Below are 72089 nucleotides of genomic sequence, written 5' to 3' on the forward strand. Positions count from 1 at the left end.
AGTTCGCACACCAATTGTCCATAACTCTTTCAACTTTTCAATCGACGGCTGAAATAACCATCAATTTCCTTTCTAGGATATTTTAGACCAGGTATGAGCAAAGACATGAAGAAGTATGTTTCCTTCATGCATTTCCAAGGAGGAAAATTATATGGAATTATCACCACAGGCCACATACTATAAGAAGTGCTCATATTTCCAAATGAATTGAACTCATTTGAAGCTAATCCCAAACAAACATTTCGGAGATCTAAAGTGAAATGAGGAAATTCACAATCAAAATGTTTCCACCCCTCTGCATCAACTGGATGTCGCAATATATCCTTCGTTTCAACTCGCTTATCTTTATGCCATCTCATATCAGAAGCGCCTTCTTTTGATGCAAACAATCGTTTTAATCTCGGTATCAATGAAAAATGACGCAATACCTTATGTGATATTTTTTTACCCTTGCCATCATTAACTTTGTACCGAGATTCACCACAAATGGGGCATCGCTGCAAATTTGCAAACTATTTCCAATATAATACACAATCATATTTGCAAGCATGAATAGATTCATAACCTAGGCCTAAATCACGCAATTTTTACTTGTCTTCATAAAAGGAAGTAGGTATAGCGGTGCCAGCTGGAAATGCTGCTTTTAACAATTCCAGCAACATGTCAAACGATTTGTTACTCTAGCCGTTGAGAACTTTGATATGCATCAACTTCACTAAAAAGTTCAAGGATGAAAATTGCGAACAACTAGGGTATAATTCATTACGTTCTTCGATCATTTAATCCTCAAATAAGTTCGTGGTATCTCTTTCTTGATCATTAGGGGACATTTCATTCTCAACCCTTTCTTCATTTGCATCTTCGTTTTCAATTGGAATTTGTAAATCATTTATAAGATTCAACATCTCATTTTCTTCAACAACATTACCCTCTATACTATCTACTTCAACATTCTGTATTGAATGAGTTGTATGACTTTCAAAACTTCTAGATAAGTTTACTGGCTCTCCATGATATACCCATTCACAGTATGAGGGAGATATTCCATACGTTAATAGATGTCGTTCCACGATATCTATTTTTTCCCAAATTGAATTCATATAATTCTTGCATAGACATCTTATTCGTCCGTAATCATTAACATGAAACTTCGCCATATCTAAAAATTGGGATTCTCTATACTCCACTGATAACTTATTCCTTAGTTTAATCTATTCTTTATTCATTCTTAAAAATAAATCTTTTCTGGCCAACTTGTAATTCAAAACAATAATCTGGATTAGAGGACAAAGTACAAAGTCTTTATTAAGCATGAATTTTGATTAATTTAATAAATAATTCCAAGTTTGTTTGGAGAATTTAAAATTTTAAATAATTTATAATAGGTGGTTTGATTTTTTTTTTGCCCCTAATGTTATTAATTTTTTTGCACCTAATGTTATTGATTTTTTTGCCCCTAAACTAAATCCAAAATTAAATAAATTGTAACATCCACAATCCACAAAATTGCATAAATTGTAACATCCATAATCCACAATTACCAATAATCCACCAAATTGCATAAATTGTCACATCTATTAATGTAAATTAAGTAATCCATAACCTTAAGAATTAAAAGGAAAAAAAAAAACTCAATCCACAACAACATCCACAATCTATAATTCATAATTCACATTAGATTACCAACATGCTAGAAATTAAATCAGCAACATTAATTACCAACATTACCAACATGCTAGAAATTAAAATCAATGGCTTAAATTAATATCCAAAATAAGAAAAAATAAATGAAATGGATGTGCATGAACCTTGTTGAAAGCTTGAAAATAAACAACAAAATTGCAAGCAATGAAGGGGGAAGGCGAAAGATTACCGGCGGGCGACAAGCTGAAGAGGGTGGCGGGTTGAAGGTAGGCGTGGGTTGAAGGAGGCAGCGGGCTAAAGGGGGGTGGCGGGTATGAGCGAAACGGCAGCGGGGGAGAGGGAGCAGTGGGGAAGAGGGAAAAAATGGAGGGGGTGGTAGGGTTAGGGTTTTAATTTAGAGAAGAAGGGGAAAAATGAAGAAGAAAGGATTTAGTTTTTTACCAGATCCCATCTCCTGACGCCGCCCGACGGACGTCGGGAGTTCCTGAGGAACTTCCGACAGTTAGGGTAAGGCGTCGAAAGTTCCTTGGGAACTCCCGACGGACGTCGGGTAATGTTTTACTTGTCTCCCAACGACCGAGCTCCCGACGACCGATTTAGACGTAGGGGGAGCTCATTTTTTTTTATAGTGCTAGGGCTTTTAATTCAATTTAGTTTGGGTTTTATTCTAGTTTACCTACTTTCATTTAGTTTAATTTGATTTTAATACTTTTAATAAATCTTAAAAATAGCTCAAAGTATGCAGTTAGTTATCATTGATATTTGTCTAAAAACCCTTCATCCAATCATTATGAGTTGACCTAATGATCATAAAGTGTCATGAGTATAATAAAGGACTTAAAAAGAATAGTTCAATCCATGAGTAGCTATCTACTTAAAAATTTAGGCTAAATTATATAAAATACCTCTAAATTTTGTACTTTGAATCAAAAATACCTTTAAACTTTCAAAGAAACTTCCAAATCGAGTTCAAAAATATCCTTACCATTAATCTGGATGGAAACGGTTAATGTTTTGTGTAAAAAAAAATACCCTTAAACTTTCAAAAGTTTCAAAAATACCCTTACTGTTATATGAAAAGAAACTGTTATTACCGTCTTACTTATCTATTTTTCATATTTTTTCTCCCATCCCTTCTTCAATACCCTCTTATTCCCATTTTTGTTAACATTTATTTATAACAAATAAGTAAATAAATAAAATTACACACTTCAATTTAGGTACATGAACTATAACGAGAAGAAAGATAATAAAGGAAGCATCTAAGGGATTTAGGACTTAAATGTTTTAACAAAGATGTACATTGTTTGTTAGCCAAATATTTTTTTTGTTTGACTATTTATCGATTTGTTAAAAGGGGAGATTTTGACTTTGGAATTTTGTGTAATTTTATGATTTAAATTAAAATTTTGGTAGTTGAAAAAATTGGGTAAACTAAGAATTGAAAAATTAAGAGGAAAATAAAAGTATCTATATGAAAAAAAATGAGGATATTTGTATGATTTGTTTTAAAATTGAATTTTTTGAACTTAAAAAAACTTCAAACAAATTGATCACGATATTAACTATATGGACATTTTAATTTTTCTAAATTTTAAAATTATTTTTTAAAACGAGGCATTAATGATTTTTGTTCATATATTAACGGTGAAGGTATTTTTTAACTTTTTTTTTAAGTTAAAGATATTTTTAAAATTTTTGAAAATTTAGGGGTATTTTTTAAACAAAGCTTTAACGTTTTTCATCCAAAACTAATGACAATGATATTTTTTTAATTTTTTTTTTAAATTTAAGGATATTTTTAAACTTTTAAAAGTTTAAGGGTATTTTTGATACAAAGTACAAAGTTCAATGACGTTTTTTATAATTTATGTCTTTCCTCTGCATCAAAGTATTGTAGGATTTAGGGGTTGTCTTGTAAGACTAGTTGATATGCATACAAGTTTGCCGGAGATTTAATGAAAAAAAAAAACACATTGTCTTATACAAATTTTGAAAACATATTTACATATATTATTTTTTACTCAATCAATTAGGATAAAAATTAAGAAAGACTTAATTAAGTTTTTTAATAAAAAATACTGAGACTAAATTTGGTACATTATGAAATTCAAAATAAATTATTAAAGAACAAAGAAAATGGTGTTTTTAACCTTGAATTTAGTTTCGCTGATTTTAATAAACTTTCTATTTTTGTTTTTTCTATTTGCAAGAATCATATTTTTTGGGTGTTATTTATAAAATTTCTAATTATTGCCTTATTTTTCTAAAATTTAAACTCAAATTTAATTACTAGAACTACAAAAGTGTTTAGTTAAAAATTTTATAAAAGAAAAACTAAATAAACAAAAGTTGAATATATGTATTTAAAAATTAAAATTCTTGTATGCATGAAGGAAGCCTTATATATATATATATATATACACACGCACACAAAAAAAATAACAAAATGTTACTATGAGTGATTGAAGTAAAGTAATAGACATTGATTGACATCTATATTTGAAAATATTTTCAGGAACTTTCATAACATTTTTACAGTTATAGATGTCTATCAATATCTATCCGTCTCTATCATTAATAGACAGTAACATTTTGTTATATTTAAATATATTTCTAATAATTTTATCATTCCTCCGTATAAGAATAGATTTCATTGTGTTTCTTTGTGCAGCTTTTCTTCCTTGCTTCAATGACCATGACAGTGTTTGTAAGAACTCAAATGAAAATAGATCTTCAACTGATTAATATCGCCAATTTGTGAATGAAGTCCTGGAGACCATTGTTACTTGATAGCATAAAGGATTCCTTAGTTGGCATACCTGGCGTTAGTGGTCTATCAACTGAGCAACATAAACGACTAACCATAGCTGTGGAGCTTGTTTCCAACCCCTCTTATCATTTTCATGGATTAGCCTACCACTGGTTTAGATGCAAGAGCAGCTGCAATTGTCATTCGAGCAGTAAAATATGTGGCTGGTACTGGAAGAACGATAGTTTGTACCATCCATCAGCCAAGTATTGACATCTTTGAATCATTTGATGAGGTCAAAATCTTCAGCTGCACAAGCTAAACATGGCATAGATTTTGCTCATGTGTATAAGAACTCTGCTCAGAGTTGAGCTCTATATTTTTTTTTTATTTCATCGATTGATTTTGTTTTTCTAATCTTCTTTAGACAAGCAAATCAGAAGCTAATAAAAATATCTATGAAGCATAGACACAGATATGGTTACATGATACGGATACGATCGAATACAGCGTTTCGTTAATTTCTAAAAAACTAAGATACGGATACGTCTAATGATACGTCATTTTTTATATTTTTTTTAATATATATATTTTTAGAAAAACGAGGATACTGATACATTGAAGATACAATTTATTTTTCTTAAAAAAATCTAGGATATAAATAAATTCAGCATACAAGTTAATAACAATAGCACAAGATAGAATACAAACACTGAAATACAATACAAGAAAAGCAACATCTAATATGTTGAAGTACAATAATTAATAAAATGCAATAGAAAAGTGACTCATATTACAAAGAAGAAGAAGTATGAAGATAAGCAAAGAACTTCTTCATTAATTGTTGAAGATATCCAAATGGTTTATATTTCGATAACAAAGAAGTGAGATTTAGAATGCATGTGATTGAGAATTTGAGAATAAATCGAATACTAACTTTTTTTTTTTTGAAAGATATTGTAATTAAAGTGTGAGGTGGGGGAATCGAACCTCAAACCACGAGATTGATAGTATGAACCGTATGTCAGTTGAACTATACTCTTGTTGGCAATCGAATAACTTTAAACTGAAGGGGACTAAAGCTCTAATTTCTTTGAAGTATGGAAACTAAAATTTAACTTTTAAAGTACAAAGAATTTGTTTAATCATATTTTTATTTCTAAATTTTTACATTTATCCTACTTTAGTACTTATTTTTACTAGTGTTTTAGATCTTAGTCCATGGGCTTTCATTCAAAATTTATCCATTTTAGCTCTTATTGTTAAATTTAAATCTTTGTTTCTTATTATAGAATTGTGATATTAGATCTGAATCATCTGATAAATATGGCTGACAGCAGAAGTCCAGGCAGTGACATGTAAATGTTTGACAAAAATTTAATGATAATTGACTAAAAAGATGTTTATAGATATCCTTAGATGAACACTAGCACTTGGTTTGAATAGAATATAAATCTAAGAGAGAAGTACAGAGGCTAAAGATATATAAAGTTTAGCCTATTAGTATTAACCATATAACAAAAGAGCATAAAAGCTTATATCCAATAGGAAATAGATGTGTTACCATAAGATTTAACCCTTGGATCAAAATTTCTCCTTTATGCAGAGAATTCCAAGGTGGTGGATATGGTTTTATTCTATGATCCCAACATCATGGACTTTGAATTGCTTGCTAACTTCACAATATGGAGATATAGACAAGACAAAGGTGGTGTTTGGAGAAAGGACAACAGTATCAACTTCCTCTTGTGAGGTTCATTCTCATCCTCTTTCCTGTTGTATTTGCTTGTCTTTTTGGATTTTGTATAGGAAGATTAAACTTCCAGAAAAGATGAACAAACCAATCTTCTAACACTCTTGGGTAGGAAATGAAAGGCAAGTTGGATAATTTTTGTCAACCTCAACATAGTTCGATTAGACATTTGAATTTTCTCACTCCATATGTTGAACTGAAAAGAAATGGTTGGATTTCAATTTCTTCCATTATCTTTTACGAGTTTAAAATTGATCCTAATTCGTCCATGAATAATCTTGAAAGTTTATAGAGAAACACTCTTACTGTCACACCCCGTTCCAGATTTCTCTTCTAACCTAGAACGAAGCGTGAAGACGTTAAACATCACTTCTTTCTATGACATCTAACGTCCTAATTCTTAACATATCCTGTATTCAAGATCAAACCTAGACTTCCAAACCCATTTCCAAAAATAATCTATGTTCATTGACAGAGTTTGGGAATTTGATTCAGTTCAAATCACAATATTGTTTAAAGAGATTTCAGACCAACAGTAAGGATTATTTTGTACAAAACCTCCCATGACATGTAACTCACAAGTTCTAGCTATTCTAGAATACTCTCAAATACATGCACAAACAATACAACAGATGTTTAATAATACTAGTGGCGTTTGACGGCTCAGCAGGCACCAGGAATTTGTCGCTACCTGGGGGTGGGGAAAAACATAAAACATTGAAAGCGTGAGCTAAAGCCCAGTGAGTGGTAGTTAATATAAACATAAGCTATCGCTTTCTAAATCATCAATAAAATTTATCAAATCATTCAGTAAACCATTGAACAAAGTATAAAAGATTCAACAGCATCTCAAACTCGTGCTAGTAAAAAAAGTGGCATGATCAACTCTCATAAGTACATTATAAAGTATTTAGTCGTTATCAGAAAACCACACCAACTCTATACCCAAATACTCGTTTACAACGGCGGGTTACTCTGGACAAAGAATGCCCCCCCGCAGTGTAAGTCAAATCACAAGGTCATACATGCACGCAAAGCTGCCTCAAGGCTAAGCATAAATACACACCACAGGTCAAAGTTACTCTAGACTCCCTGGTATACTCTGGCCACATCTGACCCCGATGGTAGCCCCATGATAACCTCGGTGGCACTACAAGAGCAGGTGCCTCTGGACTTCCCGATATACTCTAGCCACATCTGACCCCGGTAGCCCCCTGATCGCCTGAGCGATGCTACTGAAACACATTCAATTAGCACGAAAAAATAACCATCTCTCGAGTACAAGAATTAGTAGTTTGAAACAACTTTCACAAACATTCAGCATTGTTAAATTCAACATCAAGAGGTTTTCAAATAAAACCATACAAGTCAAAATAGTGTAAACTCTAGTTCCAAACTACATTGTCATAAATCAGGCTCATATAAACCAATGAGAGTTCAGAAATCCTTATTTAAACATTTTTGAAATATTAGTCAAGTAAAAAAGATCATGCCATCACATTTCATAAATCATAGCATACTATCATATATAATTACTTTCTAAATCAAAACATTAAAAAATAAACCACTCACTGTTAATCGGCTCCTCCTCATAATTTCGGTTTCTCCATCTCCCGTTTATCCTGAAATTATATTAATAATCCTCTAGTTATCCTCCACATGACCATAATCCAATTATTTGAAAATTAATCTTCAAATATGGAATTTCACTTAAACTTTTGTCAAATCCTTAATTTGATCCAAGGTAGAGTTTGCTTTTTAATTTTGTCCTTCAATTGCTCTAAAATTAACTCAAGACCTTAAAATTAATCTTCAATAAGAACCAATTCTATTCCCATTTTTCTTAAATTTTCTCATTAATCCTAATTAAGGTTTACTTCAAATTAACCCCTTAATCAACTTCATAGTTGACTTAGGATCCCAATTTCTTCTAATTTCAGGTTTAAAGTATCATAACAATACCAATTGGATCCCTAATTATGCTTGAAAACAAATTTACTAACCTAAAATTGATTTTCCAACTTTTTAATGCGGACAATAGATGATAGACAGAAGTTAAACAGGAACGTCAACTCTTTCTTCAATCTCCAGCCCAGAAATTTCCAGATTTGGCCTCTGTTTTTCCGGTCAGCGTTTCAGGCTTAAATTCATCATTTTTTGGCCATTTAAAGTTTAATTAGCCTATAAAAACCTTTTACCCATTCTCTTAATTAACTTACCTCAAAGTTTGGACGTCCGAATTGCCCTTAAACTCCCGAAATCGACCAAACTCTCCACGGTGCCCCTGTTTTTTCGGCGAGAAGTTACAGAACTTCTAGAGCTTAAAATCAGAAATTCAAGCCAATAACAATCAAATAAAAGACCATATACCTATAGAAGAACCTCATAAGTAACTTACCTTTAAAGTTAGAGCTTGGAATTAGCCTCTAACTCCACGAATTTGCTAAAAGCCCAAGCATCTTCTATTTTCGCGATAACTCTAGTGTCACTGTTTTTCTTCGTTTTCCTTACTTCTTCAGCCAAATTTCTTTAAAACCGGGCCTCCCAAGAGCTTCTTCTTTACTTCCTCTTTAAGTTCTTTGATTTTGCCCAATTTTCCTTCACAAGAACGGCACTAATTTGAAAACAACTTTTTCCTCTTCTTCAGTCGGCCAAATTAAAAAAAATTCGAAATTCCCTTTTTCTCTTTGTTTTCCAGCTTCAATTTTCGATTTAATACGTGCCCAGATGATTAATCCTTAACCTCCAAGGCATCTGATGAGAAATTTCAATAGAAAACACCTCAATTTTTCCAAAATCTCTCAAATTCTTTTTTTTCCTCTTCCTCTCGATTTTCCTATTAATTCACCAATTCCAGTCAAAATTAGCTGTAATTTCCTTAAAGAAAAATGTTAATAACCTCTTAACTTACTAACCTCAAAATTTCAGCTTTTCCCTTAAATTTCATTTGATTTTCAGCTAGCTTTTCCCAATAAGTCTTAAACAAGCCAAATTTACTTTTAAAACTCATAAATTACCAAAATTTCACCACATTTCAAGATGTTGACTTTTTTTACTTTGACTTTTACCATTTGGCCGTTGACTTTTACACTTGACTTTGACCAGTCCCAAGCAAGAGCATGCCAAATTCATCATCGAATTTACTTTACATGCTTAACTAGGTTTGTTACCCTCAAATTATTCCTCGAATCCTTATTTCCTCTTCCTAAGCGAAACAAACGTCAATCCAAATATTTTTATTTTTAAATATAAATCTTAACAAGAGATTCACATCAAACTTTATCTCAAGTCCCCAAGTTTAATCTCAATTATGCGCTTCCTAATATTCCAAGAAAGAGTAGAAGAAAATAGGGCTTACACTTACTTCACAAAAGTCCTAACAGTAATCAAACACTTTCTTTTATGAAAATGAACGGAAAATTTTACAAAATGACCTAAAAACCAAATCAATGACCTCTTCCTAAAAACTTTTCTACCACTGACCTTTGTCCATGCGAAATTCCAAAATTACCCCCAATTTTAAAAAGCCTTCAGACTGTTTGTGTGCCTCTACGAATACTTTACAATGGTAGGTCCCTTCATTTCCTTCATTTTCTTCTCAAAGCATTTCTCTTCGAAAAATTTTCTCTCAAATTTTCGCCCAAACTAAATAAAAGATCATTTAAGAATATATACAAGATCGTTTAAGTATATGTATAGAAAATGTACAAGATTGTATATAAAATGTAAACGATCGTTTAGTAAGAATCTAAACCATTGTTTAATATTGTCTAAACGAAATAATGATCGTTTAACTAAGTGATCGTGCATACTTAAGTGATCATTTAGAAAATGTAAATGATTGTTTAATAAAAATGTAAACGATCGTTTAATACAAATGTAAACGATCATTTAATACTAACTAAATGATGGTGCATAATTACATGTCATTAAGTCTAGATAGGCCAGTGTCAAGTGTTATCAATGTTTGTCTGCACATTTTCTTGTTATGTCCTCTCTAACCACATTGTGTACACCTATAAATTTGTCGTGGCTTCTTTCCACTAGAAGGTATCCTAACGATTTAACGTTGACCTACACTTGCTATCTTTCGTGGTGGTAGAATTTCAAAATCTTCAAAATCTGTTCTTCGACTCCATTCTTGTCTATGTCTAAATAGGAAGATTGATTCAGCAAAAGTAGCAAGCACACACTCAATGGAAAACCATTTTGCACATAATGTTTGAACATTAATGTTTCTAAGGGTTGCTGCTGATATTGCATGGGAGCACGGGATCTCGATGCAATTAAACTCCATACAAGTATATGTCTATGAATGAAGATCAATCTACCCCCCAAATATCCATCGTCCACATTAATTATATGCATATCCATCGGGGAAACACGATATGTTCTAGACATCAATTTCGATTCCTTAAGAATACTCGTTACGTAATCAATTATAATGTTTGTGCATGCCATTGCATGTATACGTCAGATATAGAACCAACCTTGTAGCTACTCTCAAATATGTTCTAATAGCTTCGAGATTGGTAGTTCTCGTGCTTTTTTCAACACTTCATTAAGGCATTCTACTATATTTGTCGTCATTTTATCATACCTACAATAGACTTGATAAACCCTTGCCCACCGTTGTAATCCAACCACCTCAAGATAGGTCGTCACGATACTGATGGAGCTAGGGTTGATAGAAATCCCCACAGGGTCAGGGCAGGGAATCCTCGTTTTGACCCCATCCTTGGTCTTCGATCGAGGACGGGACGGTATCCTCGTCCCATCTCTGACCCCGACCCTGCCCTAAATATTTCTTTTAATAATTTTTAATAATAATAACAATAATATATATATATATAATAGTAGCTTAGCTACTGTTTTATTTTTTTAACTTTTTTTTAAAAAAAATTATTTCATAATATAATTATCTTAAACTTTTTATTAAATCTAAAATGTTTTTAATTATTAATTTAAATAAATAAAATAATAACAATACTACTTTGTTATAATAAATATTTATAATTTGAATATAAATACCAAAATTTGATTGATTTTAAATAAATAAATAATATAAAATATAAACGGGCAATTTTTTCTCGCAAGGACCCGATCCTGGAACGAGGATTCCTCGACCCTGACCTCGACCCGACTCCCCACAACGGGGAATAGGGTGGGGATGAGGATTATAAATCCCCACAGGGACGAGTATAGGGAATGCATCCCCGGCCCCGCTCTGCTTCGTTGCCAACCTTAGATGAAGCTTAACCCAATACATCTGAAACTCAGACATTCTATAAGCTTTCGTCGCTAGGTAGAAGTGTGGGATTATGTCCTTATTCTTGATTTTAGCATCCAAATTGTTCCGAATATGGTATATACATAGAGCATGAAATGCATCAGGGAATATACTTACAACAAACTTTGCAATTGAGATGTGATGATCTAATATAATCACTAAATTTGGAAAGTTTCCTATCAAAGCCATCAAATGAGTCATGAACCATGTCCATGATGCATCGTTCACACTGTCTACAATACTGAAGGCGATAGGATATATGTTATTATTGTTGTCAATACACATTGCTATTAACAACACACCTTTGTATTTCTCGTGCAAATGGGTCTCATCAATAACAATTACTGGGTGGATGCAGTTCAAAAAACCTCTGATACATGAACCAAGTGCCATGAAGACGTACTTAAAGTATAATTGTCCGTCCTCCACTTTAACCTCAAATATCGTACATGGATTTGCAAGCTTAAGTGCCTCGTCATATGCCTTAACAATAACATATGATCCTTTCGGCGACCTTCATACAAACACCAATCCATATTCTCTAGCACGATAAGTCTGCCTATAACTTATGTTCACTCCATATTCTTGTCGACGTCCTTAATTATATTCTTCGGGTGGTACGTTCGACCAACTTGTTCGTATTTTGACTTGATTAAGTATCCAATAACCTAACTTTTTGCTTGTCGATGATTACCCATTCTCATTTCAAGAGAACATGTATGTTCGCTTGGATATTTCATCACTTTGAAGGAATCACTTTCTTTATTTTTTTTTATTTTTTTTTGCACGAAACCTCCACTTGCATTCCTCCACCGAACAGCGGATACTTAGCAATCTCTTTGTTGACTTTTTACACGGTCGTCAAAATTCTTTCTTATTGCAAGCATTGATAATTTAACTGACAAATCATATTTCAAAAAGAAAATTTGATTGACCTTTATATCCTCGTCATTCAGACAGTCATGAGGTATTGTGATGAGGTCGTCATATGATGGGCCCTCGGATGGTCTGGGTATATCTACAAATGATTGAGTTGGAATGGTGGAATGCATTTGTACCGAGGACATCACAACTGGTGGGATAGGAGCATGTGGGATTGGAACATGGATGTAAGGTGTTAAAGAAGTTTGTGGTCTTGAAGATTGTCCATATCCATGTTTAGTATCGAATTGTGAAGTACATCTGGGTTCATTGTTGTGACCAAACCAAGCTTCACTTCATTCATCCTTCAAGTTACATGGTTCAATATGATCATCCAATGAAGACATGGTGTGAATATTATATGTTGGAATGGTTGCAAACCCACAATTTTGACTAGTTGAAATGGATTGATCGGTTGGATTGCAATGCTAGTACATATTATCTATGTGTACTCCATGACTTTCGCAAGGTGTAGCTGATACAAATAACAACATCTGGGATGCATCATTTCCTTCTAAAAAAAAGCTAAGGTCTTCATCATCGATTATGTCGATTAGGGGAATGGAACCAATAAATTATAACATTTGATGTGTATATTAAACATAGTAGGATCGATATTCAGTCATTGGTGCATCATTCTCATTAATTCACTGATTGTTATATCATTTCTGACTTTCAGACCTTTCATATGACCTCCAACATAATTCCTTAAGAAGACTCATCCCAATCTCCACCAAATCGAACAAAGATGCGAAGTAACATCATTGATCTACAATGGGATAAGAAAATCTTAAGCAAATATTGTAATTTATGACCGACCGTTTATAGATATATACACAATCATTTATAAATTACTAAACGATCGTAAAGTAGTCTTAAGCAAATATAGTAATATATACACAATCGTTCATTACAATATATACGGTCGGTCATAAATTACTAGACGATCGTATACTAAGTTATAAACGATCATATACTAAGTTATAAATGATCGTGTAGTAATATATAAACGATCGTGTAGTAAGTATAAGTGATCGTTCAGAAATTTATATACGATTGCATATACAATACTAAGTATACGATCATTTATAAATTACTACACGATCGTTTATAACTTAGTATATGATCGTCTAGTAATTTATGATCGACCGTTTATATTGTAATGAAATATTGTGTATATATTACTATATGATCGTTCATTTAATGCTAAACGACACTTATTATGAAAGCGGTTTGGGACAAGAAATATTGTAAAATATCATTTACATTATCTCCATTTCTGAATCTAACGATGAAAGTGATCAACAAAGATGTTAGATTGAAACTCTGAAAGAACACTCCGAAAGAACAATAAGAGAATTTTGTGGGGAATTCAACAGAAAGTGAATACTGAGAGTGACCTTCCATTCTGTTCATACCAATGTTATTCAATGATATTTGTAGAATATTAATTAGGAATAAATGCTTTGGTGAAATGTTGATGTTGTATTGAATACACATTGAATTATTGAAGGAAGAAGATGGAAGACTTTGGTTTGAAGGCTTTTTAAAACTGGGGGTAATTTTGGAATTTTGCATAGGCAAAAGGTCGGAAAATTCACGAATGACCCAAAGACCAAGAACTTTTCTACCAATGGCCTCTTTCTAAAAAATTTTCTACCACTGACCTTTTGCCTATGCGAAATTCCAAAACTACCCCTAGTTTTAAAAATCCTTCAGACCAAAGCCTTCCATCTTCTTCCTTTAACCATTCAATGTGTATTCAATATAACACCACATTCCACCAAAGCATTTATTCCCAATTAATATTCTACCAATAACATTCAATAACATTGGTATTAATAGAATGGAAGGTCATTCTCAATATTTACTTTCTGTTGAACTCCCCATGAAATTCTCACATTGTTCTCGCGTAGTGATCTTTCAGAGTTTCAGTCCAAAATATTCGTTGATCGCTTTCATCATCAGATTCAGAAATGGAGACAATGTAGGTGATATTCTACAATATTTTTTTGCCTAGATCGTTTTCATAATAAGTGTCGTTGAGCATTAAATGAACGATTGTATAGTAATATATACACGATCATTCATTACAATATAAGTGTCATTTAGCATTACAAGACGATCATATACTAAATTATAAACGTTCGTGTAGTAATTTATAAACGATTGTATACTTAGTATTTGTATATGCGATTGTATATAAATTTCTGAACGGTCATTTATACAATACTACACGATCGTTTATAAATACTACACGTTCGTTTATAACTTAGTATATGATCGTTTATAACTTGGTATATGATTGTGTGTATATATATAAACGATCGATCATAAATTACAATATTTGCTTGATATTTGCTTATCGCATTATAGATCAATGGCACTATTTCGCATCTTTGTAAGATTTGGTAGGGATTGGGATGAGTCTAGAAGGAATTATATTGGAGGTCATATGAAAGGTCTGAAAGTCAGAAATGATATAATAGTCAGTGAATGAGTATGATGCACCAACGATTGAATATCAATCTAGATATGTTTGATATACACATCAAATGTTGTTACAATTTATTGATCCTAGCTCCCCTGATCGACATAATCGACAATGAAGACCTTAGCTTTTTTAGAAGGCAGTGATGCATCCCGGATGTTGTTATTTGTATCAGCTACACCTTGCAAAATTCATGGAGTACATATAGACAATATGTACCAGCATTGCAATCCAACCGATCAACCAATCAACACTTGGGGAATGACTAAAGTAAAGCTTGGTTTGGTCACAACAATGATTCTAGATTGTAGATATATCCAGACCATCAGAGGGTTCATCGTATGACGACCTCATACAATATTTCATGACTATTTGAATGATGAGGATATAAAGGTCAGTCAAATTTTCTTTTTGAAATATGATTTGTCAGTTAAATTATCGATGCTTGCAATAAGAATGAACTTTGACTACCGTGTAAAAAGGTTAACAAAGAGCTTGTTAACTGTCTGGTGTTCGGGGGAGGAATGCAAGTGGAGGATCCGTGCAAAAAAAATGAAAGAAAGTGATTATTTTAAAGTGACGAAATATCCAAGCGAACATACATCTTCTATTGAAATGAGAATGGGTAATCATCGACAAGTAAAAAGTTGGGTTATTGGACACTTAATCAAGTTCAAATATGAACAAGTTGGTCGAACATTCCACCCAAGGGATATAATTGAGGATGTCCGACGAGATTATGGAGTGAACATAAGTTACGGACATGCTTATCTGCTAGAGAGTACGGATTGGTGTTCGCATGAGGGTCATCAGAAGGATCATATGTTATTGTTAGGGTATATGGTGAGGCATTTAAGCTTAGAAATCCAGGTACGATATTTGAGGTTGAAGTGGAGGACGAACAATAATATTTAAGTATGTCTTCATGGCACTTGGTCTGTATATCAAAGGTTTTTTGAACTATATCCGCTCAGTAATCGTTTTTTATGGGACCCATTTGCACGAGAAATACAAAGGTGTATTGTTAATAGCAACGTGTATTGGTGACAACAGCAACATATATCCTATCGCCTTTAGTATTGTAGATGGTGAGAACGATGCATCATGGACTTGGTTCATGACTCATTTGAAGGCTTCGATAGGAGACGTTCTGAATTTAGGGATTATATCAAATCGTCACATCTCAATTGCAAAGACTGTTGCAACTATAAATTTTTTGGGTTGCTAACTCAATGGTAGAGTACTCGGCTAAAAGGAAAGATCCGTCAGGTTCAGGATGCCACGATGTCCTTAAAGCTTATATGCGATGGGTAGATCAGTTCCAATAAAATGCAACGAGATCTAGTATGAAAGAATCGGTTACATTTTTCATATGATCTCCTTTTATAGAATCAAGGTTCCATTCCTTTCCTTATGAACTGCCCCGTGGTTTGCTTCGGAACAAAACAAGGATCGTCCAGTTGTTTTTTTTTCAAGCATGGAAACTTCAGGACCAGAATTCTTAATTGGCTAGTTGTAAATAGACCCAATGCCATTTTGGAGTTTTATCAACAATTTTCTTGGGAAGTTATCGACACCTTTCCTTACTTTGTGTCTAGGCGGCAAAGTTGTTTTGTTACCTATTCCGTTAGGAACCGCAATCCCTGATGCATTTTATGCTCTATGTATATACCATATTCAGAATAATTTGGTTGACAAATTCAAGAATGAGGACATAATCCCACACTTCTACCTAGCGGCAAAAGCTTATAGAATGTTTGAGTTTCAGATGTATTGGGCTAAGCTCCATCAATATCCTGGTGTGACAGCCTATCGTGAGGAGGTTGGATTATAACGGTGGGTAAAGGTTTATCAAGTCCATTGTAGGTATGGCAAGATGACGACAAATATAGTAGAATGCCTCAATGGAGTATTGAAAGATGCACGAGAACTACCAATCACGAAACTATTAGAGCATATCCGCGAGTGACTACAAGGTTAGTTATATATCCGACGTACACATGCAATGGCATGCACAAACATTGTAACTGATTACGCAATGAGTATTCTTAAGGAATCGGAATTGATATCTAGAATATATCATGTTTCCCCGGTGGATATGCATATAGTTAATGTGGATGATGGATATTTTGGGGGGTTGGTTGATCTTCGTTCATGGACATATACTTGTATGGAGTTTAATTGCATTGAGATCCCGTGTTCCTATGCAATATCTACAACGACTCTGAGAAACATTAATGTTCAAACATTATGTGCAAAATGGTTTACAGTTGAGTGTGTGCTTGCTGCTTACGCCGAACCAATCTTCCCAGTTGGACATAGACAAGAATGGAGTCGAAGATTAGATTTTGAAGATTTTGAACCAATTCTACCATCGTGAAAGGTAGCAAGTGCAGATCAACGTCAAACTGTCAAGATACCTTCTATTGGAGAGGAGCCACGACAAATACATAGGTATACACGATGTGATCAGAGAGAACATAACAAGAAAACGTACAGACAAACATTGATAACACCTGACATTAGCTCATCTAGATTGAATGATATGTAATTATGCATCATCGTTTAGATAGTATTAAACGATCATTTAGATTTTTATTAAACGATCGTTTATATTTTCTATACGATTGTTTAGACTTTCTAAACGATCACCTAGTTAAACGATCATTATTTCATTTTAGATAGTATTAAACGATCGTTTACATTTTTTATATGATATTGTACATTTTCTATATATATTCTTAAATGATCTTGTACATATTCTTAAATGATATTATAGTCAAACATCAGTTCTATTACCATAAAAATTTATTTGCCCACAATTCGGCAACATACTGTTTCCTATACAATTCCATATTAGCTTGTGTTAAGTCAATCTTATTAGCATCAGTTACACATTATTCTACAAATTTAGCACAAAAAATTGATGGCTAGTATAAGCCAGTGTTGTTTGATATAGATTGGTCCAAATACGAAGTCAACATCCATTCACATTGGCTTGTATTCTTCATACGTCCAAGCACGTAGTCAAAGAAGTGAGAGTTCGCCCAAAACCTCATGTGTGCTTCATGATCCAACCAACCTGCCATTTTGCCACCCTCCATTTCAATACCTCCTGACTGGATCTTAGAAGCAATACCCTCTGACTCCATCAAAGTATCCTAGGATAGGCAAGATGTAAATACATGGTGGAGCAAAGAGTAGTTTCAACAAACATGTGAAATTTCCATGCCGTAAAGCTCGAGTCAATCACCATGAATCAACACGTGCACAGGTCAGGTTTCGAGTGCAACTTCTGATGCACGTGCATCAAAAAGAGATCCATAGTCTGGTACTACAAAGAAAAATATAAGTTGTCTGTGTGATAGCTTAAGAAACTTCTAAACGATCGATCTTGGTTAATGAATAAACAGAAATACTCACGTCTCCAGCCACCCATGTGTTCTGCTCAAACGTTTTGAAGAAATCCTTGGTCCTGAAGGTATATACGACTGTCCGCTCCTCGTTTTTGGTTTTAAGATGACTTTTCCATCTTTTGTATTCATTCCACAAAACACTTGGGACTGGGAAGCATGGGTCATAGGAACTAACGGTCTTTATGGGAAAGTCAGGTACAGGGACCAAAGGGTTGGGATTGACTGTAGCCGATTGGGGTTGAGAAGATTGAGGCTGAGAATCTCCCTTCTTCCCCCTTTTCACCAACTTGGGTGCGAACTTGGCTGGGTTTTTTTTTTTTTTTTTTTTTATCGGCACTCTCGTTCATTTTTTTTTCCTATATTTAAATTATAAATTAGTGACGGTACTATTAAAAAGACTAATTCATGCAATAGTCGTACCTCGACTTCAGTAGCATCCTTGAGTTGACGTCCTTACAACCTTGGTTAAATCCGTAATGAAATGGCCCCTAAGACTAAACGCTTGAGTAGAGACTTCACTAATCGTCCCAACTGGTTGTTCATTGACATGTTCTTCCGCATTGGTCTGAGGGGAACCATCTACATTGTGGGTTTCTTGGTGGGTACAAGGGGGATCTTCTACATCAATCTGAGGGGGATTATCATTATTACAAGGTCCCTTATTAGTGTCACCATCACCATTATTATCATCATGATGTCCTTCAAAACGGGAGCAAATTTGAGAGAAAATTCTTTGAAGATAAATACTTTGAGAAGGAAAAGAAAGAAATGAAGTGAAGGGATCTATCGTTGTAAAGTATTTGTAGAGGCGTGCAAATGGTTTGAAGGATTTTTATAATTGGGGGTCATTTTAGAATTTCGCATGAGCAAAAGGTCGGTGGTAGAAAAACTTTTAAGAAGAGATCATTGGTAGAAAAATTTTTGGTCTTTGGATCATTTTGTGAAATTTTCCAAAATGAACATTCACAGCCATATGAGAATTGTTTTGTTCATATATATGAAGCTTTGTTGAATGATGGTTGCATCTTTTGTCATCATTCTACTTGAACATGCTAATATTTGGTAGGACATTTCTAATCACCATTATGAAATCTAATACAAGTAAAGTTTCATTTACTGTTCTGAAAGTTAGGTAATATATTTCTTAAGTTAATTCACAAATTGATTTTTTTAATTATTTTAAATCACAAAATTATTGAAAATATTTTCAAATATAACAAAATGTCATTATCCATCTGTGATGGTTAATGATAGATAATGACATTTTGTTATATTTGTAAATAAGTTGATTCATTTTCCTATTTGAAATAATTTAAATTCTTTTTTTTTTCATTCATTTCATAAACTAGGCTAAGGTTATCAATGCACTCATTGTCAGGCGCAAGCGTAAAAGTTGAAACATTTTTTAAAAAATGTTAATTACGTTATTTGACTTTGCATTTTTATTTCAATATAATAATAATAATAATAATAATTCTTTAGAAATAAGTAAGGTGAAAGAAATAAATTTTTGATCTCAAGATTGGTAGTACATGCTTTGTGTTAGTTGAATCAGACTTATTTTGACATAAAATTATATGGTTTAAAAATGACTATTATTTTTATGTTAATACAATACACTAATTAAAATAACAAGTCATGATTCGATACGTTATCAATATCTAAAGTTAAGCATGCAATGGTTAGAAATGTGTATATCATGCTTCATGATGTAGCCATAAATTTTCAAAGCCTTTTCAAATCTAGTGTTATCTCATGCTCTTTTTGTTTACTAATCCTCAATTATTATACTTGTCTTTATTGCTCTTTTTTTTTTTTTTTCCTTTTGAAAATTTTAAAATTTAAAAAGTGAATTACTTATTAGTAAGTATTTTTGAGAAAAGTTAGAAGCTACTTACATGCTCCTTTTAAAAATACTTTAGTACTTTTGGTTTATCTTTAAAAAATGTTTATTTTTTTAAAATAAAAAAACACTTTTAATTGAAATCTAATATTTTAAAAATAATTCCGAATTTAGGGAAAAAAAATATTTTTTATCCATGATTAATCACTTTACAAGACACGTCCAACACATTCTTATAACTTTTCTTTTAAAAAAATATGCTTTTAGATGGAAAAATGTTTTAAATACTACACTGCTGAAAATATTTTCAAATATAATAAAATGTTACAGTCTATTAATGATAGTCACGGATAGACCAATGTTTATCACTAATATATCATGATATTTTGTTATATTTAAAAATATTTTTGTTCATTTTAAAAATATTTTTGTTATTTTTTTTGGTTGAAAACAGGCCTTTTTAGATTTTATTAAATAGTACAAAAAATACGGATAAGTTTTGTTATTTTTACATACAAGAAAGTAGAAACTAGTTATTGACAATTGTTTGGAAAAATATTTTCCAAAATTATACTTTTTTAAAAATTCTTTTAATCACGATGATCATGGTATAAACACTTGTAATTTGAAAGGAAAGTTTATTTATTTTTAAAAATTAAAGTTTATTAAGAACTTATTAAATTATAAACGAGGACTGTGAGAATTGAAGACACGCCTATATACTTAAATTGTTTGAATCAATACTTAATTCATTAATTAAGACCTATGTTACTAAAAATATTTTTGTAAAAAATTAAAAATTTAAATCTTGATCACGTCGTATTAGCATAGCATATTTGAACTTTCGATCTTCCAATCAAGTTTATAATGTTTTGATTAATTGACCTATGTTGAAATGGATATTTATTGTCTAATTATTTGTTAAATAATGTAAATTATCAATCAATATTAATCAAAAAATTCTGTTGTTTTCGTGTTGTGTTAATAATATTAAGGATAAAAACAAAATATAATAATAAAATCGATATCAATATGCTCAAATTAATATGCTCGTCTCTCTACTATATATATATATATATAAAGCTCGTCTCTTTTCAATGTATATGAAAAATGAATGATAATAAATAATTAAATATTGTTCTTAATAAAAATAACGAAATGTGAATGAATTATCAAATTCCACGTCATTATTGGATGTCCTACCCTACGTGATACCCAATATAAAAGGCCAAATGCACTCAAATGTGACTTTCTTTTCCTTTAATTTTTAAAATACATTTAATTTGACTTTTACATATCATTTTAATTTCTTGAACAAGATCCTTAGACTTTAAAATATCTATTCCGATATGTGAAATATTTTAAAAAACAACCGCTTTAATTTACGTTAGTATTCCACCTAAAATTGACTCATCGAGATCTAATGTACGTTCTAACCAATTGATGTGACCTCCAAAATTTGTAGACGCTATTTCTAGTGAAATTATCCCTCTATTATATTATTGATTACAAAATAACGAAGAGAGGTTTTTTTAATTGAATTAAGAACTTAAATAAAACTTTTGAAAATTTAAAGAAAAACGGTGAAGATTTAAATTAAGTTACACATTATCTCTTTACGGGTGACATTGATGAATTTTTATTTAGTTAAATATTATGTGGATGAGATTTAAACTTTTGAGTTTTTGGTTGAGAATTTGAGACCATGATGTACTTTTACTAAATAAGTTAGGCTTGAATTAGTATACGATGAATATTAATTATAAGTAACAAAATATGACAAATCTCAATGTTTTAATTTTTTTTTTTTTTTTTGAAGAAAATATATATATGGAGAGATATATCTATTGAAATGACTAATATAATTATTTTTGTACACCTTTTAAATAAAATACAGATTTTTTTTTATTATTAATAGCACTTATAATCAATTTATTTTTTTTTTTTACATTTTTTTTATATAATTTCATCCATATTTGTATTAAGATGTAGAGTATAAAACTAAGTTTTTAAAATATCTATAACAAAGTTGTTTGGTTTAACAAAACTACGAATGGCATGCAAAGTGCCTTGCTAGGGACAGGCTCCTCAGTGCCCATATGAGGTGGGTAGAAGCAAGTTTTGAAGAGTAGTTTTATATTTATTTATTATTATAATGGAGACTAAATTACAATAAATTTAAAAAAAACATACACTTCAATATTGCTATTTGTTAAAGTTCAAGAACTAAAATGTATAATCTGTAAATATTCACATTTCATAGTTTTTTCAAACTTGAGACTCTTTTTCGTATCTGTATGAGGTAGACAATGTATTTATAATCATCTCAAAGTTCAATAATTCGATTCTCACTATCATAATTATTGAATTTAGAAAGGAAAGAAAAATAATGGTTATTAATTTAAAAATATAAAGACTAAATCGCTACCAATTACTAAAGTTGAAAGACTAAATTGTTCTTTTCATGAAAACAGTGTTGCAAGTTTGATTTAGTAAATGGTCAAATTTAGGGAGAGAAAAAGAAAGAGGTGGCCTTTAATTCTTAGGTTTTTTTTCTCTTTTTCTTTTATTAGATATTAATAGACCCTGATAGACAATCTATCATTAATAGACTGTAATATCTTGCTATATTTTAAAATATTTTCAGCAAGTTTAGCATATATATATATATACACTGCTTTAGAAGAACAGAAAGTCAAATATGTTTGCTGAGCGGTTTTAGTTTGTTTTTTCCAAAACAACAAAATCCCTATGCATGATTTGATAAAAAGGTTAAATTTTAAAAAAAATGCCTTTAAATTTTGAATTTTACGTAAAAAATACTCTTGAACTTTTAAAAGTTTAAAAAATACCCTCAAACTTTCAAAAAGAATTAAAAAATATTCTTACAATTAGTTTTAGACAGAAACCATTAATCTTTTATTTCAAAAATATCCTTAAACTTTTAAAAGTCTCAAAGATACCTTTAAACTTATAAAAATAATAATAATAATAATAATAATAATAATAATACCTTTACTAGTTAGTATGTGAACAAAAAGTCAATATTTAGTTGCAAAAATAACTATATTTAAAAAAAAGTTTTAAAAAATGCTCCTATCGTAATAATATTGATCAATTTTTTGAAATTTTCTTGAGTTCAAAAAGAAGCAATTTTAAAACAAATTATATAGATATTCTCATTTATTTATTCATATAATTACTCTCATTTTTCTTTGACTTTTTCAATTCTTTCACCAATTTTCTCAGTAACCAAAATAAAAACTAAAACTTTAAATTAAAACATAAAATACTACAAAATCTCACAAAATTCTAAATTAAAATAAACATACCAAAACGATAAATATTCATATAAAAAATGTAATTGGTTATTAACACACATTCAACTACTAACGTACAACTCTATTAAAATATTTCTAGTTCTAAAATTCCTTGGTATTTTCATTATTTCATTTCATCTTATTAGTCTAGATACCTTAATTGAAATGAACGGTTTAATTTATTTATTATTTTCTTTCTAAACAAATGTCAACTAGTTAACAAAAAGGAAGTAAGAAAGTAGTGAAGAAGAGAGAGGAGAAAAAAGAACAGAAATAGAAAAGTAAGACGATATTAGCGATTTCTGTTTAAATATTAATAGTAAGAGTATTTTTTAACTTTTCTAAGTTTAAATGTATTTTTGAAACTTTTGAAAGTTCAGACGTATTTTTTATACAAATAAATCACGGTTTCCATCCAAAATTGACAATAAAGGTATTTTAAACTCATTTTAAAAGTTTAAAAGTGCTTTTAAAACTTTTGAAAATTCAAGGATATTTTTGATATAATGTAAAAAATTCAGGGGTATTATATATAATTTAGCCTAAAAAGAAAAGCAAGCCATTAGTTATATATATCTATCTTGTATACTATATTAGAATTAGAATTGCTATGTTTAATAGTAACACCAACCAAACATTCATAACCAACAGAAGTTCAAACCTCAGTATGAAACAATGTAATTCATGTGTAGTTTAGGGGTTGACTTTTTGTTTTGAAAATTAAGCTTAATAACACTCTTTCCAACTTTAACTTTGTTGCTTTGTTTTGTACCTTTTACCAATATTTTTAAAATCGAGCCAGATTCTAAAAATTAAAAAAAAAAAGTTTTTAAAAATTTGTATTTATTTTTTAATTTGGCTAAGAATTCAACTCTAATACTTAAAAAAAATACAAATCATGATAGAAATCGAAAGAAAATAGACCTAATTTTTAAAAATACAAAATAAAAAATGAAATTGTTATCGAACGAATCTTTATTATTATTTTTTTTTTTTTTTTTTGAGATAATAGTTGTTCAAGGGGTAATTAATACATAGAGGAATATCTTGAAAATAACATGATAAACCAAGGTTCTTTATGCCAACTTTTTCTAGATAAACAAAGTAATTGCAAGAGGATGGAGAATCCCAAAATTTGATGATGTGATTTAGAAAAAAGAAAAGGAGGGAATATTGGCATGAGCTTTTACCTAAAAATAAAAAAAAAAAAAAAAAAGGAGGAGAGTAAAGAATATTAGAGAAGGAGGTTAAAATTGAGAGAAGAGAGAAATCGTATGGATATATAGTGTGAGTCTCATGTAATCAAAGAATATAAGAATCAGATGTATATTTATATTGGACATTATAACATTTGAGTTGAGAAGATTGGATATATAAATAAACCGAGATCACATTTGAATGGAAGAGGTACAAAGGATATAAAAGTATGACTAAGAAAGACTTACAATGATTGATAGGCTACAATATATGCCAACAAGATGCACATTTTTATTAAGTAGCCCAACCATAGAAAATCCAAAGTTAAGCATGTTTAGTTTAGAGCAATCCTAATTCCTGAGCCTGGAGCATTATAGACAAAATCCGATTATTAGATGTAGGATAACAAAAATTGTGGTCAAAAATTGTGGTTGAACTCACGGTTGATTTCTATTTTAGATTTTGGTAAATATCATCAATCGTAACATAGTAAATTTAACTATTTATTCTCAGGATATTTTTGGTTTAATTTTCAAATATTTAATTTTGAAAATAAGTCATTTTGAAAAAAAAAAAATTTGAAGTTGTCACTTTTGAAACAATTTTAAAGTATATTTAAAAAAATTATCAAAAGAATTTAAATAAAAATGACTTTTTTCAAAAACACTTTTTCTTTAATCAATCCAAACAAATTATCATTCTTTTATTATGATTGGAAATATAAATGTGGTTGTACATATTATTCCAGTGTTTTTCTTATTTTCATTCCTATTCTATTCTTTGGGAAATTGTTTCAAATGCCAAATTTCTAAAAATATTTTTAAATATATTAAAATGTCACAATTTATCTGTGTCTATCACAGATAGACAGTGACATTTTGTTATATTTATAAATATTTTGATTTATTTTTCTTTATTTTACCCTCTATATTGCCTATTCTTTTTCTTTTATTTCATTTTCTTCCTTTTAATCATTTTGGATAGTATTTTGCTTGGTAACACGTTCTATTTTGTTTTTCTTTTTCTCGTTCTAATATTTTAAAATATATTATTTAATATGAAATTATTTTTTGAAATACGTGTTGGACAGCCGTAGAGATCTACAAATGAAAAATATCTTAAAATTTTAATGGATTGCTTGGTCGAAATAAACATTCAAGTAAAGATATATCTATCTTTAAAAAATTAGAATATAAGAAAAGAAGAATATAAAATTTATAAAAAATATTAATTGCATTTCTAATTTTTATTTAATACTTTCATTTGTCCTTGCTATGATCGGCTTCTTTAATGGAATATTAATATGACAATTAAAAGAGCTGAAGAACACATAAATATATGCAATATGACTGTTATAATTAACTAATATTTATTTTTGTTTGTCATTTTAAATTGACTAAAGTTTTTATATATTATATAAACGGTAACGATCCAATTTTCTATGATATTTCTAGGATGCTACTGTATACATATATAGGCTGGAAAATAAACTTTTCAAAGAAAAAATTAATAAAATAAATAAAACTTTTATTTTTTAAATAAAATTTAAATACTAAAATCTTAAAACACTGTTCGGGGTACCCCTTACTTTATTTCAGAGTAAACTGAACAAATAAACGAATTAATAAATGAACGAATGAAATAACTAAGAGTTTTAATATGCTAGACCCTTAAATATGCTCCTATCAAACGACAACATGAATGTGGAAGCGATAACATATCCCAATGGTCGAGTCATGGATCTCTTCTGTCATTCGATGGTTTGTCTTTTGCTTTACCTGAAAAGAATGAAGGAAAATGGATGAGTATATAAATATACCAAGTAAGCAACCCACTATTAGGCCCAGTAGGTGAACTATTAGACTTTCTATCGAGACTAGGTGCACATTACGCATTGTAGGCATATGAATAGACATAGGCATAAGCATAAGGGGGTGAACCTGGAGGTATGCTTTCATAGGTAGTGACTTGGAGGGACACAATCATAAACATAAGTGTGGTGATCCCAAGGGGGGCACCGTACATATGCATAAGGTGCCCTTAGGCTCACTACATGCGATGTGTATAGCCCAATAAGAAGGCTAACAACCACTATAGTTCAACTTATGCATAAACATACAATCATAGTCATAAATCATGCTTAAGAGATTTCAAAACAGTCTTTAAATCCATCCATCAGTCAAACATGCATCAAAACATACTACCAAGATTTAAATGACAAAACATAAGTTTCCACAATTCTAATTGCCCAACAAAAATGTTATAATGTTCCAAACCAATGTAGGGACCAATACTTAACACATATTTGGGTTTGAGGGTGAACCGACAATAGGTAGCTTACCTAAAATTAGGCTTACACACTGATGTTCAAGCAAACCGACCCGTGTAATTCCACACATTTGGAATCGAATCCTAAAGTACGAACCACAAATACATTTTAACACCTAACTTCAAATTCTAATTCACAAAAACACATCATTGAAATTCAAGCCACTTACCCAACACGTGGTTTGTTCAAGGACAACTCCAACACTTCGATCGCCCAACCCAATTTGAACATACACCACAACCAATTACCGCAACTTAACCAAATTCATGAACGGATTGAAACCTTACCAACTTACCCAAAAGTATCCTAAAACTGCCAATGATTGAGCCTTAATGCTGTTGGACAACTATTTCGAAGGCTCCAAAACCCAAATGAGAATCCGTTGAGCGGCGGCGATTATTTTTTGAATCTTGATACGTGTAATTCCAGCCTCGAATTACATATCTTTCTCAGATAATGAGATCCCTTCGAAAGAAACTTATGCAAATCATGGTAAGAAAATGAGAAAAAAATATACTTAATTTTCAAAAAGACAATAAACAAAATTGTTACCAAATAGAGCCTAGATTTATGGTGAATTTAATAATTTTACTTATTGATAATAGTTTTTAAGACATGTAGTACATGTCAGGGACGTATATATATTTGTTTATTATTATTATTATAATATATATATAGTTTGAAAGGATGTATATTCTTATTTGACAGCACAAATATATCCATGATTTTTTAGGTATATAATAATAATGGGATCGGATATGCACATGTAATTTATATATATAATGGTTTGTTTTGGGTTTAATAGAATGTTTGTTTAATCTATAAAATCCAAATTTTTTTCTTGATCTTTAGAACAAGGTTGGACCTAATTTTTGGATGAAATTTGATTTTGTTGTTCTCTTCAAAATTATGAAAAAAAAGGTTTTGTGTTATTAATGTTAAATGTGGATTTATATTTAGGAATCAAAATCATACCGTTGTTGAAAATGCATGTTATAAAAAGAAGTTTGCCGTTTTTGGATGAGATCTTGTCCCTTCATCATTAATTGATTTTGTTTTCTCAAAGTAGATTTGAGTATTATTTTATTTAAGGATTAGAAAAAAAAAACTATAACTTTGTTAAAATAACTTCGTTGAAAACATAAAAATTAAAGATTCCCCTAATTTGATTTTTTGTAAATTCAATAAATCTAAAATTTCAATCTTTTAAAAAGTTTTTTTTTCCAAAAATGATTAAATAATAATAATAATTTCATGCAACAAACGATTAGGAAATTTTCAAAAATAAAAAAGAAATTATTTTAAATGATAAAACTGCTAAAAATATTTACAATTAATAGCAAAATATCATAGTCTATCTATTACTATTGTCTATCGTGGTCTATCATAGATAGATTGTGATATTTTGTTATTATTTGTAAATATTTTGGTTCATTTTTCTATATTTGAAAACAACCCAATAGAAAAATAAGGGAAACTATTATACATAATAGCAAAATTTTAATCTTTTTTGATAGAGATGGATAGAAATCTACCAATGTCTATTAATAATAGAAACCGATAAAAATCTATACCTGATAGATACTGATAGAAGTCTATTAGTATCTATTAATATTCTCTTTTGCTATTTCTATAAATAGTTTGACGAGATGCTGATATAGAATAATTGTTTTTTTTTTTAAAAAAATAAACTATATGGACTAAAAATGAATAATGAAAAGTGAATAGATTAAATGCATCAAAACCTAAAGTCAAGGACCAAATTACTTTTTTGGGAATGATCAATCATTTTGGTATGAATGGTAAAGGCAGGCTTATATTTTTCTTCATTTCAATAGAATTTCTTAAATAATTATCCAAAAATAATTAATTTACTAATGATTGAACGAAAGAAAGAAATAACCCCTCACGTAGGAATATGTTTGGTGTAAATATGTTTGGTGTAAGATAATAGAGGGAGAGAGAGAAAGAAAAGAAAAATGTATCTTTTAATTAAAAAATGTCACTGAATTTTGTATTCTTTAAAAAAAACTGTTCCTTTCAACTTTCAAAAGTTTTAATAATATTATTAAAATTTTTAAAAATATTTTAAAAAAATATTCTTACAGTAAGTTTTGAATAGAAACTATTAGTATTTTGTTTAAAAAAAACCATAAAACTTTCAAAAGATTCAAAATACCATTAAACTTAGAAAAAGTTCAAAAAATAATCATACGGTTAGTATATGAACAACCATTAACATCTTGTTACATAAATAATATCAATTTTCTTTTTTAAAAAAAAGTCTAACAATGTTCTTATTGCTAGTATGGTGATTGATTTATTTAAAGTTTTTTTTTTTTTTTTTTTATAATTTGAAAAGAACCAATTTTAAAACAAATTATATATACATCCTCATTTTTTTCATTTAGGTTTTCTCATTTTTCTCCTATTTTTTCTATTTCTTATATAAATTTTGTCAATAACTAAAACAAAAACCAAAATTTTTAGTTAAAACATAAAATCTCAGAAAATCTAATAAAATTTCAAAATCAAAATCTTCCTTTAAAACATACAAAAACGATAAATAGCAAAATAAAAGAAATTGTATTTGGCTATCAACACACACTCAACTACTAATGTTACAACTTTGTTAAAATATTGAAGTTCTAAGATTTCTTGGTGTTTATATTATTCTTTTTCTTCTTGTTATAGTCTATATTCCTTAATTAATTAAGTGGATAGTTTTATTTATTCATACATCTTTTTGAGATAAACAAATGTCAAACAATTACGAAAAAGAGGAGTACTAGTATATTTATGATTTTTGTTCATATACTAACAATAAGGATATTTTTGAAACATTTGAAAGTTTAGGGGTATTTTTGACATAAAATGCTAATAGTTTCCATACCAAAACTAATGGTAAGGGTATTTTTGGATTATTTTTTGTAGTTTAATAATATTTTTGAAACTTTTGAAAGTTCAAAAATATTTTTGATACAAAATATAAAGTTTAGGAGTATTATGTATAGTTGAGCTTTTTTTTTTTTTTAACAAATCTTTTTAAAACATCGATATAAATCAAATTCACCCTATTTTACTACGTCATGCATTTAATAAATATAAAAGAGTACCATGTTAGGTTAAAAATTATTACAAAAATCAATTGACATAATGCTTATACTATCATATCTAGAGGTTCAATCCTCCCATCCCATACATTGTAAAAGAAAATCATTAAAAAACATCTAGCTTTCTATTAGTTATAACCGACAACGAGGTCAGGGCGGGGCAAGGGGGGATTCCCCCCATCCGCGCCCTTGTCCCTGCCAATTGAAGGCAGGGATGGGGACAGGGATTCCCTATTGAGGGAAACGGGCCCCCGCGGGGACCCATCCCTGTTGTTCTTTTTTTAAATATATATATATATATATATATATAATAATTATATAAATATAAATATATATTATATATATTTATTTGCAAAATTATATATATGTATATTAAAAAAATTATCGGGGTCGGAGATTGGGACGAGGTGGTGATACCCTTCTCATCCCCACCTTCTCCTCGACCGAGGACCCGGTTAGAATCTCCAGTTTGACCCCACCTCGGGTCAAATTGAGGATTTTTCGCCCCGATTAGAGTGGGGACCTGACCCTGTGGGAATTTTTGCCAACCCTAATTAGCTACGTACATTAACAAAAAGTTAACAGTAACAAGGAGGTTATCTCAAAACTCAATTTCAACTAATTTAATCAAACATAAAAAATTAAAAGTGTTTTTTCTTACAAATATATATATCGTTAAAATGACAAAAGGTACAAAATTAAGATCTCATTTGGTAATCATTTGGTTTTTGGTTTATCGTTTTTTAAAATTAAGCCTATAGACGCTACTTGCATCTTGAAACTTCTCCCTTTATTATCTTCCTTTTACCAATGGTTTAAAAAACTAAGCCAAAATTTTAAAACTAAAAAAGATAGCTTTTATAAACTTGTTTTTGTTTTTGGATTTTTGGCTAAGAATTCAATCATCGTACTTAAGAAAAATGTAAATCATTTTAAGAAATAGGAAGAAATAGGATTAATTTTCAGAAACTAAAAACAAAAAATGATATGGTTATCAAATGTGACCTAAAAAAATTGTTAAAATGTAAGTACCTAATTAATAATTTTGAAATTATAAGACCAACTTAATATATTTTTATGTTTCAACTACTCTCTAGCTCTTGATGACTCTCGTACTATTCTCTCTATTTTGTTTATAGTAACGCATTACTTTTGTGTCAAACAAGTTGAGATATTCTAATGTGCACCTCATGTTCTAATTGTTTAAAAAAATTAGAAAAAAACTCCAAACATTTTTATAAATACGTAGCTTCCTTTTATTAGGAAAAACCTTCCAATACTATCACAAGAATAAGCCGAAAAAATAACAAAAGAAAAAAAAATTAGAAACACAAGAATTAATGTGAAAACACTCTAAATTGGAGAAAAAATCACGAATTAGAAAAATCTACTATGTGAAAAATTATTACAATCACACAGAAATCTCTTCCTAACCCCAACTACAAAGAAAACACTCTCAAAGCATTTATACGACTCAAACAACTAAACTAAAGCTTAAAATGCTTCAAATTGGGATAATTAAAAACAAAAGACATAAGCTTCTTCTATTTATATAGTACTTTGGGTTCATCACTTTCTTAAACCTTTTCGACGTGAGAAAGAGATTTCTACATAAAAAGTCATCTTTGAACCATATATTTATGAATTTTTTCAAAGAAGGCTTTTAGTGTTAATTTCGGACAATTCTACCATTTTTTCATTTATTTATATTCGTTTTTTTAATATTCTTTTTCATATTTATGAAGCTCACTTCATGTTGTAGAAAGAATATACATTTATTATGGAGAGACAAAATGCATTAATATGATTTGTTTCCATTTTCAAGTGGAAAAAAAATGCATTTAATATGTTTTTTTTTCCTCATTTTCAATTGGAGAGAGGGAAAATACATTTAATATGATTTTTAGGGAAAATACATTTAATATGATTTTTTCCATTTTAAATTGAAAATGGAAAATGCATTTAATATGATTTTATTTTCCATTTTGTTTTTTATGTTTGATTTTTGATATTATGTGATATATTTTGTTGTTTATTTTGAGTATTATTTGTTTTCATGTAACATATTCCATTATTTATTTGGTGTATATATCCTAGATATTCTGATATGTATGCACTTCCACTTGTGTCTATAATATATTCCCTCGATGTTCTGATATGTATGGTAATATAATCCATTGTTTGTTTGGGTATATATTTAAAGTATTCTGATATGTATGCACTTCTAATTAGATATCGTTTATGCCTGTAATATATTCTTTTGATGTTCTAATATGCATGCCAATATACCATGAAACATTGTCTTAGATGTTTGCAAATATTCAAACCAATATATGAAATATACTGGTAAGATTAACACACGTTCAACATAAATCATATATCATAAATTCTATTTATATGACAGTATATATCATAAATTCTATTTAAATAGCAAAAAATCCCAATAAATCAAAACTTAATATAAGCTCCACCTTCAAATTCTTTTTCAAACCACATAATTTTAAAATTTGAAAGCTATCTACTACAGTATATAAATCACGAATGGATTAAATGTTCAATAAATATATGTATACACATTATAAAACAGAAAATCTAAATATATATCGAAAAATCGAAGAAGACTACATATATCACAAACCAAACAAAAGTGGTCTTATTGAACCGACCAAACCATGGTGGCAAGACTTGAGGAAGAAACCCACAACGACAAAATCTGATTATGAATTTTTTTAAAAAAAGAAAAAGAAAGAAAAATTGGACATAAGTCGCTCCCAGCGCCGTTTCTCACAAAACTTACCAACTGGTGGATTCTGTCACCGACGAATGTGTGTCATGTGGCCACTGGTGCAGATGGGAATGACAACGAGATCAACGACGAGATCGACACACATGGGAACGGTGGCGAGATCTGGGTTTGGCCAGAAAGATGAGAGAGAGGATTTTGAGATAGAGATTGAAGAAGATAGAATAGCTTAGGGTTTTGAGAGAGATAGAAGAAACATTAATGCACAATACCCTAGGCTATGCATGGAGGAGAGATACACTAAACCTAAGTATTTTTCTAATTTTTTATTTTATAAAAATTATGGATGAGACCTTAATGGTAAATAGACACTGACATTAATAAAAATTTGTAGTCTGTCGAAAGATTTTTGAAATAAATTGAAGGTAGAAGACAATAGTGCAACATAGGCATATAAAAAAGCTATCAAAATCGCATGAAAAACCACTATTCTAATATTTTGCCAAAACACGTTACCAATACATTAAACAACTCACATGTTTCAACATGCTTTTCTGAAACCTCCACTAAATATATGTGAACCCTCAAAATCCACTCCTTTCGACTAAAAAACACATGTTGTGTTTTTATATTATTCTATGAGCTTGATATAATAATAAAATATATATATATATATATATATGAAAATCTCTCTCTCTCTCTCTGTCAGAAGATGGTTGTATATTTTTATTGACTTGCACCCCATCTCTTTTTGTCATGAAACATCATCTCTCTATTATTTTAAACAATCAGAAGATTGCAATATTTGAGCCCATATCCCTTTCTCTTCCTTTCTTATATCTGACCTTGAGCACAATTAATCAAGCTATATATATCCAAAAATATGGCTCCAACAATAGAGGAGAGTGAGCCAGAAAGAATGATTGAGGTGGGAGAGATAGGAAGAAGAAGCTTTAGTTCATCATTGTGCCAACAAACTTCAAGTTTCAGAAGTGGCTCGACGACGGCGGAGGAAGATGACGACGTTGACGTTGCTTCTCTTTGGGAGTCTATCGAGAGATTGCCGACGTTTGAACGTCTGAGATCTTCATTGTTCGTCGGTGGCGGTGGAGGAGGAGAAGTTGAGGAGAAATTAGGTGGGAGAAGAGTTGTTGATGTTACTAAGCTTGGTGATGAGGAGCGCCATCTCTTTATTCAAAAACTCATCAACAACATTGAGAATGATAATCTAAAGCTTTTGAGAAAAGTTAGGGAGAGAATCCACAAGTAAGCCTATTTTCTCTTCCCATGTTTCAAATCTTCATTTTTATTATATTTTGTTTTGGTTTTAAGGTTTTGTATGGAAATTTTTTTAGTCTTTTACCCTATAATTTTCATTAATTATTTGATCAAATCTCAATTTGTTTTGAATGAGAGTAGAGAGAAAGGAAGCATGATGGAGAGAGTAGTAATAGATTCGTAGGCAATTTTGTTAATTAAAGGAATTGGATAAGATTAAGAAGGAGAGAGAGAAAAAACACACGATAAAATGACTTTTGTCATATTTATCATTAAATTCCATTTTCAAATGTCTTGTCATCTTTTTTATAAAGTGATTGACGAATAATTTACGTTTTAAGAATCGACATAGAAGATTTTCGAAAGTTTAAGAGAAAAACTAAGATGTTAAAACATGACATTTATATATATATATATATATATATATAGCTGAGTTTAAGTTACATATATAAATAAAAATAAGATCGATATATTAATCAGATAAATTTTGTCTTAAGGCATAATGTTCCAAATAAATACATAGTTAATAAACATGTTATGTACGCATTTTGTGAATAATATATAATGAGTTAAATCGAATATAATTTAAATTTTGAGGTTGTTATTAGAAATAATGTTTAAAATTAATAATAAAATGGGGATTTTCAAAAATAGAATAATAAAGAAAAATATTTACACAAATAACAAATTTAATTATAATTGTGATAGACATTGTTATCAATATCTATCATAGCTGGCAGAAGTTTATCATTGATAGAAGTTGATAAAAGTCTATTAGTGATAGAAACTGATACAAGTCTAATAGAAGTCTATCAATGCTATCAGTAATATAAACTGATAGAAGTCTATCATTGATGACTATCAATGATCGAAACTAATACAACATAATTGATAGAGGTTGATAGCAGTCTATCAATATCTTTTAATATATATTTTTTTAACTATTTCTATAAATAGTTGACATTTTTCTAGGTGAAAATTATTCTAATAAAATAGATAAAATATGTTTAATTATTAACGAAGGGTAATTGTTTGTATATTGTAGAGTTGGTGTGAAATTTCCAAGCGTGGAAGTGAAGTACAAAAACGTGAATATTGAGGCAAAATGTGAAGTTGTTCGAGGCAAAGCTCTTCCTACGCTTTGGAATTCTCTTCGAACCAAGCTTTTTGTAAGTATTTTTCTTTTCTAATAATTTTTTTAAATAATCGATAATTTATTTATGTTGTGTATTTATTCATTTTAATTCTTTTGCAATGGTTAATTATTATTTATTTTTATAATATGTGTGAGTGGAGAGTCGTACCTCTAATCTTGTGGTTATTGTATGTTAATTATACTATATTTATTTTAACAAATGTTAACCATCATTGAAATTATTGGATTTGGAAAAATTATGGATGCCTTTAAATTTGTTAAAATTAATAGATACATCGTGAAAAATTTGAAAAACATAATGATAACCATTCTCTAAATCTAGATTTTTTTAATTAAGAAAAAGTGTCTATAACTATTTGGTTTTTTTAATTGCTATTGTTTTTCTCTCCATAGATTACAGAACCGTACATAGATTTTTCACCTCATACAGCTCCTTGAAGGCTTTAAATAAATCTAAGGAGCGTATCGGGATTATTTATCTTGATATGTCTTTTTTGTAGAATACTATAGGATAAAAATCTATCTTGTGTCCCCGAATTAACCCATTAAAATTCTCTTGTTCTAATATAATAATAAAGAAAAAAGTTACCTCTGAATTGATCTTATCCTTAAAAAAATATATTTTTTTTTGTTGAGTAATAACTTAATTCTTTACTAAAATACTAACTACAATTTTACTTTTTTTTTTCTTTTCTAGTACATATTTGATTTTTAGGCAATTTTCTTAAAAGAAAAAGAAAAAGAAAAAACTATTTCTTTTATTTTCAAATTTTAACTTCGATTTTGAAACATTTCTAAAAAAGTGGATAAAAAACTTAATATTTTAAAAATAGATCGTATGAGGTTAAGTTTGATTTTTTTTTCTATTTTTTTCTCTTTTAAATTGACATCAGTTCATGGTATCTTCTCCCAATTGTATAGTAAGGTCTCATTTTACTTAATTAAGATTGAAAATAAAAAAGAATTAAAAATATAAATTAGCTTGAATAATATATATAACCAAAATCAATTCTTTACTAGTGTGTTTTCTAAAATTGTCCTAATAATAAAAACTTACTAGACGTTTCAATTTTTATCATTTAGAGATCCAATTTTGACAATTATTATAAGTTTGAAGGTCTAAATTTAATAATTATATAAGTTTGAGAACGTAATCGTAACTACACCGTACCTTAAGAATAGTTTTTACAATTTGTACTCCGAAATAAAAAGGTGCAATTGATTTTGTTTACCAATGTAAATATATAATGTTCAAAATATGAATTCATTTGAATTCGATGGGCCGTAGAAATTTTGAGATAAAAAGATAATATAAATAAAATAAAGTTGTGGGACCTAATTTGAGAGTTTGTTTTTTTTTCCTTCTTTTTTTTAATGAACAAATTTGAGGTTTGGAATGAGATTCCCAAGCTTTAGTTTAAAGGCTCACAATTAAGAATCACCTTTTTATTGGTATTTTTTTTAAAAAAAAATTGTGGACATTGTTTTGGATTGATATTAAATATAAAATAATATTTAAATGCACGTGTTTTGATATACATATATAGTAATTAATGTTAATTAAATTGTTTGTGTGTATTTTTACCCATTTTGTAGGTAGAAACTAAAATTAAATAATTTAATATAAAATATTAAAATAATTTCTAGAATTATTTAATATTTAAAATTAATATAAAATCATATTTTTAATATGATGCCCGCATGCTACAACTTTTATTGATCAGAATTTTAATTAATTATTTAAATCGAAGAGAATAAATTATTGGAAAAATATATTAGTATTATTCAGTATATTTTAGTATGAACTAATCAATTAGTCAGTTAAAATAAAATAAGTAAATATTTTTAAATTAAACATTAATTAAAATAACATTGAAAATAAAATAATTTAATTTGGGAAGACGAGCATAGCTCGAGATCCTCTTACTCCCAGATTCCATTTTTTTAACAACCCCAGCTCCAATTGTACTAATAAAATCTAATTTAATTATTAAATAATTAAATAAGTACTAATGATAAATGTATTTGCAAAAAATTATTAACCCTAAATAAAATATTATCATCTAATAATTAATTAAAAATAATAAGTAATAACTAATTAATATTTATTCATCAACTACAATAGGTTTATTTTTAGAGTTCATTTCATGTGTAAGAATATATCTATATCTATGGTATCAGATTCATTATTTGATCATTCAAATATTTTTCTCTAATAATATTAAAAATTATATACAATTAGAAGCAGAGAGTTTCGTACCACGAATTTCATAATTTTTAACACATTTAGATTGAGCTATATTCGATTTGGATATATCATAATTTCTTAGAGTCTATTTGATTCGCAATTCAAATTCTGTTTTATGTTTTCAAATTTACTAAATTCAGTGGATATATGTTTGGCAGACAACTCAAATTCTGTTTTTGAAAATTATTTTCGGATTTTGTAATCCAAACAGTGTAAATTCTAAAACAACAATTTTATATTTTCATTGTATTTAGAATTTTAATTTTAAAATTTAAAATACATAATTATATTAAATAAAGTTAAAAACATTTAGAAATATAGTATATGTCATCTTATAATTCAATTCAATTTTTAAAAAATTAAAATATTTATTATGTAATATATAATAAATTAGGTTAAATTCCAAATTCAGTCTATATGGTTTTGGATAAAGTTAAAAATTAGTCCATATGGTTTTAGAATTTAGATTTTAGTTCATGTGATTTGATATTACTTCATATATAGTTTTTATGGTTTGTTAAATTCTTTTAAATAATCCCCATCATAGGAACTATTTATGAAGTTTTTATCAAACTGTATGGAGTAAATTCTAATTAATCATAATACCTAAATTCTAACTTGTTACAAATTATAGGGATAATAAAATTTTAATTTATTCTATAAATTATATATTATTATAAAATAATAATTTTAATTTTTTTTAATATAAACTATGTTTATAAATGAATTATTAATAGTTTATTATCAATTAATATTTAATAGGTAACTATAATTAATTTAAAATTATTTAAATTAAAATATAATTTCTGAATTATGTGATTAAATATATATAAAAAACATGAAATATAATTTTGTTTTCAAATTGTACTTTTAATGTTCTTAAATTTCAAGATTTTAATTCTTAATGATATATCTTATTTTGGTAGGACATCATCAAATTTTGTGGAGCGAAGTCCCATGAAGCTAAAATTAATATAATTGAGGATGTCAGTGGTGTCATAAAGCCGGGAAGGTACTTCTTTAAATTACAATTTTATCCCCTAAATAATGTGATAATTTAAGAAGTAAATGAATATTATAATAACAAAATATTTTTAGGTTTCTAAAGATATAAGTTGACACATTTAGGGTCATTTGGTCCAATTTTAATTGGGTGGAATGGGTTATTATTATAGCCCACTTAAGAGATATTTGATGCATGATAAAAACAAAGAATTGAGTTGAGTTGATAATTATTATCTAAAAAGTTAAATTATCTAGATATTTACCTTGTCTATGTTTGGTGTGCAAAATTGAGTTGGTAATTATTTTCTTTGTTTGGATGAAGAGTTGAGTTGGAGTATGTGGTGTTGTTTTTGTAAATGAAATTGATTTTTTCTTTTTTTGCTATTGTTGATTTTAATTTTCAACCATACACATATTTTTCTAACTTTTTTAAGATAAAAACAAAAAACCTTCCAATTCTTTTCCATTCTCAAAACATAACAAATTTTCTACAAAGTAATCATATACATGACACAAAATTTTGAATTAAATTTTTTAAACACTCAAATAGAAGTGATTATTCAATTCAAAAACTCAACTTAATCATTAATTACCAACAAATTTTAAAAAAATTGAAAGGACTAGTGTCATCAAATGAAACTATTGATATTGTTTTAGATAGAAAGGATAATACTTAAATGTTAATCTTAAAAAAAATCAAAATCTTACAATTTAAATCATAAAACTAACTATTAGATAGTCTTTTTTAACCAACTTGTGGAATATGGATTTACCTTTTTCTAAAACCGATGAATTGATTTTAGAAATATTGATGTCTATTTTTTTCTACTATTATGTTATGTCAGTGTACAAACTATCTTTTTTTTTAAAAAAAAAAAAACTTGAGCAATAATTTTAAATTCCATTGTTTCATTAAAATTATGTAATATTTGAAAACATCAAGGGATATGTTGTTTAAAACATATAGTTGAATTTTTTTTAGTGAAATAATAATAGGACGTTGTATGTAATAATTTTTTAGATCTAAGAAAAAAATGAAATAGAAGAAGAATAATTAGATCTAAAAGAAGGACCGTAGAAAGAAAATCAAAAAAGAGAAAGGAGGAGTTGAGAAACAAAGGGGAAAATAAAACCCATACGAGCCAAATAAAGAAAGGAGAGAGAAAATGAGAAAGATGAACCAAACGACGAAAGAAGAGAGAAGATGGGAGAAGGGGAATAAATGTGAGGAGAGCATGAGAGAGAGAAACAAAAAAGTAATTGAGGGAGTTAGGAGAGTAATGTAAACGAGTGGAAAAACAGGTGAGAGTGTGAGTAATAAAATGGTGGGTAATGAAACCCACCGTTTTATTTTTATCAGTGGTCGTCGAAGTTGGGCACACGAAGGTAGTAGGCAAAGTATGTCGCCGAAGTTGCTTGTGCGAAGGTAATCGTTAGAGTTAGTCGCTAGAGTTTTCTTAGAGGTGGTTGATGGAGCCTGGAGTTCTTCGTCGAAGTTGGTCCTGCGAATGTGGAAGAGCCCAAAGTTTTTTTTTTTTTTTTACCAAGGTGGTTGTTAGAATTGGTTGCCAGAGTGTCGTTGAAGGTGGTTGCTGGAGTTCGGAGTTGGTTGTCAGAGTTGGTAAAATAACCAACTCAACCCCACCAACATTTAAAGTTGGTTGTCAAATATTGAGTTGGTAAAAAATACCAATTCAACCCAACTCTCCTTGTTGTCAAACATCTCTTTATAATGATTTGACATCTAATTATAATAGTTGACGTTTCCAACTATTAATTAGAGTAATACTATTTTGAAATTTCTTTATTATAGTGTTTATTATTTTCTATCTTTTCTCTCTCTTTGATATAGTGTTCACCAGACTAAAATACTCCGCATCCCGAATATAGGCTGACATAACTAAAACTAAAATAATCTACACCCTAAATACAATATATTATAATACAGACTATAATAACTGTTGCCTATAATAACCATTTTAGTGTACCAATGCCACTGTTGCCTATAATAACCATTTTAGTGTACCAATGCCCTCTTCTTTCTTAAGGTTTAAAAAATTACTAAAACACTATCGCCACAGGCATCACATTAGGTTTTGCTAATCATAGTACATGAAATTAGCAAATATAGAAGAGCTAGAAAAAGAGTCCATTGAAGTTGAAGACAAATTACTAGCTAAGTGTGACCCAAATGATTGACTGGTCCACGTATAAGTGTTGATAAATTATCAAAATATAAAATATATAACCACGTTCCATGCATCTTAAACCCATCGTCGAAGATAACATCAAACATCCATGCCAAATCAATGTTTATTCTGACGTATATGATATGAAATATAAATACCATCAGTCAGTTCGTTTTTTTTTTTAAAAACCTAAAATAGATTGAATATCATCGATTTTCTCTAAACGCAAACTAGACTAGTTCTAAACCCGAATCGATCATGATTTCGATCGGTTTATTTGTTTGTTTGTTTATTTATTTATTTTTGTTTGTTTTTTAAATTTTGAATTTTCCGTTTGCACATTCGATAAATCTAAAATTTATATTTGAACTTAACTCACTATAAGCTAAAAATGAAATTTTACAAATTTAATTGATGTTTAAAACAAGCCGTTTGTTTCAGGTTAACTTTGCTACTTGGTCCCCCGGGATGCGGCAAGACCACCCTACTAAAAGCTCTATCCGGAAATCATGACAAATCTCTCAAGGTATTTTATTTTATTTTATTTTATTTAATGCTGAACCTTAACTTCCTCTAAATTAAATATAACACAGCATCTTCATGTTTCGTTGACAATCCAAATTCTGCTCTATGTTCTCACATTTATTGATTTAAATAAATATATATTTGATGGACCATTCAAATTCTATTTTTAAAAACTATTTTTGGATTCTGTGATCCAACTAATGTAAATTCTGAAAACAACATTTTTATACTAACATTGTATCCAGATTTTGAATTTTAAATTTTAAAATGTAGAATTGTATTAACAAAGATAAAAGCATTTATAAATACAGTATGTCATGTTATAAACTCAATTTATTCTTTAAAAATTTATGTATTATGTAATGTATTATATTTATATAATATTCTAAAACATGTTCATAAATAAATCAATAATACTTTATTGTCATTTAATATTTAGTGGGTAACTACAATTAGTTTTATGATTTATAAGTTAGAATATAATTTTTTAATTTACTATCAAACACATATCTGAAAACATAAAATACATATTAAATTTAGTTAATTGAATCTCTAGTATAAAAATTTATATTTTCAGATTTCCTATCAAATAGATGCTAAATTTATGAAATTATTGCAATTAAATTATTAAATAATACAAAATGTATAAACCACCTTTTAAACTATAAGTTAGAGTGTTTCAATTTCAAACAAACACTTATTCTACATAATTGTTACAATCAAATCTAAATTATTTTTATTTATTATTTTCTTTTATAAATTGAGTTCTTTTTATATATTATTTTCTTTTATAAATTGAGGTGGCAACTTATATAGTTGTTAATGCATTTTTTCAATATTTAAGGTCCATTTGGTGACCGTTTAGTTTTTTTTAAATTAAACTTATTTTTTTTTCGTATTTCTTATAATAATTTGCATTCTTTTTAAGTACAATGATTGAATTTTTAGTTAAATTCCAAAAACAAAAACAACTTTTTGAAAGCTACTTTTTTTAGTTTTCAAAATTTGACTTGATTTTTTTCAACCATTAGAGAAAAATAGATAACAAAAAAAGAAATTTGACGATAAAAATAGTATCTATAGGCTTAATCGTAAAAAACAAAATGATTATTAAACGAAGTTAAATATTTAGTCATACAATTTGGGTAATTTTAGAAAGACGATTGATGAAATTGAAAGTTGGTTGACTTTTCTTTGTCTTTCCTAATCTTCTTTTGGCAAAAAAAGATGACAGGAGAAATTTGTTACAATGGGCACAAACTAGAGGAAATTGTCCCCCAAAAAATTTGTGCATATATAAGCCAATATGACCTACACATTCCTGAGATGACTGTGAGAGAAACCCTTGATTTTTCAGCCCGGTGTCAAGGTATCGGAGATCGAGCAGGTAATAATATAATGTTGTTCGTTTCTTATCAAATATCTTTTTGAACATTTTTTTACATAATAATTATTTTTTCTCTCGAATTAAAAAAAAAAAAAAAAAAAATTACCTTTTTAGTCCCCGAATTTTGAAGAATAGATATGTCTGGTCTTTAAATTTTCAAAACATATCTTTTTAGCTTACAAATTTTTAGAATAAGTGCATTTAGTCTTGAGTTTTCAAAATGTACCGTTTTAGTCCCAAGTTTTTAAGAATGAGTTTAAAAGATTCCTGAACTATTTTTTATTTTCACTTTATAAAATTACATGAAATTTTGAATTATAAAAATATGTTTAAAAAATAATTTTAAAGAGAAGAGGCAATCTTAAAAAATTAACTTTGAATTTAAAATAATAATAAAAAAATTAATGTAGGGACTTTTTAAACCTATTTGAAAAAACTCAGGGATTAGAAAGGTGTATTTTGAAAATTTAGGAATCAAATGAATCTATTATAAAAAACTCGGGGACTAAAAAGGTATGTTTTGAAAATTCAAGGACTAAATGCATATATTCTTCCAAACTCGGTAACTAAAAAGGTAATTTTCCTCTAAAAAAAAAAAAAAAATTACAAGCTTTATGTCAATTCAACTATGATTATTTCGGCTTAAAGAAAAATTTCTTAAACCTTTTAAGAAAGTAAATAAACGACCAAATTAGGAATCATTCAACGATAAACTACTTAAAACTTAGTAATGTTGGGGTTAGGACGAAGTGAGTCCCTTCCCTTTTTTTCCATGGCCATGAAACACAAATACGAATACGAATACAAGATATAGAAACAATATGCTACGACGTACGACAATTTCTAAAAACTCAAGATATAGATACGTTTAAAGATACATTATATATATATGATAATGCCAATTAAATTTTATAATACTTATTTTAAGTTAGACTAAAGTAGATTTAAGAAGAGAGTGAAAACTAAAAAAGAAGAAAAAAGAAGAAAAAATCTAACAACATCGAGTGGAGGTTGAACGACTAGAGCAGACGACAAGGAAGAAGTAGAAGATGAAGATTAAAGAATGAAGTTGAAGTTGAAGATGAAGGGGAGGGAGTGTGAATCATGATTTTAGGTAGTGAGAGAGGAGAAGAATGAAGATTTATTTACCTTTTTATGATATATTAGTTTTTTTATATTATTTTCAATCTATTTTGTTTTGGATTGCTAGGTTTAAGTGGACTTTAAATAAAATAGATTGTAGGTTGGACTTAGATTTGAAAAAAAGACCCAACGTATCCCCTTCACATATCGAAAGGGGATACGTGTATCTAAAACTTTTTTTTTTAAAAAAAATCAGATATTTCAAATCACCTATATCTATCACATCCATATAAAATATAGATCTGATATCGATTATCTGCACAATTAGAAATATCTATATTTTCTATCATAAGATGAGTCGAGAAAGAACATTATTCTTAGTCCAAAAACTTTAATTTGAATTTTATATTTAATAAATCCTTGACTTATATACAACCTTTAAAAAAAGATACCCAATAAAACACATAATTTGTCAAATAGTTGTCTCATAGTTGCATGAATTTTTTAAAAAGATATCTAATAGTTGGATGACTATTTAGAGACTAAGACATATTAGAATCCCTCTTTAAAGATTTAAGTAATAATTAAAGTAAATATAAAATTGGCATATGGTTGCTCAATATTTGGGAATTGGTAACATTTTGTGTGGTTGTTTGGTTCTTAATGTGAAGATATGATGAAGGAGATTTGTAAAAGGGAAAAGGAACAAGGAATTATTCCAGATCCTGATGTTGATACTTACATGAAGGTAAATATATATTTTTTCCTTTAATTAATTCTTTTTATTTTATGCATTAATTAAGGTATAAAATTGTAAGTGTTTTTAAATATATAGGCCATTTCTGTTGAAGGACTAAGACAGACTCTTCAAACTGACTACATACTCAAGGTCAGATTCTCTTGCTTTTACCCTAAGTTTTCTAAGGGAGTTAATTTCATTCCAAGATACAAAAGAACGAAAATTAGTAGGTGCACCAAAATATTTCAGTTAGAGGTTTATTGAATTTAAACTTGGTAAAACATATGCTTCCTTTACAAATAAAATTGCAGATTTGTCTGAATATATTCGAGTATAATCAATAATGTCCCTGATGGCTCCAACATTTTCGTACGTTTTGGTCAAACGATATCCACTTGTCTTGAACTACTTAGAAAGACTACTTCGATATACAAATACAAGTAATTTCAACGTACTTAATTTCTCCTTAGCATCATAGGAAAATTTCTAGGATGTCACCTAAATGTAGTATAGTTCCAAGACAAGTATGCTCGACTTTGGAACCACTATAATCGAGCCATCGAAAAAGACAAAAATGCACATTGTTAGTATATATTATAGTAGCTTTTAATTCTTTTTCAAGTTTTCTTAACCATATTTTTCTATCCTTTTAGGATCCCTCTCATTTAAATATAGTTTCTGTTCATTTATGTATCTCAACATCTATTCGGACATTATAAAAGTGTATTATGTAAAAAAAAAAAAAAATCGAATGAGAATAAAATAATTCGATGAATGGAATTAGATGATTGATATAAATTTGACTAAACTAATTGAGTTTTAAAGATGTGAAAAAAAAAAGTTTTACCCAAATAATGATAATTTATAACACAAATAATGTTACCATTAATCTCCAATTATTTTTTCCAATGATAATATATTGCAGATCCTTGGGCTTGATATTTGTGCAGACACTCTAGTTGGAGATGCTATGAGAAGAGGTATTTCAGGTGGTCAAAAGAAGAGATTAAATACAGGTAAAGTTGATAATTTCCCAAATTTTCCAAATACTTTCTTCTTTTTACAATGAAACAAATAGTATCATCTATTCTCAATATTATTCTAAATTTTTTATGAATATTTCAAAACTAGCTACCCTGGTAAGACAACCAAAATTGGAATTTGAAAAAGTAGGTAGCGATGAGATGGAATGAAAATTACGACACGTTTTAAGTCAACGTCATATATACTTGTTTCAAATTTCAAATTCTATCTAGAATTTTAATGGATTTATATTCCAATGTTAGTTCTGAAACATTCCATGAGAGGTCAACGGTAAGATTGAAACTTTTGAAAGAATAGAAGTACTTTTTAAATGCTAAATTACAAATAAAAATACTTAACTTTGTCATTTGTTTCAAATACCTATATTCTGTCAACATTTAATATTATTATCTTTGACCTTTTATAATGTTTAAAAACCACCTTTAAAGTATAAAATCCATTAGAATATTGGACGAATATTAGGACCTAAAACAATGTGATAGTGACCTCTAATAGAAATTGAGACTCAAATATATACCTCGACATTATTCCAAGTCACTCACCATGCACACATCGATTTTGCGTTCTAATTTCGATAAAAAATTCTAATAGGTTTCTACTTTCATATGGTTTTGAAACATTTATGAAAATTTTTTTTTGGTCATTTTAGGAAAAAAAAACAAAAAAGTTGATTGAATATTATTGAAATTACAAAAAAAAAACATGCAGGAGAAATGATGGTTGGTCCATACAGAGGCTTGTTCATGGATGAAATAACAAATGGATTGGACAGTTCCACTGCCTTCCAAATTGTTTCTTGTCTACAACATTTGGCTCATTTCACAAATGCTACAATTCTTGTTTCTCTTCTTCAACCAGCTCCCGAAACCTTCGAACTTTTCGACGATTTGATCTTGATGGCGCAAAAAAAGATCGTATATGAAGGTCGTCGTGATCGAGTTCTCGAATTCTTCGAGCATTGTGGATTCAAATGCCCCAAAAGAAAAGGGGCAGCGGATTTTCTTCAAGAAGTGATTTCAAGAAAAGATCAACCACAATTTTGGTATCCCAATGAACAAATTCCCTACTCATATGTGTCAGTGGAAGAATTTTGTAGGAAGTTCAAGTGCTACAATAATGTAGAGAAGAAATTAGTTGATGAAGAAGCAATTTCAATAAAATTACCTAATTTTCAGAAGTCCAAAAGTTGCCAAGAAATAAATGAAGTTGCTTCTACTTCTAAATGGGAAGTGTTTAAAGCTTGTGCATCAAGGGAGCTTCTCCTCATGAAAAGAAATTCCTTTCTTTATGTCTTCAAAACATGCGAGGTTAGTGCCTAATTTTAATTTACTTTAATCAAGTATATATCTTTATTTTTGACAAATATGAGCATAGTAAACCCATATACTCTTTATTTTTTTAATTTTTTAAAAAATACTTGAGTTGGTGCATTTGTCTTTGTGCAGCCTACTAAGTATCTGATCACAAGTTGTCACGTGATAAATTTTTTTAATATTATTTTCTTTGTGATCGACTATGTATAGAGATAGGTACAACTTGACTAGCTACACTTTAGTATTACTCTTTTTTTAAGGTCAAGAGGAAATTTTCATATCCTTTGTTGTATATACCTATTATTTACTTTTATTTTCTTTTTTTCATATATTTTTTTTAGTTTTAACTAAAAATTGAAAACTTAAAAAAAAAAAAATTGTAGTTTTCAAGGATCTAATTTTGCTTTTAAAATTTGTTCTAAGATTTCAAGTGCGTTCTTAAAAAAAAGTTCATTTACAAGTTTATTCTCTAGATTTAGAGATTTATATTTTTTTAGTATCTTTGAAGTTTGGATTTTTTTGTACAATAGATTCATGGATTCTTAAACTTTTAGTTTTGTGTCAATTGGTGCCTCTTTGTAGAGTTCACCATTCTTAGGTCAGATCTAAATTTTGGAACGAACCAATATGCTTTTGAACTTTATGGTCGACTCTGTTATCATATTAGATGTTTATAGGTTACATCTTAAAGCCAATTAAGTTTCGATATGAAAGCCCATATTTATCTAATATAGTATTAGAGCTAAATCAATCCCAAATGGGTATTGGGTCTAAAAAAGCGAATTAAGATCGAACCCAAGAAAGATGAACTTAAAGAAGCAGCATCTTGAAAATTTCATATCGAAAAGATGAGAAGACTTGACAATCTTGGTTTAAAACCGACATTGAAGAGAGTGTACAATGTCGGTTTAAAACCGACATTAAAGACAACCGACATTACAACCGACATTAAAGACCTTTTATAACACTATTTTTAATATCGGTTGTCAACCGACATTAAAGCCTAGAAATCTTGTAGTGAACCCAAGAAAAATGAACTTAAAGAAGCGGCATCTTGAAAATTTCACATCGAAAAGATGAGAAGACCTGACAATCTTTTTAAAATATATGAATTACTCCTTTCACTTTCTCAATTGGTTTTGAGATAGAACTCCACACTTTTTATACTATTATTCCAAAATTAAAGTATATACTAAGAGGTGTTTGTGTTTTTGTTTTTGGGCAGCTATTCATAATTGGTTTGATGACAATGACTGTGTTTATAAGAAGTAGAATGGAAGTTGATGTTGAAGATGGGAATTACTACATGGGAGCCCTATTTTTTGCTCTAATTTTACTACTTGTTGATGGGTTTCCAGAATTGGTAATGACCATTGAAAGACTTGAAGTATTCTATAAACAAAAAGAATTCAACTTTTACCCAGCATGGGCTTATGCAATTCCAGCTGCCATTTTGAAGATCCCTCTTTCACTTTTGGAGTCATTAGTATGGACTTCTCTTACTTATTATGTCATTGGCTTCACCCCTCAACCTATCAGGTCACTTTCCATACACTTTACAACTCTCTTTTCAAGGCTTTATCTTAAGGTTTTACCTCCTTGGATCCCATTTTTTTTAGTCATCCCTGCCCTTTTAAATGTCTAAAAGTCCATATCTTTTCTATAAATAATCTTAGAATGATTGTGTTGTCATCAAACTTATTAGTTTGAGTTGAAGTGACATTAAAAATAGACAAAAACTTGGGTGCTTCCAAATGTACTTATCTTGTGCATCCCCAATTTAGCCAATAAAATATCGCCACATGACAAGTTTTATTTTTAAATTTTTTTTTTCTAATTTCTTTTTTATGTGGTAAATAAGTGAGAGTATATAAATGACTATACCTAATCATTGCTCTTAAAAATATAACAACTAAAATAGAGTGAACTTCAAAGTACACATTTTAAAAAAAATATATTTTGAGTTCCCATTAAAGTTGTCACTAAGTAGAAGATTCCCATATGTTTAATAGCATTCCACTTATAGACTCCTTTTCAATCAACTCGTTTGAATTGACTTTTTAAATACTTAAAATAAAGATGGAGAAAAAAATTGTCATGTTACCAACTCTTTTTTTATTTCGTCAAAATTAAAATAAGTTAATATAATATAATGTAAATGACATATTATTGTATAAACTACTGTAAGTTTAAGAATTCAATTTTAACATTTTTATAAGTTTGAAGACTTAATTTTTACAATTAAAAGTTTGAGGATATAATTACAACTCTAAACTATTCTAGGAGAAGTTCGAATCCGTTTCGTTCGGATATTGATTAATAATTTAAATCGAACACTTTGAATTTTAATTAGCTGTTGGTGTAGTGGTAGTGCTAATTATGATTTTTTTTGGTTAGGTTCTTTCAACAGTTTATTCTTCTGTTTGGGGTGCACTTATCAGCATTATCCATGTTTAGAATGATAGCTTCAATCTTCCAAACCAATGCTGCTTCCATAACAGTAGGCAATTTTGCAATATTATTTGCCTTATTATTTGGTGGCTTTATCATCTCACATAGTAAGTTTTCTTAATCACTTCTCAACTCATTATAATTAAGAAATATTAATAAACATAAAAATATACGGGTGTAAGTAGGTCGAGTCGGATCGTTTTTTCTTAAAACTTTACTTGAATTTTGCAAAAACATTCTCAAAAAGTGAGTACAAGACAAAATAAGGTATATAAATTCAAATTTCAAAAAATAAAAATTCAACTCATTATCAAACGAGAATAACTATCCATATTAATACGAAAGAAAATGACATTATTAGAATTTAAATGCTGAGAACTTCGTTCTCTCGATAACATGTTAAATCATCATTCAAAAAATAATAATAATAATGAAAACAAATGTTAATTTTAAAAATATATTTTTTTAATTTTTGGAATTATGCAGCCTCCATGCCAGCTTGGTTGGAATGGGGTTTCTGGGTTTCACCGATTAGTTATGGAGAAATTGGCCTTTCTGTCGATGAATTTCTTGCTCCAAGGTGGCAAAAGGTGAGACTTTTTTATTTTTTAACTTTTTTAATTTTAATTTTAATTTTTTTAATTAATATTTGGGGTGCGAGACCAAACCTCTAAAGGCGAGTTGATGATACATACTTGATATCAGTTGAGTTATGCTCATTTTAATGAGATTCTTTATCCTAATTAAGATTCGTTTAACATTTCTATCCACATTCATTTCTATGAATTTACTATGAATACATATGAGATGAATCGAGATTTAACTTTCATTAAACAATAGATGTCTTGAATCATCAAATCTTGACATGTCGAACTAAAAAAAATATCCATATTTAATCGTATTCATGGACCATGAATATTCTAAAAAGTATTTGGTTGCAAAGAATATATGATAGCTTATTAGTGATTGAATTTTTATAGGTACAAGCTATGAACACTACAATAGGTCATGAAGTGCTTCAAAGTCGAGGACTCGATTATCCTCAAAGCTTGTATTGGATTTCTCTCGCAGCCTTGTTCGGATTTGCACTCATTTTCAATATTGGATTTGTCTTGGCCCTAACTTTCCTCAATCGTAGGTTCATCTTTTCGTTAAATTATAAGTTTAATCTCTAAACTTTATATTTTTATCTAATTAACTTTTGAAATTTAAAAATTTTAATTTTGTGTCTAGCAATAAGTATCTAAACTTAAAAATATCAAATACGTCCCTAATCTTAAAATTTTATATCTAATAGGTCCTTAACATATTCAACCGTTTTTTAAAAACTAAATTAATCTTTTATACATAAAATTAAATTTTGTATCTAATAGATCATTAAACTTTTGATTTCGTGTCTAATAGATATAAAAATGCGTAAAATAGGTCGCATCAAGGATCCATTAGACATAAAATTAAAAGTTTAAAGTTTTTTTCTTAAAAAAAAGTTTTAAGGACATTAGATAAACAAAAGAAAAATAAAAGTTATTTAACAAAGACACAAGTTTGAGAGATTAAAATTGTAATTTTACCTTCTATGTTGTTTTGTGTTCTAATTCAAAGGGGGCATTGCATATTAATATGAAGAAAATTTGTTTTGTATGATTTTATCCAATATTTAGCTCCTGGATCGTGTCGTGCTATTATCTCATATGAAAAGCTTTCTCAATCAAAGAACAGTGAAGAATGCAATGGTGGAGCTAATTCTGTGGTACAACCTCGTTCTTTTAAGACCGTCATAGAAACCACCAAAGGTCACATATTCAAATTATCCTTTTTCTTCTGTTATTACAATGAGTTTATTTATGTTTTCTTTTTCATGGTTTCATTGCTCAAAATAACAGGAAGAATAGCATTGCCTTTCACACCTTTAACAGTAGTGTTTCAAGATTTGCAGTATCATGTGGACATGCCACTGGTAATACTCTTTAGACTCTCACAACTAAATTAGCTTGTCTGTTGAGATTGTTTCTGAAACACTTTTTCTTTTTTTAAAATTTTGATTCAAGGAAATGAAAGAAAAGGGTTTCACCCAGAAAAAACTCCAACTCCTTAATGATATAACAGGAGCTTTAAGGCCTGGTGTCCTGACAGGATTGATGGGTGTTAGTGGAGCTGGAAAAACAACTCTGCTTGATGTTCTTGCAGGACGAAAAACGAGCGGATACATCGAAGGAGAAATCAAAATTGGTGGTTTTCCTAAAGTTCAAGAAACTTTTGCTCGGATATCTGGTTACTGTGAACAAACTGATATACATTCTCCTCAAATAACAGTTGAAGAATCTTTGATCTTCTCTGCTTCGCTCCGTTTGGCATCTGATATCGACTGGAACACGAAAGCAGTAAGATCTTTTCTTTCCCTCTTTAGCTAAAACTTTATTATCTCTGATGTTGATATTAGTTTCTTGTTACTTAGCAATTTGTGAGTGAAGTCCTTGAAACCATTGAACTTGATGGCATCAAAGATACGTTGGTTGGCATACCTGGTGTTAGTGGTCTATCAACCGAGCAACGTAAACGGTTAACCATAGCTGTAGAGCTTGTTTCCAATCCTTCTATCATCTTCATGGATGAGCCTACCACTGGTTTGGATGCAAGAGCAGCTGCCATTGTCATGCGAGCAGTTAAGAATGTGGTTGATACTGGAAGAACAATGGTTTGTACCATTCACCAGCCGAGTATCGACATCTTCGAATCCTTTGATGAGGTAAAAAATTTTCAAATGCTTTAATCTTCAATTCTATCCCCATCTCGCTCTTTGTTGTTGAAGATGCAAAGATTTCGTTCAAACCATAATAATTTTCCCTTCTCAAAGCAAAAGGAAAAGACATTTTTTTAGTGAACTATTACTATTCTAAAGATGCTTCTTCTCACCTTTTTGTGCAGCTGATTCTTTTGAAAACTGGTGGTCAGATGATCTATTGCGGACCGCTCGGACAATGCTCAAGAAAGGTTATAGAATATTTTGAGGTCAGCTTGCTCTGAAATTAACAATAATGTTCTAATTGTAACTATATACTCCATTCATTTCCATAACCTTTGTAAAAGCTTTTCATTCTCTATTGCATACAGCATGTTCCTGGGGTTTCAAAGATCAGAGAAAACTACAATCCTGCTACATGGATGTTAGAAGTTACCTCTCCATCAGCAGAAGCTGAACTTGGCTTAGATTTCGCTCAAGTGTACAAGAACTCTTCTCTATATAAGTGAGTTAAACTCCATTCTTTTTAATTTCAACCAAGTATGTAAGTTATGATCAAGATTCCAAATAGTGTGTGATAAGGCACATTCTGTTGTAGTTTGAATTAAATGTTCTGAGAGTGTTTATACAGTTTTCTTGCAGGCATGTTTATACATTTTGTTAGCCATGCTTATGAGTTTTCTAAGTCAGCTAAAGTTTTTGTTCACCACTTCTATTATAAAAAAAACATGTTTGTTTATTGTAAGATTGACATGGATTTGGTAATTTAGTTGGAATCCATTGTTGTCAAGTTCTAAGTTGAATAAAAATCTAACTTTTAAGATAAGATAAGATGATGCATTCCTATTTAGAAAGACATAAAACATGCCTTTCTATAATATTTTTGTTTTGCAGGAACAATAAAGAGCTTGTAAAGCAGTTGAGCAGTCCGCCTCCTGGTTCAAAAGATTTGCATTTCTCGAACGTCTTTTCGCAAAGTTTCGTCGAACAGTTCAAGGCTTGCTTTTGGAAACAAAACTTGTCATATTGGAGAAGTCCTTCTTATAACTTGCTCCGTTTTGTACGTACAGCTGTGGCATCTTTTATTTTTGGGATACTGTTCTGGAAACAAGGAAAAGAGATGTGAGTACTTTATGCATTGTTGTTCATTGTCTCATTTCATGAATGTGAAAGCTTTTTAGAACATTCTCATAGCATTAGGAGACTGACTAACATGTAACCCTTTTTAGGGAGTGTTCGCCCCCGACTTGCCTAGTTGGGTCAACTCGACTATTATAGCCCGCACATTATTTGGACCTTCGATTATAATAGTTGAAGTTATCAATTACTATAAACCACGCTTAGCTACAGAAAAACTGTTTGAAAACTCTCATTATCTACTCTATTTACTATTTTTTAATCATCCTCTCTCTTTATTTGTAACTTATAACATACCAACTATAATAACCATTGATTATAATAATCAACTCAGTACTCCAAGCAGTTCCTTATTTTCCTTTTGTTTGTGTTCGAAGAGAAAACCAGCAAAACTTGTTTAATGTTTTCGGTTCGATGTATACTGCTATAATCTTCCTTGGCATTGACAACTGTGGATCAGTCCTTCCTTATGTATCAATGGAGAGAACTGTGATGTACAGAGAAAGGTTTGCTGGGATGTATTCTTCATGGGCTTATTCACTTGCACAGGTACATATTCCTCTTAACTTGTTGAATCATTTTTATCCTAATGGTTTAGCTTTTAGCATAAATTTGAAGTTTGTTCCCAAAACTTTTGAGTTCATGTTTAAGAGATCAACTTTAGAAAGTGTCTAATAAAGTCCGTAAACTATAAATTTTGCATTCTAGAGGTCCTTGAACTTTAAAATTGCTTGATACGCAATATTGATCGCCACTCGTCTAGATATTCTACAAATTTAACATAGTATCAGGGTAGAAGGTCCTGTGTTTGAACTTCTAGAATATCATTTCCTTCCCGATTAATATTGATTTCCACTTGTTAGTATTCTATAATTTGAACATTGTATCAGAGTAGGAGATCTCGTGTTCGAATCCATAGAATGTCATTTCCTCTCCAATGGATATTGACTTTCACTTGTTGGGTACTTGACAAATTTTTAAGCTCACAAATGAGAAGTGTTATCGATATAACTAAATTTACCACAACTCATAAGCTTAGACTTTTGAGGTCAATCGGCGAATATATTAGCCAACTTTCCAATGGTCTAATAAGTTAAAACTAAACTTTCTCTAACTCTGCAGGTGATTGTTGAGGTTCCTTACATATTTATACAAGCAGCTGCCAATGTATTTATCACTTACCCAATGATTGGATTCTATGGATCAGCATCCAAAGTATTTTGGTATTTCTACTCAATGTTATGTGCTCTTCTCTACTACAACTATCTTGGGATGCTTCTTGTCTCCATTACACCAAACTTTTACACTGCTAACATTTTGTCATCTGCCTTCTACACCATCTTCAATCTCTTTTCTGGCTTTCTCGTTCCGAATCCGGTAAGTGATGTTCAATTAAGTGAAGCTTCTCCTTAATGTTCTTTATTTTCCCCCTTTTTTCCTCCCTATCAATGAAACTAGATCTAGTACTGTAATGTGTGAACAAAAGAGACTAAAGACCAAATTCCTTTTCTTAAAACATAAGTTTTCGAAAAAACAACCGTTTATACTCCTAAACTTTGAGGATTATATTAATTTAAACCTTAAATTTTTGTAAGTGTATCGATTTACATACTACATTAAGTTTGTTTGGGAAAACCTCGTGTGGAACTTATAATTGTATCAATTAAACCTCTAAACTTTCATAAATTAGTTAATTTAGACTCTTACTTAGAATTTTCTTTGAGAACCATCCATGCATTTACTCTAATCGTTTATTTTGTAAAATCAACATTTGAAGAAATCTACACAAGTTTGAGAATTGATACATGGATGATTTTCAAAGATGGTCGTAATGAATGATTTGAATTGATTGCCTTACGAAAATGTAGGAGGTTAATTGGCTTGAAGTACAAGTTCCACACGATTTTGGTCAATGAAATCTAGAAAATGGAATAACATTGATAAACTTATGAAAGTTTCAAAGTTTAAATACATACAATTATTAGTTTAGAGTTTTAATTGATATACTCCCAAAAGGATCAAAAGGGTGTAAAAATTTTGAAGGGGTAAGGATGAAGGAAATGATCAGTACTAAGGTACAAATAGGAACAATGAGTATTCATTATTTAATTTTCTTTATGTAGTTAGAATATGGCTTGTCTTGTTAGATTATCTTTTTATTTGCCTTTGGTTTCTCTGCTTGAAAGCTCTGTTTATCAGATAAGAAAAATTCACATGTTAGCAAGAAACTATTTTTCATGCAAAATTCTGTTCTTACTTTAGAGTAATAAGAAAAGAAGTGAGATTCAATCTGAATAAAAGTTCTCTCTCTTTTTATGCAGCAAATCCCAAAGTGGTGGAAATGGATGTATTACATTACCCCAACATCATGGACTTTGAATAGTTTATTAACCTCACAATATGGGGATTTAGACAACACATTGATTGTGTTTAAAGAAAAGACAACAGTATCAGCTTTCTTGACAGACTACTTTGGATTTCATCACACTCAACTTCCCCTTGTAGGAGTCATTCTCATCCTCTTCCCTCTTGTATTTGCTCTTCTTTTTGGATTTTTTATAGGAAAATTGAGCTTCCAAAAAAGGTAAACAAAGCCAATTTCCTTACCTTTGTTTGTAGAAAATGTGAGACTAAATTAAATTTAGTCATAATGTTTATTCAATATTTTTCTTTTCCTTACCTTTTTTTGTAGAAAATGTGAGACTAAATTAAATTTAGTCACAATGTTTATTCAATATTTTTCTTTTGAAAGTTTAATATTGTTCATCATCAATCTGCTAGGAGTTTGAGACCTAAATTGAAATTTTATAGAGAAGGTCATTTTTACCAATTCTTTACCAAGTTGTAGCAACAACAATGCTTCTTTTAAAAGTAAAAACTTTCATGACAAGTTTCGTATTGTATTTATATGTTATAGAATTATATTGGTCAACTTGAACATAACTCAACAAAAATTAGCATATACTTTTTTTCTTAAGTAAGAGGTTCCAATTTTTACACCTTACATTTGTTGTGTTGGTTTTCTTCCAATTCTTTATTCTTTGTTTATTAATTGTTATGTCATTACAAATTCTTATATAATTAGACCTTTTTGAGATTCGATATTTAAAATATTCATTTAAACCAATAGTATGTGTATATATATACTAAATGCAAAATACAAACAGTTAAGTATATTTATTCGTTTTTTCCAGTTAAAATTCCATTTTGATCTAGACTACTGTTATTTTAATCTGCAAGGCTCCTAGTAGGAGAATTAGTATATATTTAGTAGTGAAGTCAGATTAGTAATTAGATACGAAATTGTTAGTTCTTTTGGGTTATAAATAGTAGGTGAGAGTAAGGTTAGAGTGTGAAAAATTCTATGTGGAATTTGCTAATTGGGAATTTGGGAGAGATTCTCAGTCCTCTAGAATGTGATGAGGTATACTATAATTTCTTCATGATATTGCAATATAATTCTATCTTTTAGTTTTTTTGTTTGTTCTTTGTGTTCTTGAGTTCTCTTGTTAGGAGATATCCTAACAAATTGGTATCAAAGCTATTCATCATGGAACATCAATTTTAAAAATGAATCGTGATCGGTTGAGTGAAGCATTATTAGACCTACGAGAGAAATGAAGGCAATACAACAAAGGATCAAGGAGTCTCAGCAAAGAAACAAAGAAAGAGAAGAAAGAAGATCAACAAACATTGAAGTAGAGAAAGAAAACTTTATTTGAAAATTATCTGATCGAGTTCAAAAAGTGGCTAGAATACATCGATCATACCCGAGAATGACTCTGAGAAAGTAAGGGAGACTAGTCAGCAAGATAAGGAAGGGAGAAGAAAGGAAAATCAAACGGTGAATACCGAATCGAGAAAGCAACCAAGGACCAGTGATGATAGAGAAGAGCGATTTCAAAACAACAAAAGAGGAGGTAAAGATCAGGAAACTTGGTGGAACAAAGTCGATAGAAAGATCACTGGGAAGACAAAATGGAAGTTAAAGAGGAACAGAGGAACAAAGGAACGAAAAGAACTCACTAATGATAGAGTGGTGTGGTAGCTTGTAGAGAAGGAAGCTCGAATGGAATCGAGTGAAAACGCGCAAAAGAAATATAAAAGGAATTGGAAGCAATGATGGTTGGAAAGGAAAGAAATATGGAAAGATCGTTTGGGGATCTGTAGGAGTGTGACAACAACGTTCAAAGAAGTTGGAAGGGTGGCTGGTCTATTGAAGGCAGAATTCTCAGTGGAGAGTGTTCGACCATTGATGGAGAAATATTGTTTAAGAAGCCACAAGGTCTGAGGGAGAAGAAGAGAAAAGTGCGGTGAAGACTATTATCAGAGGCAATGACATGGGTGGCTTGAGATGATGAATAAAAAACAAGGAGAAGCAAAGTTGCAAATGAAGGATTGGAGAAGATGGCTTGGACGGGTCCAAAAGACGAGGACTATCCAATCTTCGGATCTAAAAGCAAAAAAGACGACGATCGAGGCCATTGACGAAGGGGAAGGTGGTCGGCAATTAGTGCAATCAGGTGGTTAATGGCAGAAGAAGTCGTGATGATGGGGGGAAGAGAGCAATTGTGTGACAGATGGGGTGTCAAAAGTTAATGAGAAAGGCAACTAAATGGGAAGGGAATGCCAACCGTGACGTTATGGGCTTAATATGTTTGTATGATGGGTCAAGTGAGTTTGCAACCTAAGAGGCCCATGATTATATTTAGAAGGAAATAGGAAAAGAAAACTAGGGATATATATGAGTTAGGTTGGGTTGGGTTGAGGGTACTTTTTGGACCAACCCAAAAAATTTGGATTGGTTGGGTTGACAATCCAAAGGACCCAAATAAAGTCTCAAACCCAACCCAACCCAACCTGGGGTTGAGTTAAACTTTTTCTACTTTTGTTGGGTTGGGTTAGGTCATGGGTTAACTAAAAAAGATTGGGTTGACCCAACCCAACCTGAATTATATTTCTCTTTTGGTAAAGTTTGATTACTTTGTGAATTTTTATATTTTTCTTTTAAAATTATTATGATATTTGTCTTTGTTTAAAGTTTGCAATAAATATCATAGATATTTGGTATTTACCATTTGAATTTTACGAGATTTTAGTTATTAGTCATGTGTTGTACATAAATTTACATATTCTTAATTAAAAAGAAAAAATAAGTTATAACTCGATCCAAGAACAAAAGTAACCCAACCCTGTTGGGATTGGTATCCTAAATCTTTTTGTTCTCGTAGTTTATAAACTTTTATAAGCAAATTGTTATTAATAAAATAAACATTCTTTTGTTTGTGCATTAACTCAATCTAATAAACTAAGATCCAAAGTTATTTTATGTAACTTAAACATGAATGTGGTTGGCATACAGGTGGATCATGTTTACAAAATAACCTAAATGGATTGTAGTAAATGGATAAGGTTGGATTCCTTATCTTAGTGACACTATGGATACAACCCACTTTGTAAGTGTTACAATTGTTTGTAAAGTATTACAAACAATTTGATCCTAATCATTCATGTGGAGACATGTGAGTGAGGGTATCCTATATAAAAAGTTTGTATAAGATCGGACCGCGAAATGATAAGTCTCTCTTTATAACACCGTTACTTGAAGAGATTAACATTTCAATAGGATGACCATAGGTGAATTGACCTTAATCCTGAATGAGTTGTGAACTTCTATCTATAAAGGCAATCCTTTGATCTGTATAAGTAAGAGTGACCAGTTTCGCCGACTCAATATGCCTACCATTTTAGAGATTTGTCCGAGTAGAGATCTGGGAGCATAACTACACAAGATGAAATTCACTTCTTTCTTGTTCTAGGGTAAGTAGATGAATTGCTTCTTTAAGGGCTGATTATGAGTCTAGAATTATGAGAGCCCTCACCCTCACTGGCCAGAGAGGGATCTAGGTTATAGTTGGACTATAAATAATTGTTCAATAGAGGGATCTGTGGTACTTAAGAAGTTAGATGTAACTATAGGGGTAAAACAATAATTTGACCCAACTAGGTACGAGCAATTTGTGAAGGGTCGACTTAGATTGATTATAATCTTGGACATGAAAATATATCTACAGTGCGAAGAGTGAAACTGTCGGTCTTTAGTAGAGTGACTGGCAATTAATGAATGTTGGTTAATTAATTAAATAGTTTAATTAATTAATCTTGTATCTTTAATTAATTAACCTTTATCATTGAAGCTTCTAATCTATAGTTCCATAAGATCCCTAGCTAGCTCACTAAGGATAAAACAAGAGATAATTGTTTTTTAAATAATTTGAATTGTTCAAATTATATAAGGAAAATTTGCGGGAATTAAAAAGACAACTTAGACTAAAATCAGTAGCCGGATTGTCTAGGTTAATGAACCCCTAGGTAGAACATTTAATGGGAGGTACTTGGGGCGTAAGATGCTTCATTTAAACTTTTCACATTTCTCCTAAATAGCTCACACCGTGAGATCTACCCTCGGCCTCAAAGCACCTTTGGCATGTCCCCCTAATGGACGGTGTTTGGGTAGGTCAACATCAAGGTGGATGGAGAGAGTGTTCATAGTAAATGGGAGCGGGAAATGCGACAACATATCCCTCGGTCTCCTTCGTTGGATTGAATAAAATTACTGCGCATTGTCTCGAGGAACCTTGGGAGTGTCCCTCTAAAGGATGGCAGTTTTACGCGTTTCTTTATTTAATCTCCTATAAGAGGATAAGGTTAATTAGTCTCTTGTCGTAATCTGCTTCTTCCCTACGGTGGGCTTATTAGGGCGGGACTCTGGCACCGAAAGCGAGGGGTCACACTTACACGGAATTGTTAAAGGTTAACAGTTTTGGACCGAATAGATGGTGGGTGTTAGGTTCAGTTCTAAGAGTTGATACTGCCTAATGGTTGAGAATGTCTCATCCCAGCAAAGGGGCATCTGATCACCCCACCGGTGACATTTGTCCTACCTCACTGGGGCATCATTGCAAAATAAAAGTCTATCACTTAGGGTACTTGAAACTGTTTTGCAAAATAATTGGTTAAATGTGGTTTAGCAAAATCTAATAAAGTTTTTTTCGTATTTTCAGCAACAACTTTTTCAAAATGGCAACAACCACGTTAGCTTTGCTTAGCGCCAAAAAATTAACTGGCGACAATTTCTCGACATGGAAACACATGATCACGACGATCCTTATCATCGAGGATCTCATGTTCGTTCTTACAGAGGTCTGTCCTTCTATTCCAGCTCCAAATGTTGCTCGAAATATTCGGAAGGCATACGAGTGATGGACACGGGCGAATGAGAAGGCCCGAGCCACATCTTGGCAAGTCTTTCTGAAGTCTTGGCCAAGAAACATGAGCTTATGATCTCAGCGCGTGAGATCATGGAGTCCCTGCGGGGGATGTTTGGACGTCTGAACAGCTTATGCATGAGGCTCTTAAATATATATTCAACTCCAAAATAGAAGAAGGCACCTCTGTTCGTGAACAAGTACTTAACATGATGGTCCACTTTAATGTGGCGGAGTTGAATGGGTCTACTATCGATGAGGGCAGCCAAGTTAGCATAATCCTGCATTCTTTTCCGGAGAGCTTCCTACACTTTGTTAGTAATGTGATTCTTAACAAAGTTAAATATAACCTTACAACTCTCCTCAACGAGTTGCAGACCTATCGATCTTTACTGAAAAGTAAGGAGAGGAAGAAGAATGAGGCAAATGTTGCTTCATCCTCCAAGATGTTCCATAGAGGTTCGACTTAAGGAACGAAGTCTGCATCTTCTACTTCTAACTCTACAAAAAGGAAGAAGAAGAAAGGTGGTAAGGGAAAAGGGAAGGCACCTGCTAACCCGCCGGCTGTCACTCCAAGAAGGTGTCCACTGGTTGAAAAGGGAAAGTGTTTCCACTGCAATCAGGATGGACACTGGAAGAGGAACTGTCCTCGCTATCTGAAAGAGAGGAAGGTCACCAAGGCTAAGGCCAAGGCAGATAAAGGTAAATTGATTTACTAGTTCTTGAAATTTGTTTAGTGGAGAATGATGTTTCTACTTGGATAATTGATTCGGGCGCCACTAACCACGTTTGTTCTTCTTTTCAGGGGATTAGATCTTGGCGAGGCGACAGTTGGAGGCTGGTGAGATGATGATGCGAGTAGTCATCGGGCACGTCGTCTCAGCTGTGGTAGTGGGAGGGCTCTAATTATCTTTACAAAATAGGTTTCTAGTTTTGCATGATGTATATATTGTTCCCGAACTAAAGAGGAACCTCATTTCTGTAAAGTGTTTATTGCAATGTAAATACACTATCTCTTTTAATATGGATAATGCGTTTATTCATAAAGATGGTATTATTATTTGTACAACAAATCTAGAATCTAATTTATATGTGCTAAGGCCGTTAGCCATTAATTCCCTCCATAACACAGAATTGTTTAAAACTGTCGTAACTCAAACAAAACGTCGACGCATTTCTCCAAAAGAAAATGTCCATCTTTGGCATCTTCGTTTAGGGTACATCAATCTCAATATAATTGAGAGAATGGTAAAGAATGGATTTCTAAGTGAGTTAGAAGAAAATTATTTACCAGTGTGCGAATCTTGCCTTGAGAGTAAGATGATTAAACGACCTTTTACTGGAAAAGGTTAGCCAAGGAGCCTTTTGAGTTAGTACGTTCTGACCTTTGTGGTTCTATGAATGTGCAAGCCCGAGATGGCTATGAGTATTTTATCAGTTTTACTGATGATTACTCCAGGTACGAGTATGTTTATCTTATGCAACGGAAGTCTGAATCCTTTGAAAATTTCAAAGAGTTCAAGGCTGAAGTTGAAAACGCATTGGATAGACGAATTAAAACACTTTGATTGGATCGAAGTAGAGAGTTTTTGGACTCGGTATTCCAGGATTATTTGATAGAACATGGAATCATTTCTCAATTCTTAGCGTTGGGTACACCTTAGCAGAATGGTGTAGTAGAGAGGAGAAATAAGACCTTGTTGGACATGGTACACTCGATGATGAGTTATGCTTCTTTACCGGACTCGTTTTGGGGTTTCACAGTGGAGATTGCAGTATATATACTCAATTGTGTTCCCTCTAAGAGTGTTGCGAGAACACCTTTGAAGTTGTGGAACAGGCATAAAACTAGTTTACGTCACTTCCGCATTTGGGGTTGCCCTGCACATGTGCTTGAGGCTAATCCCAAGAAGTTGGAATCACGCTCAAGGTTATGCCTCTTCGTAGGCTATCCAAAGGTACATAAGGGGGCTACTTTTATGATCTGACAGAGAATAGAGTGTTTGTTTCAACGAACGCTACTTTTCTGGAGGAGGATCATATAAGGGAGCATAGTCCACGAAGTAAAGTCGTGTTGCATGAGTTTTTTAATGAAACTACTGAAATGTCAACAAGAGTTGTTGAAGAGTCTGCTATATCATCAAGATTTATTGATGATAGTTCATCTAGTAGGTCGATTCCACCTCAAGAGTTAAGGGAACCTCAATGTAGTGGGAGGTTTGCGAACCCGCTCGTTCGCTATGGGTTTCACAGAAATCCTTGCTATGGTAGCAGATGGCGATGTTGAGGATCCGTTTTCTTATAAGAAGGCAATGGAGGATGTTGATCGGGATGAATGGGTCAAGGCCATGGATCTCAAGATGGAGTCGATGTACTTCAACTCAGTATGGGATCTTGTAGATCAGCCTGATGGGGTAAGACCTATAGGTTGTAAATGGATCTACAAGTGCAAACGGGGTGCTGATGGGCAGGTACAGACCTTTAAGGCTCGACTTGTGGCAAAGGGTTATACCCAGGTAGAGGGAGTCGACTATGAGGAGACTTTCTCATTTGTTGCCATGTTAAAGTCAATCCGCATCCTCCTGTCTATTGCAGCTTATTATAATTATTAGATCAGGAAAATGGACGTTAAGACGACCTTTCTAAATGGAAATCTTGAGGAGACCATTTATATGGTGCAACCTGAGTGATTTATAGCCCAAGGTTAAGAGCAAAAAGTTTGCAAGCTGAATCGATCTATTTATGGGCTGAAACAGGCGTCTCAATCTTGAAACATACGGTTTGATACTGCGATCAAGTCATATGGCTTTGACCAAAATGTTGATGAACCTTGTGTCTACAAGAAGATCATCAACGCTTAAGTTGTCTTCTTAGTGTTGTATGTAGACGATATACTACTCATTGGGAATGATGTAGGTCTATCGACTGCAGTTAATAATTGGCTAGCGACCCAATTTCAAATGAAAGATTTGGGAGAGACTCAGTTTGTTCTAGGTATACAGATCTTTCGGGATCATAAGAACAAAGTGTTAGCACTGTCTCAGGCATCGTACATTGACAAGATGTTGCTGAAGTACTTGATGCAGGACTCCAAGAGGGGCTTACTGTCGTTCAGGCATGGAGTCAATTTGTCTAAGGACATGTGTCCTAAGACACCTCAAGAGGTTAAGGAGATGAGACGGGTCTCATATGCGTCTGCCGTTGGCAGTTTGATGTACTCGATGCTCTGTATTCATCCAGACATCAGCTACACTGTGGGCATAGTCAGTAGGTATCAGTCTAATCCAGGCTAGGGTCACTGGACCGCAATGAAGAACATCCTCAAGTATCTTCGGAGAACGAGGGACTCCATACTCGTGTATGGTTCTAGGAATTTGATCCTTACTAGATACACGGATTCTAACTTTCAGACTGATAAAGACTCTCGTAAGTCCACTTTAGGGTTAGTCTTTACTCTTAACGGAGGAGCTGTAGTGTGGCGAAGCACTAAGCAGGGGTGCATTTCCGACTCCACTATGGAGGCGGAGTAGGTAGCGGCTTGCGAAGCTGCTAAAGAGGCCATTTGGCTCAAGAAGTTCTTAATAGAATTGGAAGTTGTTCCATATATGTCTAGGCCAATTACCCAATATTGTGATAATAGTGGGGCAGTGGTGAACTCCAAGGAGCCGAGGAGTCACAGGCGCGGCAAACACATAGAGTAGAAGTATTATCTAATCCGTAAGATAGTGCATTGAGGGGACATGATCATCACGAAGATCGTTTTGGAGCACAATGTTGTTGACCCGTTTACGAAGGCTCTCATAGCTATATTGTTTGAGAGTTACCTATGGAGCATAGGTCTACAGGATCGCCCGTGGCTAGACGAGGGCAAGTGGGTGATTTTCTTGTACTGGGTTTTTATGCTCTAGTTTATTGTTTTGTACTAATTTTATGTACAACCCACTTCGCTTTAGCAAGTGGGAGATTGGTGGGGTTGATGCCCTAAAGTCTCGTGTCTTGTAGTTTGTAAACAGTTTTTACGAACTCTTTTGTTGTATAATATATGATATTTACTTCACATCTTGTTTTTTGCTTAGTTGTATGTTTTATTTGTTTTGCCACAAACCAATTAACATAAAATCCCTGGTTATCTGTATGTAACTTAAGCAGGTATGTGGTAACATATAAGTGGATCATGTCTTCAGTGATAACCAAAATGGTCTGTAGTATATGAATATAGGAGGGAAACCTTATCCTGGTAACGTTATGGATGCGGCCCGCTTTATGGAATGGTTACAAGTGTTGTGACTTGTCACAAATAGTTTGATCCTGATCATTCGTGTAGAGGACATGCGAGCGGGGGCGATCTATATAAAGAGTTTGTATAAGACCTGACCATGAAGTGTTAATGTCTCGTTATATAACACTGTTCATGACAGAGACTTCACTTCACTAGGATGACCATAAGTAACATGACCTTAATCCTGAGTAAGCTGGGAACTCCCGCTATTGAGGGCGGTTCTTTGATTTGTATGGGTGCAAGTGGCCAGGTTACCGATTCAAACCTACCATTTTTTAGATTCGTCTGATTTGAGAGCTGGGTACTCAGCTACACAAGAGGAATTCACTCCTTCCCCGAGGAAGGGGTAAATAGATAGATAGCTCCCTTAAGGGTTAATTTCAAGGCTTGAACGATGTGGTGCCACATACCTTTTCTTGGCCCGAGAGGTGTTCACACATAGTTGAACTATGTTGTATTATTTATTAGAGGAATCAATGGTACTTAAGGAGTGAGATGTAACTACAGGGAAAAAACGGTAAATTGGCCCAGCTGTACTTACAAGCATCTGTGAAGGGTCATCGTACTCATGATTGGTTATATCCGATGGACACAGAAATATATTTATGGTAAGAAGAGTTCTGTTGTTGGTGTTTAGTGGAATGTCTGACAGTTAACGGATGGTGGATCCTGTGGGTAAAGAGTTTAGTCAGTTATTCACGTACCGTTGGAGCTTCGAGCCACAGGTCCATTAGGTCCCCTAGGTAGCTTAGATAAAGTCGAGAATCAGTGTTTGGGTCAGTTGAAATGTTCAAATTGACAAGAGGGAGTTTGATTATATATGATATAATTGGACCTATTAATTATATATGATATAATTGACTAAATGTATAAAATACATTATTTTGGTGGAAATTAGATATAAATATGATTTATATCAAGTGGAGGAGAAATTACTATAGTAGATATGTGATATCAAACTATAGGTAAAAATATTATATGATTATATTCATTAATTATTAAATTAGTTAATTATGTGATACTTGGCTGAAAACCTCTCCTCGGTCATGTGTTAGTGGGAGAATCCAAAGTCGGTTATTGTCACCGAAGAATAAAATGAAAATTTGCAAAAAGTTCAAAAATTCGCAATCAGTGTGAAAACGTAACGATCGCCTAGCTTGAGAGCCTATACGATAGTTGCTCATCACCTAAACGATCGTACGCTCGTTCCTAAACGATCGCATATTGTGCCGCATTTTCTAAACGATCGTCTACCATTTATTAAACGATCGCATAGTAAAACCTACATGATCGTGTAGCTTCTTCTAAACGATAAGCACACATCTATACGATAGCTCTTTCTCTCACACTTGCTTATCATCTACACGATTTGGTTTTTCTCCGACCTCTACCAAATTCACCAAAGACCACACTTTGGATTCTCACTCCGAGAATACCAAAGGCTTCATTTGGTGGTGTCATCCTCGCTGCTGTTCACTTGTTCATGATTGTTCGTGTTGCTACCGTTCGTATAGACGATCATGCTGCTGCAACCGACCGGTTTGCTGGGTGATAGAGTGCGAATGGAGGTTCTTCCACTGCGTCTGAGTTCAAAGTTTGAAGAGGGTCTTCAACTGGTATGAGAACTCTTTCCTTTGTATTTTTAATGTTCGAAGGATGCCTTTAATTAATGTGAATTTGCATAAATCTGTTAAAATGTATGTGTTGTATTTCAGTCACAATGAAATCGAATAGATTCGAACACGCTCATGGATGCTCTTCGTTAAGAGTTCCTTCATTCTCATCATGTTCTTATGCACATATGATTTTAAATGGAATGTCACTCATTGGGCATTTTTAGCTCACCCTTTTCAAATGTTTCACTTCCCCAAGTAGTAGTCAATTTCTCAGAGCCTAGTTGTTCTGCCATTAGCCACAAAACTCAAGGATCTCAGAGAATAAAAAAATATGGGTGGTCTATCATATTTTTATTGTGTGTTAAGACTATCATGTACATAGTAAGGCCAAAGGGTAGAACCCTACACGGTATTATTGTAGTATAAACTTATGTAAAGTTGTTCTCGTTTTATATATAAGTGGTGTGTGCTTTTGCGTGTTAATGAAGTTTGTATGCTTGTGAATCTTGATGAGGATATGTAAAACAGAAGTTATACATGTATATTAACTGCATATCAGGTACAACAGGTGCAATGGAAACTCGTTTCAGGAGAAGGCTAGGCAGTGGGTGTCATAAGAGGGTTGACATCTACTGTCTTCACACCTCTTTCTAGGTTAAGAAGGTAGTCTGAGAGGGGGTGTGACAATTGAACTAAGCAAGCTAGCCATGGGTAATTCAATGACATCTTTAAAAATTGAGTTTACACTTTCTGCAACATTCGATATCATCATTTCATACCTTCTTCTTCGTGAATATGCTCGAGGCCACCTCTCAAACTCAACACTACTAAGATAACTTCTAATATTTGAATAGAATGACTCTAGGGTTCTCATGTGGTACTCCAAGTCATCAGTAATGTAGGCATTAGCACAACTAAAGAAATACTTATCAAGCAGTGAATCCTTAAAATGAAGATTCGAGTTTCTTAAGAGATATTGTATGCACACGTAGTATTCAATATTAGCAAACGCTCTTAAAAATCCTTTAAGAATGCTAAAATGCCTATAAGAAACAATTTTTAAATTCTCTCATTCCCCAAAACTACTTTGTATGTTTTCAAAACACCATGTCCATGATGCGTCCTTTTCAAAATTTACGATAGCAAATGCAAGGGGAAAGATTTGATTGTTACCATCTAGTGATAAGGCTGTTAATAGCATACCAACAAACTTACACTTCAAAAATGCACCATCAACAGATATGATAGGCCTACAATACTTCCGCCCCTCGGTTGATCCACCAAAAGCCAGCAAAACTTGAGATGACCACTATCATCCATTTCTAAAGTAGTATAGGTACCTATAAAAATACATAAAGACATTTCTATCAGTGTAAATAGTAACAAAACTATATAGATAGACAAGGATAGTTGTCTATCGTTATCTTTCTAAGATATACAGTGATAGACATCTTTCACGGTCTATCTAAGATAGACAACAATAGACAACTATCCTTATCTATCTAAGATAAACTATCATAGACAACTATCACTGATAGACAGTAGTAGTTGTCTATTACGATATAAAACGATAGAAATTTGCTAAGGAAAATGGATCATACCTGGATTCATTTCATTCAACTTTTCAAAAAAACTTGGAATCGAGGTGTATGATTCAAATGCATCACCTTTTAATATCTTTACTATGTGTTCTTTGTCCTCCAAGCTTTTTGATAACTTATATTAACTCCAAGTTTTGTATGAGCCTTATGGATAATGTCTCTAGGAATGGATTGATCAGTAAACTTGCCTACGACAACTAATTGCAAAATACTGATTGTGTTGTGTTCAATGGATAGTCATGGTCATAAATGGATAGTTATGGTCATAAATGTACTTTCTAAGCATTCACAACTCACTGTTTTTATACCAAGATGCACTAATATATCATTTTTAGCCTTCTTGGAAACATTTGAACTCAACAGACTTCAAATTTGATCTTGTAATCCTAAATTGAAAATTATTCTTCACTGCTTTTATGTAAAAACACTTTGAAAGTACTTATTTACTTTCAAATACATTTTTTTTTTCCTTTAGATCATTATAAAAAATATCTCTTATAACTTCATCATTTGAAGAAGAAGAAGAAGAAGAAGAAGAAGAAGAAGAAGAAGAAGAAGAAGAAGAAGAAGAAGAAGAAGAAGAAGAAGAAGAAGAAAAGAAGAACCTAAATATAACATTATCACCATTGTCACCTACACTACTAACAGTAGTAAAAGACCCTTCCAAAGAACAAACACTTACATGAGCAACTAATGGATGACTACTGATTGCATCTTTAGCCAAAATTAGATACCAAAAATTATCTTTGTCCTTTTTTATTGGAATCACAATTTGAATACTTTTTTTTACTAAAATCCAATAAAACTGACAAATCTACCAGCCCATCCAATTGAATCTCCTCATATATTAAACCAACTAAACCATTGAAGTCTATCCGGTCATCTACTAAAATTCTACCAACCTCATAATTCTCATAAAAGTGATAATCATTCCACTCTCCTCCATAAAAACAACTATAGGAATAGTCATGGTATTCTGCCAAATGAAAAAAAAAGATTATATAAGAAAATCATAATGAAAATATCACTAAGATTATGTAAGAAACCCATAATGAAAATATCCTATAGTGATAGATAGAAATAGAGTCCTATCTTTGTCTATGAGTGGTGATAAACAGTGATAGACTTCTATATCTGTCTATCACTGATAGACAGAGATAGTAAATCCAATTCAAAACAAAACAGGGACAAAACAAAGAGATAGAAAAAAATAGGCTTCTATCTCTATCTATCACTAATAGACAAAGACAACGTCTTTCACTATCCATCGTAGAAGAAGACAATGATAGAACAACATTTAATGATTTAACTTTAACTGTTTGATTCCAAAGAAAACCACCAGTAATTGTGATAGACATATCAATACAATTTAAAACAAAACAGGGATAAAAAAAAAAAAAAAAAGAGATAGACATTGATGAAGAAGAAACTAAAAGTTGATGCTCTGTAAAAGAAGAAAATGGAAAGTAAGAAAAATAGAATAAGGAATATATAAATTTGGAGTAAGATTTTGTGAAGAATAAGAAAGAAAGAAAAAAAGAAACACAGTCACAAAAAAAATTGTGAAGAAGAAGAAGCGTTCCTTTGGATCGAAGATGAAGCAGAAGTGAGTTACTAAGATGAAGAAGATGAAGTCGATAGAGACGATGAAGAAGAACGAAATGGATGAAGAAGAATGAAATCGACGAAGAAGGAAGAAATCAGCGATCATATGTGGTTAAATTTCAAATATATATGGGGGTAGTTTTGGAATTTTAAAAAATTTGAAAGCTGCTTTCCGTTGGGTCTTTTTTTTTTTTTTTTTTTTTTTTGCATGTAAATATTTTTCACATTTTTTTTCATTTTTGACAATTTTCCATATATTTAATGAAAGTTATATTGACACTATTTTGTTTAATTTTCAAACTTTCATGAGAATCTTAAAATTAACAAAACCTTCAAATTAATTTTAACTTATAATGAAAATTTATTTATTAAAAAAATAAAAAATATATATGATGAATTCATCAATTACATTGTTTTTTTAATTCAAATAACTAATTACATGGTTGTGCATTTGTTTGAAATATGTTTATTAACTTATGTAAAAAAAAATGAAAATTGTTTTAAATACCAAAACTACTAAAAATATTTTAAATATAGCAAAATGTCATTGATAAACGGTGATATTTTACTATATTTGTAAATATTTTGATTTTTTTTCACTATATTTGAAAAAAAAAAAAAAAGTTTATTATCATATTAATTTCATTAAACATTTTAGTATATCTTTTTATTGTTAGTACATTTTAAGATGTCGTTGAAGTTATAAATAAAAATGGAAAGACAAACTAGAATTTAAAAATGAAACCGTAGAGGTTAAATTTCGAATTTAGTTCCTATCGTATAAAAAAAAGTTAAAATTTTGTCTCTATGGTTTATAATTATAATTTAGTCCATAATGTTTGATGAAACTCTCATCAAGAATCCCCACAGTAGAGATTGTATATGAGAATTTTATCCGACCATAAGAACTAAAGTATGACTTTTAAATCATAGAGACTAAATTCTAATTTTCAACAAAACGTAGAAACCAAATATATATCATGCATTAAACATTGGAGTTTTTTTAATTTTTTTTTACAATATGAGCAATGGGAGATCAAATCTCTAACTTGGGGTATATTGCAATAGAAAAATCATTACTGAACAATTTTATCTCAAATGTTCAACTTTTACTTTTAACGATGCCATTAATATAATTTTTAGAATTCTCCTTAGAAAAATAGAAGAAAATACTCGTAAATTTCAAAAATAGAAAACTAAATACAAAATTATTATAAGAAAAAGTTAAATTATAAATGTGATCTTCTTGAATTGGTTTAAAATTTTAAAAGTAAAATATACTTTTAGTATATAAGAATCTTAAATCATGACTAAAAAACTTTAGCTAATGGATGATGACAAATGGATAACAATTATCTAATAATCCGTTATTATTAATCTTAAAAAAATAGTGAAAACAGTGTCATTGTTAAAACTCTTATTATTTTTAGAATTCTCGACCTTTCTCTTGCCTTTTATTAAAACCATATTGATGGTTTGATGAGGTAGTAAGAATTATTCTTCTCGGTTAACATGTGCACTATATTTTAAAACTTTGAGAGTACGTTTCAATTATACGTATAAACTTGTTTTATTGGTTTCAATTATACGTATAAATTTATTTTATTTTTATCCTCAAATTTTTAAATTTGTTCTAAATTTTTTTTATTATATTAAATGGTACAAAATATTTAAATCAATTATTCACTCAAACCAACATAACAACCTCAATGGTTTGAAACAAACTAAAAATTTAAATAAAAAAATAAAACTAGAGTTTAGTGGTGGGTGAAGTGCAAATTTGAACTAACCGTAGTTCGCCCTTGTATCTTCAATCAGGAGATTAGAGATTCAAAAGAACTAAAAAGTTACAAATTGACCTTTCAAATTGTGATGATAATAATCCCGAACGATGAATGGATTTTATAATTTTACATGAAATCGGAACTTACTCACATTTTTAATTGAAAAATATCAATATTTTAAAGACTCAAAACCATGCATTAAAAATTATATTAAACACAAAAAGTAGCTACGATATAGTTGGAAACAATCTCTTTTGTTGCGACTGCTTTTTCTAATGTAAAAATCTTTGGCCTCGAGCTTAATAAGTTCATAGACTTGTTGAAATATTTTACATCTTTCACTTTGGTCCAAATTTAGCATGCCAATTTGCATTCTTTAAGCTAGTGAAACTCAATCTCAACCCTTTTAACCCCTAAATAAGAGAATGAAAATATGGCTTCTTCTTTTGAATTTGTCAGCCTATTAGAAATAATACTATCCAAATGCTTTCAAATATCAATACATTGATACCTCTGGAACAAACTCAACCACAAAGTGTTGGGCTTGAGAAGAGAAATATGGGCTGAAAAATACACACTGCACTTGATCTTTTGGGCTAACAATACTCAGGCCCTATATAAATACCAGATACCACCTTTGTTATTCACACAAACACAAAACAATGTGCTAAAAGCACAATCCGTGTGATGAGAAATCTCGACCCTACACCTTGATGGTTGAGATTAGAACTTGGCACTGTTGTTGATTGTAGAACTCTAATGTCTATACTTTTCTTTTCTTTGTTGCAGAGAAATAGAAAGAAAAGAAAAGAGAGAACCAGAGGGAGAT

General features: G+C 30.8%; 1 protein-coding gene across 1 annotated transcript; it reads left to right on the forward strand.

Annotated features, from left to right (window-relative positions):
* Positions 1-33270: 33270 nt before the first annotated feature.
* On the forward strand, positions 33271-55786 carry LOC120090165 (pleiotropic drug resistance protein 3-like). Its single transcript, XM_039047687.2, has 23 exons — positions 33271-34078; positions 35136-35259; positions 38421-38506; positions 41130-41214; positions 42441-42600; positions 44355-44431; positions 44519-44572; positions 45348-45438; positions 46175-46773; positions 48005-48318; positions 49177-49337; positions 49717-49820; positions 50211-50364; positions 50892-51023; positions 51114-51187; positions 51279-51611; positions 51686-51976; positions 52156-52239; positions 52342-52475; positions 52865-53092; positions 53485-53656; positions 54230-54484; positions 55429-55786. The coding sequence occupies exons 1-23, from the start codon at positions 33696-33698 to the stop codon at positions 55693-55695; spliced, it is 4362 nt and encodes a 1453-aa protein (XP_038903615.2). The 5' UTR covers positions 33271-33695; the 3' UTR covers positions 55696-55786.
* Positions 55787-72089: the final 16303 nt, after the last annotated feature.

The sequence above is a fragment of the Benincasa hispida genome, chromosome 11, assembly GCF_027475165.1.
Source record: "Benincasa hispida cultivar pf3 chromosome 11, pf3_genome.v1.1, whole genome shotgun sequence".
NCBI classification, from domain to species: domain Eukaryota; kingdom Viridiplantae; phylum Streptophyta; class Magnoliopsida; order Cucurbitales; family Cucurbitaceae; genus Benincasa; species Benincasa hispida.

Bases quoted from the DNA above. Each gene is read 5' to 3' on its own strand.
- LOC120090165 (XM_039047687.2), top strand. From the start codon at position 33,696: ATGGCTCCAACAATAGAGGAGAGTGAGCCAGAAAGAATGATTGAGGTG. The intron at 51,977-52,155 runs GTAAAAAATTTT...CTTTTTGTGCAG, and splicing joins TCTTCGAATCCTTTGATGAG to CTGATTCTTTTGAAAACTGG. The intron at 53,657-54,229 runs GTACATATTCCT...CTAACTCTGCAG, and splicing joins GGGCTTATTCACTTGCACAG to GTGATTGTTGAGGTTCCTTA.